At 49.9% G+C, this 57970-nt stretch overlaps 1 protein-coding gene across 1 annotated transcript; it reads right to left on the bottom strand.

Moving 5' to 3' along the window:
• Positions 1-7563: 7563 nt before the first annotated feature.
• Positions 7564-46106, bottom strand: PAX8 (paired box 8). The gene is made up of 12 exons (XM_055108369.2): positions 46057-46106; positions 42580-42683; positions 38075-38438; positions 35744-35941; positions 34001-34089; positions 33320-33442; positions 32864-33039; positions 27919-28039; positions 27263-27469; positions 19087-19188; positions 12021-12107; positions 7564-10538 (listed from the first exon to the last, which is right to left on the bottom strand). The coding sequence occupies exons 1-12, from the start codon at positions 46104-46106 to the stop codon at positions 10462-10464; spliced, it is 1698 nt and encodes a 565-aa protein (XP_054964344.1). The 3' UTR covers positions 7564-10461.
• Positions 46107-57970: the final 11864 nt, after the last annotated feature.

The following is a 57970-nucleotide window of genomic DNA, read 5'->3' as shown; positions in this document are numbered from 1 at the left end:
ACCCAGGTGTAAGAACAAAGAAGCAGCTCAGAGAGAGACCCAGGCCTTCTGGTTCTAGGCTTGTGGTCCGGTTAGATAGGTTTGGGGCAAGTCTGGAAGACGGCAGTTGGAATGGGGTGAGAGGGTATTTGGGAAAGGATGCTGATGATGTTTTATTTCTTCCTTGCCCAGCACCGCCTTACTCCTCCCAGACACAGAAGCATAGGAGGCCAGGGGAGCAGCCTTTTTCCAGGAAGACAGGTTGGACTTCAGGCTTGAGGGTTAGAATTTGCAGTTGCTGTTCCTAGTGGCTGCTTCTTGGAGAAGACAGTGATCCCAGATAGAGGCCTGGGATGACCATGAGGGATTTCGCAAATATTATCTGAAAACCAACAGTATTTTGTATTTTATGTGCAACTGTCTTCTGATGTTCACTTTCCCACTTTGCTCTATAGTTCTGTACAAGTCTCGTTTCTTAAGCTGTTTTTTGTTCGTTTGTTTGTTTTTGTTTTTTTTCCCCTTGGGAGCTGGGAGGAGTCCTTTTGGGTTCATCTTGTTTTCTCCTGGTGCCTACCAAAGGGAAACATTCAAAGCAGGTAGTTCATAAAAGACTTCTGAATAAATGAATGAATGAATCAATCAACTAATGTAAGGGCTATAGCAGAATCCTCATGCCCCAGCCTATACTAACTGTGGCTAGCTGGCTCTCCTCTGGTTTCTTCCCCATCCTGGAATTTTCTGGAAGCCTGGCTTTAGCTCGGCAAGCTGAGTCAGGACCCAAGCTCCCATCAGGCAGGGTGGGGCACCAGAAGCCGCCCCACTCCCACCCCAAACACAGAGCAGATTCCAAATATGGAAATACGGTGTTTGCCTGATGGAAAATTCCTGGGGAAATTTTGGAGAAAGAGGGCTTCCTACCTAAACCAGTCAGATGAGGCCCTCAATGCTTGTCACTGACCTGGGTCACGACTGCGTCACAGCGTTGAGCTGGACATTTTTTTGGCTCAAGCCATGCATTTTACAGTTGAGGTAAGTGAGGAGTCTCCTGGGGTCGCCAGAAGGGAAGGGACAGAAATCCGGTCACAACTCTACACTCCAGGTCTGGGCCCTTTTAGCAACATCCCTCAGCCAATGTCTCCCAGGGGGAAAACAAAGGCAATAACCAGGGGCCATGTTATGATGATATGATACCTAATAAAAGTTTAATAACACCAACCAGTTCAGCCCCTGGAATAACAGACCAGGCTGACCCTTTCCCGCTGCCTCAGCAAAGAGGGTGTTTCTAGGGAAGAAATGGCTATACTTTGCAGGTAAACACTTTCATCACCTTCATGACGACAAGAGCTCCAGGCCTTGTTCCTGCCTTCTTTCTTCCTCCTTGTCTGTTTCTCTTCCTTGCTTTCCTCCGGTGGGGAAATGAGTTTCCATTCTGACCAAGCTCATCTGTTTTAAGGACAATTTCTTTCCCGCTGCGGTTAAGTCTTCTGGGTGCTCTCATCTCCCCAGGGGGATGGATATATGTGGGGGTATTAATGCTACCCACAGCTGGGGGCCTCCCCACTGGGTTCCTCTAGGAGGTGAGGACAGGGGAATGATGTGACTTTGGTGGGAGGATGAGAGGGCCTGGACTGTGAGGTCCCAATCTGTGCTCCTAGCAAGGGCTGTCTGTGGCTGTCAGTGAAGCTTGCTACCAGGCCCCCATCTCCAGCAAAAAAAAAGCAAACAAACGTAAAACAAACAAAAAAGACGGTATTTATAAATGAACTTGTCTCTCACTGGGGCGGCTCCGGGCGTCTGGGCAGTAGGCGGATAAGCCTGCGCCCACGAGGCTGTGTTCAGGAGCAGGATCTCGGGCTCCTGAAACTGGAGGGGAGGGTGCCTTGTCTGGGGGAGGTGCCTTGGCTTCAGGGAGGGTGCCTTGGCTGTGGAGAAGGCAGGAGAGAGTCTGACGGGAAGAAGACCATGGAGGAGGAGGGGAAGTGGGGGGGTCTCGGAGGGGGTAGGGGAGGGAGGCACGGTGGGGGGGGTGTTGGCTTCATGCTGTTACTAGTTTGATTTATCCCTAATGAGTTCTCAGCACATGGCTGCTCCCGGCTCACTCCAGGGGCCAGCCGGCCCGCCCCGACTCTGCAGCAACAGCAGCAGCTCGCTCAGAAAAGAGCCAATTTCCACACTGCACAGTCCGCTTCACTCAGGGGGAAATCACATTTCCCCGGGAGAGCCGCAGGCAGCGCTTCCCTCCACAGCCTGGCCGGCTGCCACCGGGCACAGATGCCAAGGAGCTGGGTCCCCCACCTCCCCTTCTCTCCCCATCCAAAGCCCCTCTTGCCACCTTCCAGGAGGCCTGAGCCCCTCCACCGTGGGCCTTAGCCCCTGCTGCTTCTCAAGGGTAGGAGAAAGAGCGAGGTCAGGGGAAGGAGAGACCTGTCCGCCCTGTCTGCCTGCTCCGGCTTCTTGCAGGAAGGAGAACCAGGCACCCTCCTTCTATGTGAAGGGCATGGAGATGTAGGGATGGGGTTGGTGACAGTGGTGTGTGCCTATGAGAGTGGGGACTCCTCGTGGGGACGGGCGTCTGCCACCCAGGAGGTAATGACCTCCAGCATCTGTGTCCCAGTGGTCCCCAAAGAGCCACAGGAGCTGTAGACAGTAATGAGAAGAGCAAGAAGCCAAGGAGAGGGCCATGGGGCGAGGGCGATGGAGAGAGGACAAAGGGGAGAGGGAGATGGGGAGAGGGAGAAGAGGGGAGGGTGATGGGGAGAGGGAGAAGAGGGGAGGGTGATGGGGAGAGGGAGAAGAGGGGAGGGTGATGGGGAGAGCGAGAAGGGGAGAGGGTAATGGGGAGAGGGAGAAGAGGGGAGGGTGATGGGGAGAGGGAGAAGAGGGGAGGGTGATGGGGAGAGGGAGAAGAGGGGAGGGTGATGGGGAGAGGGAGAAGAGGGGAGGGTAATGGGGAGAGGGAGAAGAGGGGAGGGTGATGGGGAGAGGGAGAAGAGGGGAGGGTGATGGGGAGAGCAAGAAGGGGAGAGGGTGATGGGGAGAGGGAGAAGAGGGGAGGGAGATGGGGAGAGGGAGAAGAGGGGAGGGTGATGGGGAGAGCGAGAAGGGGAGAGGGTAATGGGGAGAGGGAGAAGAGGGGAGGGTGATGGGGAGAGGGAGAAGGGGAGAGGGTGATGGGGAGAGGGAGAAGAGGGGAGGGTGATGGGGAGAGGGAGAAGAGGGGAGGGTGATGGGGAGAGCGAGAAGGGGAGAGGGTAATGGGGAGAGGGAGAAGAGGGGAGGGTGATGGGGAGAGGGAGAAGGGGAGAGGGTGATGGGGAGAGGGAGAAGAGGGGAGGGTGATGGGGAGAGGGAGAAGAGGGGAGGGTGATGGGGAGAGCGAGAAGGGGAGAGGGTAATGGGGAGAGGGAGAAGAGGGGAGGGTGATGGGGAGAGGGAGAAGAGGGGAGGGTGATGGGGAGAGCAAGAAGGGGAGAGGGAGAAGAGGGGAGGGAGATGGGGAGAGGGAGAAGAGGGGAGGGTGATGGGGAGAGGGAGAAGGGGAGAGGGTGATGGGGAGAGGGAGAAGAGGGGAGGGTGATGGGGAGAGGGAGAAGAGGGGAGGGAGATGGGGAGAGGGAGAAGAGGGGAGGGTGATGGGGAGAGGGAGAAGAGGGGAGGGTGATGGGGAGAGCGAGAAGGGGAGAGGGTGATGGGGAGAGGGAGAAGAGGGGAGGGTGATGGGGAGAGGGAGAAGAGGGGAGGGTGATGGGGAGAGCGAGAAGGGGAGAGGGTGATGGGGAGAGGGAGAAGAGGGGAGGGTAATGGGGAGAGGGAGAAGAGGGGAGGGTGATGGGGAGAGCGAGAAGAGGGGAGGGTGATGGGGAGAGGGAGAAGAGGGGAGGGTAATGGGGAGAGGGAGAAGAGGGGAGGGAGATGGGGAGAGCGAGAAGGGGAGAGGGTGATGGGGAGAGCGAGAAGGGGAGAGGGTAATGGGGAGAGGGAGAAGAGGGGAGGGTGATGGGGAGAGGGAGAAGAGGGGAGGGTGATGGGGAGAGGGAGAAGAGGGGAGGGTGATGGGGAGAGCGAGAAGGGGAGAGGGTAATGGGGAGAGGGAGAAGAGGGGAGGGTGATGGGGAGAGGGAGAAGAGGGGAGGGTGATGGGGAGAGGGAGAAGAGGGGAGGGTGATGGGGAGAGCGAGAAGGGGAGAGGGTAATGGGGAGAGGGAGAAGAGGGGAGGGTGATGGGGAGAGGGAGAAGAGGGGAGGGTGATGGGGAGAGGGAGAAGAGGGGAGGGTGATGGGGAGAGGGAGAAGAGGGGAGGGTAATGGGGAGAGGGAGAAGAGGGGAGGGTGATGGGGAGAGGGAGAAGAGGGGAGGGTGATGGGGAGAGCAAGAAGGGGAGAGGGTGATGGGGAGAGGGAGAAGAGGGGAGGGAGATGGGGAGAGGGAGAAGAGGGGAGGGTGATGGGGAGAGCGAGAAGGGGAGAGGGTAGTGGGGAGAGGGAGAAGAGGGGAGGGTGATGGGGAGAGGGAGAAGGGGAGAGGGTGATGGGGAGAGGGAGAAGAGGGGAGGGTGATGGGGAGAGGGAGAAGAGGGGAGGGTGATGGGGAGAGCGAGAAGGGGAGAGGGTAATGGGGAGAGGGAGAAGAGGGGAGGGTGATGGGGAGAGGGAGAAGAGGGGAGGGTGATGGGGAGAGCAAGAAGGGGAGAGGGTGATGGGGAGAGGGAGAAGAGGGGAGGGAGATGGGGAGAGGGAGAAGAGGGGAGGGTGATGGGGAGAGGGAGAAGGGGAGAGGGTGATGGGGAGAGGGAGAAGAGGGGAGGGTGATGGGGAGAGGGAGAAGAGGGGAGGGAGATGGGGAGAGGGAGAAGAGGGGAGGGTGATGGGGAGAGGGAGAAGAGGGGAGGGTGATGGGGAGAGCGAGAAGGGGAGAGGGTGATGGGGAGAGGGAGAAGAGGGGAGGGTGATGGGGAGAGGGAGAAGAGGGGAGGGTGATGGGGAGAGCGAGAAGGGGAGAGGGTGATGGGGAGAGGGAGAAGAGGGGAGGGTAATGGGGAGAGGGAGAAGAGGGGAGGGTGATGGGGAGAGCGAGAAGAGGGGAGGGTGATGGGGAGAGGGAGAAGAGGGGAGGGTAATGGGGAGAGGGAGAAGAGGGGAGGGAGATGGGGAGAGCGAGAAGGGGAGAGGGTGATGGGGAGAGCGAGAAGGGGAGAGGGTGATGGGGAGAGCGAGAAGGGGAGAGGGTGATGGGGAGAGCGAGAAGGGGAGAGGGTGATGGGGAGAGCGAGAAGGGGAGAGGGTGATGGGGAGAGCGAGAAGGGGAGAGGGTGATGGGGAGAGCGAGAAGGGGAGAGGGTGATGGGGAGAAGGTGATAGTGAGAGGGCACTGGAGAGAGGGAGGAAGGATGCTTCCCGGCATTTCCTGAGGAGGTCAGGGACTCCAAGCTCTCCCCAAACATTCCCTGTCTCTTTCCCTCATTCATAGCCCTGGAGACACGAATGTCTCTCAAACAGTCGGGAAAGGAATAATTGCTGTAGACTCAGTAGAAAAGGAAAAAAACTAGAAAACTAAAAGAAGTGAACAAAGGAAGGAGATAGAGGTGAGAGAGAGGGAGTTTCTTCCATGAGAACTATAGCCATGGCGTCTCGGTCACTTGGCGTCAGAAGGTAGCACAGCAGCCTGGGGCAGAGGAGCCACCAGCTCCTTTATGGAACACGGAAGGCTTTATGACCTTAAAGGTTAGAGAGGGGCTGCCAAAGGGCACCCTGAAGGGAGATTTAGGGCCAAGGATGGAGGGAAGTCTGAGATCAGCCTGGCACAAATCTGCCTGGCCCCAGTGCTTCTTCAGTTGAGCTCTGGGCCTTGCGTCCAGTCACGCTTTGCAGGGAGGGGCAGCAGAAGTCACTGTGCCCCAACTGGCCAAGTGACTTCTGCCGCCCCTCCCTGCAAAGCAAAGGGTGTCTGACATCTCTCAGAAGCCTGGCCATGTCCAGATATCTGAGGCCTGACAATAGGATGCACACTAGGCCTTGGATTAGGGGTAAGGCTGTGGTCCCTGCTCCTCTGCTGACTCGCTGAATGACCTTGAAAAAGTCAAGTTATCTCTTGGTCTCAGATTCCCCAAGTGCAAAATAAAAGGGGGCCAATATTCAGAATCAGAGATGTAAATGGATGTGAATGGGCTTTGTATGGAAAAAGAAACTAAGCCTGTGTAGAGGGTTATTATCACTTCTGAGGCTGAGGCAGGACAGAGATGCTGTTAAGCTGTGGGTGCAGGAGCTGCCTAGGAGGGAGCTCAATCCCTCCCTCCTCGCGGCCTCCCTCAGTCCTGATTGACAGGGCTGATGCTGACGCCCAGGCCCAGTAATAATGGCGTTGAGGTCTGCAGTCCCCTTCCTCTGGTGCCCACCCCCAGAGGACAAGGAAGTGTGAATTATCTTAAAGAAGCCTCATGGGTTTTTGTTTTGTTTTTGGTTTTTTTTGAGATAGAGTTTTGCTCTGTCACCCAGGCTAGAGCGCAGTGGTGCGATCTCAGCTCACTGCAACCTCCGTCTCCAGGGTTCAAGTGATTCTCCTGCCTCAGCCTCTTGAGTAGCTGGGATTACAGGCATGCGCCAACATGCCTGGCTAATTTTTGTGTTTTTAGTAGAGACGGGGTTTCACCATGTTGGCCAGGCTGGTCTCAAACTCCTGACCTCATGATCCACCCGCCTCAGCCTCCCAAAGTGCTAGGATTACAGGCGTGAGCCACAGTGCCTGGCCAGGAAGCCTCATGTTGATATGGATGGGAAAGTTGTGTGTATTTTGGGTGGTGGAAGTGGGAGGATGGTGAGGGCAGGTGGGAGAGGGGAGATCTTAGCAACAGCCTCAACCTGTCTGTCTTTCTGTTTCTATTTGGAGGCTCCTGCTTCCACTTCCAGTAGGTTTCGCTAACTCTCTTGCCTGAAGTTGTCACCAGGGTTGAGTGTGTGTTTTTGAGTGTGTGTTTGGCACACAGAGGGCAGAAGATACATGTTTCTTAGTCTCACAACTCATGGCAAGGATATTGGAGAAGTAAGAGATGATGTGACAAGGGGAGGGGTTGGAACTAGCCTGGGGGCTGGCTTTGTAGGTGAGGACTCCCAGTTCTGCTGTCTCTAGTCCTGGAACTTTGTGGTAGAGGTTACGGGGTCACAGCAATTCTGTTCATCTGGTGGGCCCCAGGCAGGGTTCCAGCTGCCCCCTTTCCCAGCAAGAAACCCACTGACCTGCCAGGGTTGGTTGGTCCACATGAATTTCCTGCAAGCTCCTAGCACCCTGGGCTGGCCTGGCCTGTGCTAGAACCTGAGGAGGAAGAGGAGTGAGGGTAATGGATCAGGGAGAAGTTAAGAGTAAACTGCCTGGGAAGCTCAGGTGGTCTCTCTACATGAGCAGTGAAAGGGATTATTCCAGGGGGAAGGGATAGGCCCTCGGTGCTCTCAATGCCTCAGCAATGCTTTGGGTCCATCCTCATCCCCAATTCTCCTACAAACACACATACCACCCACAGAGAACCCCTGGCTCCCCTGCACCATAAAGCAACCCCCCTTCACCTGCGACCACTCACAGAAGCCGCCCTCCCTACCCCAGGTGAAAGTGGCCCCTCGGCCAACCCTCAAAGCCCCCTGCGTGTCCTCCCTGTCCTTGTCATCACACCCTTCTTCATTGCGTCCCCCCATGTGCCAGCCTGACTCCTCCCAACACCACCCCAAATGCTGGGGCACGTCGAATTGTCTTTCTTTCGCCCAATACATAAATGGCCTTATTTTCTGAGCCCGAAAAGGGGACCCATGGTTTGACCATGGGCAGAATATTGGATGGGTACTAGCCAAGGCCCGCTACATGGGGAACACATCCCACAGTCAACAGACACCCGCTCTGAGCAGAGGTTCCTGGCAAGCCCAGCTCACCTCCGGGAAAGAAAGGCGAGTCTTAAACCACGGTCACCTTAGCCAAAGCACAGCCCAAGCCCCTTTATTGGTTGTGAGTTGGAAAGGGTCTGCCGGGGGTACAGAGTGTCCCCAGAGGGGCTGTGGCTGTGAATGCAAGGGATCGCTCTATGGGTTCCTTGGGATGCTGTGCTCAAAGTGATTCTTGGGTAGGGAGCACTCGGGATCCCAGAGGTTTGTGGTCAGGAAGACTCTCAGATGTCATGGATTCGGAGTCGCGCTGCAGAGGGAAGTTCTGCCATTGAAAAACCAGCCGCATCTCAGATCCCTTCAGAAGAGATGGATTTTCTTCCAGGAGGGTTCCCCCTGCCATGCCATCCATGGCAGCATCCCTAACCGCTCTTTGGGAGGCCTAAGGAGGTAAGAGCCCTCTCTCCCAGCCTCTGTCCTCCCAGCCCTGGAGTCCTTGGGCCCCTTCTATCTGACTCAATCCCAGTGTTGTTTGTCCAGCTGCCCATATTCACCTGGGCATCCCAGCTGCAGGCCCCTGCCCCCTTGTTCCAGCTGTGTCTCACATGGAGAAGGTCCATGTGGACACCAGACAGCCCCCTGGAGTGCAGAGCCCGAGCTGTCACATTGCATTTCCCAAATTTCCTGGAGGTGGTTGGCCTAAAGTCCTAAGTCTCTACAGCCTCCCTCACCTTGTCCTGGCCCCACTACACTCTACCTCTCCATTCAGTCAGGTCAAATCTTTAGCAAATCAAAAGAAATTAAATCCCCAGTGGCAGCTCCAGAACCTCCACTGGGTCTAGAACCATTTGGCATCCCTGATGAGAGGACTCTGGGGTTTTGGGTAAAAGCGTTGGGCTTAGAGTAAGAGGACTTGGTTGAATCTACTACTTCTCATCTTGGGCAAGACATCTCATTTTTTTCAAAGCCTCAGTTTCCTCATATGTAAAATGAAGCTGTATGTAAAACAGGGCTAATTTCAGCTTAACTTATATGAAGCCTTCCATACTGTGCTTGGCACACAAGAGAGCCCAGTCTTCTCTCTCCCTTCAGAGCTGTTTATGCAGGCTCCAGTCACAGCTATTCCCGGATCCCTCACTAACCCACCCTGCTGATTCTCTGGCTTCCTGTTAATAACAACAGCAACTCCTTGTGGGGAGTTTATGGTTGGCTCAATACTGTGCTATTCTTGAATTTGCTCAGTGTTGAAGAACTTGGGATGAGTGAGGTACCCAGCGTTCAACGTGAATTAAAGGCAGAGGGAGAAGGCCAAGCCAGAGCTCTGGGGCATCAGATGGTCCCTTCCAGCCCACGGCCCCAATGTGAGTTTGTCGGCTACTCAGCTCTGATGTTCTTGGGAGAAAGCCCAGCCCCGGGGTGCCTCCTTCTCCAGCCAACCCCAAAGCCTGAGATGAAGAGCAATGGTTTATTGAGTCATGTGGTAATGGCAGGTTGTCTTTAAAAAAAGAAAGAAGCATCAAGGAGAGAAGCCCCACATGGCAAAGAGAGACATTTCACTCAGAGGCCAAAGTCTGGGGGGTGGAAAGAAGGAAGCTTGACCCAAACAAAGTTTCATTTACAGTATATACAGTCAGGCCTTGGGGGCAGGAGCTGCTGGGGAGCAGAGAGGGACCCTCTATCGCTGGCTTCAGGGGGTGCCTTGGGTCCCTTCAGTAGCTGGTGGGCGTGAGCTGCAGGAAGCACATTTGGCTTGGCAGGAGCTGTCAGGAAGGGGAAGCGGGTTTCCTGCGATTCTGCCTTGTTCTGCCCTGGGTGAAGCCGCACACCACACCTCACCTCCCAGGGGCCCAGGCCCTGTGGAATGTCTGTTTTAAGCTCCCTGGGGCTGGCCTGGCTGACGGCAGCTGCCAAGGGGATGCCGCACTGCAGGAGGACCTGGGGTGGTGCTGTACCTTCACAGCAGCAGGCAAAAGAGGTCAGCTGACAGCCTGGTGGAATTTCTGAGGGACTCGCTCCAGCCCTCAGCCCATGCCCAAGAGGGAGGTGTAGAAAGAGCCAAGCAAATGGAGTGGAGAAAGAGGACAGCCAGAGCCTCCGTGTGGGGCAGGCGGGAGGCTGAGGGAGGTGACTCCCTGGGTGGCTGGTGAGGAGAGCCTCGGCACCAGGCTGTGACTTGTGGGCTGGAGGGAAGTGCTTATGGTCCATAATTGCTAGAGTTGTGTTAATAATGGAGCCACGGAGGTGCCCTGTGCACCCCTTGGGCCCGGGCAGGAACCATTCGCCATCCCCCCAAGTTCCTCGGCTATTGCTTCTTCTCTCCTTTGGTGGGTACCGGCTGGGGGCTACATTTCTTCTTCAATTTTGTCTTTTTCAGCATGGCATGGTTCTCTTTCCCTGGGACTCCTGCCCCTCATTAAGGAGTCTTGGAGGACAGTTTGGCCTTCTCCAAGGTCATCCTGTCTTTCATGGTTCATTAAATTAACCACACAGGGAGTGTGCCGCAATGCTGGACTTGTGGTTATTTTTCATGTAATAAATAAAGATTCCTTTGTGTGACTCTCTGGGGCCTGTCCCAGGCTGAGTCCTCCTGTTGCTCAGTCGCTCCCACCGTCCCCATGGCAACTACAGATGGTCAAAGGCCGTGGCAGTGGTGGGAGGTGCGCTCGGCCTTGATGTGGAACTGTAATAATACGGGGAACCTGGACACATTAAAAAAAAATAACAACAACACTGCTGGTCAGAAAGGAAAATTGCACCACAGCCTTCCCTGCATCTGCTGACCTTTAAGACAACACAAGTTAATCATTCATTTCTCTGGCCTATCTGATCATCAAAGATTAACTCCTCTCCAGCCCTATTTCCTCCTTCTCTGGCCTCACCTTTGAGTTTCTGGCCAGAATGAGAACAGTGGCTTCTTGCCCCTTCCCCCTATGACTGCTTTGACCTTCAACACCCTCGTTGCAATAGGGAGAGGGCAATAGAAAACAATTGCATGTGGAACCCCAAAGAATCAAGTGCACTGAGAGGTCATCGGGATCCTCCCTAGCCTTGCCCAAACAGTGCCAGGACAGAGAGTCTTCTTTCTTAAGACCCAGGGAGATTAGACTGCTGAGGGGTCAAAGGGGATCTGGGCTTGACGGCCCTTAAGGTGAGGCTCTGCACACCTGCAGGATGGGCAGCCTGGGGAGGCTCAGTGGGAAGGTGCCTGAACCCTGGCATGTCTCACTGCCCTCGTCTTTTCTGGCTAAATTGAATGGAAAGGTGGGTTGGAGTTGAACTCATCTGGCAAACAGGGCCCAGGTCTGCCACCTTTCAAGTTATTTCTGGAATACAAAGAGGTAATGGGAGGAGAGGGGGTCTTGGGGAATGGATGGTTCCTAGCCTGCAATGGTGCCTGTGGGGTTGGCCATCCTTGGATCACTGCTTCTGTCTGGCTCCGGTTTGCTCTGATACCCCCAAGGCCACCACTCAGGGAGGCTCTAGTGGGATCCCTCAAGTCCCCCCATTGGTGGAGTTTTGCTTTGCTGAAAAGCTTCTCTTCCCAGTTCAGGACCCCAGGACAAGAGAGGGGTGAAGAGAAGCCTGGAAGCTCGCTGAAGCTCACTCTCTGGACCTTGACCCTGAATACTGTCTTCATCTCAGGCTAAATATGGGGAATGTGGTGGAACAAAAGATTTCTGTTTAAGCGTTTGGTGCTGAATCATGAGTATTTCTGAGCCACTTAGATGGTTAATGGGGGCAACAGGATGGCATTCTTGAAACTGGCTCCCAGGAAGGAGGGCAGTTACATTCTGGCGGGTGCCCTGCGTCAGTGTCTGCACTGTGGGACTGTAAGCCGTGGAGGCAGGAGGTCCTGTCTTAGGCTTTTCTCAAGTCCTCCCTTGTCCTCCCCTTCAAGGCCTGAGCCCTGAATCTTACACAAAACAAAGATTTAAAAGACATGGGCTTGAGAAGCAGGAGGGAAACGAATGCCTGGAAGCCTCTGGACTTCTGCCCTCTTTCCCCAAACAACCAGGTACACTGACCTCCTGCTGCCTTCTTCCATCACAAACAGCACCATCTCCCAGGCCCTCTGTATAATCTGAGGACTCCCAGCTTTCAGGTAACCTTTGAACCACCCTTGCCCCCCACCACTCCATCCATCCTGCCCAGCAGAGGCCTGGACAGCCCCAGGGACTTACTCAGCAAGCTGGAGTTGGGGAAGCGCCAGGCCTCGCTGTAGGAGGAGTAGGGGGTGTGGCCATAGGCATTGCCAGAGTATTCACTTCCTGTTGGAGGCACACAGGGGAGAGGCCTGTGAGGTGAAGGGCATCAATGCAGGGCTGGGGTGTGGTAAGGTCTGCAGGGCTGGCAATGGGCAAGCTTAGGAATGGTGGGGGAGACAGTTGGAGCCACAGCAGGGACAATAGAGCTCAGAAGGTCCCTCTGTCATCCCTTTTGGAACCCATCGGTCTGGATAATTTGGGGCAGTGTCCTTTTCCGTAGGTACTGGAGGCACTGGCTTGACATACTACAGCCCTCCCAGGAGGCCCAGAAGGTAGATGTTATAACTACCCCCATTTTCCAGATGAAGAAACTGAGCCTCTGGGATCTGCGGAAGCTCCCAGAGCTGGAGGGTTTGGTGGAGCTGGGAAACTGTGCTATGACTGTAGGGCCCAGGGACTAACTGCTCCTTCTGCTGCCTGGACCTTCTGGAGAAGGGCTCTTCTGGGAGGGCCCCACAGCAGGGGTATGGGGTTAGGGGCCAAAGAGGACATCCATATATATGAACCTTTTAGCCTCCCTAGGTATGAGTGTGTGTGTTTGTGTGCATGGGGGGCTGAGGGGAGGTGTGAGGGTTAAGGATGGGAGAGGAGGGAGAGCCCCAGAGGGCACACACCCTCAGGAAGCTGTGTCCTGGGACTTGGAGTAGTTTGTTGTTCCATCCTGAGTCTGCCACTTTAAGCAAACTCAACGTATAAATTTACACAAAGTAAATCAGATCACCTCCTTCTGTTAATGGATTCTTGACTTTTCCAAAGGAATTATTTACCGAAGAAATTACTTAAGAATTCCCTTACATAACAAAAACAAAGTCAAAGTGATCACCACAGCTACTACTGGTGCTTGGTAAAGAGCTTAAAGTTTGTAAAGTACTTTCCCATACATTATGATCTTTTATTCTCAAGACTACCCCATGAGGTACTCATGGATACTACCAATTTATAGAAAAGGAAACTGGAGTGCAGCATGATTAAGCAGTTTGCCTCAAATCACACTGTTGTTAAATGTCAGAGTAGAACTCGACCTTAGGGCTCTTGATTCCAAATTGCAGATAATCCCTTTATTCACTTATGCGATAATTCCATTTACAAAGCTAGATTCCTGCCAACCCTGAGACTCAATGAATGTCCACCCAGCCTTTCAGAAACTCACCTACGATTGGGAGCTACGTGGTTCTGAGTCTCCTTCCCCAGACTCTTTGGAGGGGTTGCTCGAAACTCCCTGACTCTGGAGCTGACCTGTCTAGAGTCAAATCCTTACTTCCCATTTCCTGGTTATGTAACCTTGGACAAGTCACTTAGCCTCTCTGAGTGAGTGACTTACAGGTGAACCTTGGTTTCCTTATCTGTAAAATGGGCCAAATAATTATCCCTATCTCATTTGGTTTAATGAGAATTAAATGAGAAAATACGTATTAAATGCTTAGCACCATGCTTCAAATATATAGGGAGTGCTCAATAAATGTAAGCTTTTATTATTTTCCCATTAAACAGGTGCGAAAATAAAGCTCAATGGAGGCTTAAATCAGTCATCCAACCAGTCTTAAGGCCTGGGTTGAGGTTAGTGGGAGCTGCTTTATTGCCAGACAAGTAGGCATTTATACAGGAAGAAGAGAGATGAAGAGGAGAAGCCTAAAGCAGAGAAAGGCTACTGGATCCTTTCCTTGTCTAGGAAGTCAATGATGGACTAAGAACACAGTAAGAAAGTTCCTTAGGGGCAGAGACTAAGTCTAACATAAATCAAGCAAAAAACATGGGTAAAAAAAGGAAGGGGGTAAAGAAGTAAAAAAGCAAAGAAAAAAAACCCTAAGAAATAATCTAATCGAAACATCTAACAGATGAAAAACTAAGAAATAATCTACTCTAAACATCTATTTAACAGATAACACAGCTGTGACATAGGGAAGTAAACACATTTGGCCAAGGCCACATGTTCAGTGAAAGCCGGAACTAGAACCCTGGCCCCGTCCTTCCACAATGGTACTCTCTCTTGCATCTCCCAGTGCCAACTGCCTCCTGTTTAACTCAGGTCTCCCGGGTTTCAGCCGATTCTCTACTGGCCACACAGCAAGGGCCCTCTCACCTTTTACCACACCCTTCCCAATGGCAAACACAGTGAGCTCTAGAGGACAAGGGAGAGAGGTGGAAAACATGATGTGTTTACCCTCTCATTTTGTCACTCATTCATGCATTCACTCACTCACCCACTTATTTATGTATTTAACTACCATTTACCGAGTACCTCAGTCACATGGAACCTGGGGCAGGGGATGGAGCTCGGTAGGTGGTACACACCTGGGTGTGGCATCTTCCCATCATCAGATGTGCCTACCTGCTTGCAGTCACAGCAGATGAAACGTCTCTGCCCCAATGAAAGGCCAACCCTGCCTCTTTGCTCTGCATCCCACCCTACTCACCTTTCCAAGGATTTGGCCGCTCCAATGATCCCGTTTTCTGTTTCATCAGTCTCTCCCTTCACCCTGCAAACATATTCTGCTATCTTCTGTCTTTAAAAAATCCTCTTCCTATCCCCACATTCCTCTCTAGCTACCAGTGCCTTTCTCTGCCCCATGGTCTCTGCCTTCACCTTCTTATCCCTTCCTATCAGGCCAACTCTGATCCCCTCAAGTCCCCACAGTCTCTAACTCCATCATACCAATGGTCACTTCTATATACTCAATTCCCTTGACCTTTTAGCTCATCCCTGTCTCCATGCCTTTGGGTTTGTGATGCCCAGTCTTCTGTTTGCTTTGTAACTCAGTTGTCTTTCCTACTCATTCTTCTTGCTGTTCCTTCTCTGTTAGAGCTCTAAATTGTTGAAGAACCCCAGGCTTGGTTTCTAGTAGTCTTGTCATTAAATGACAGCTTTGTGCAATGGCTGAAATTTATACTCTAGTCAGGATTCTTTCCTGGCTTCAGACACACATGATGTACCTGCTGACTTATTAAAACTGGACATTTAGTAGGCATCTCAATCATAACACGGCCCAAAAAACTCTTGATTTCCACTTGCCATCTACTACATCACTTCCCCTCCTGGTCTCCCATATATATACTTGCCACCATCATCCATGCCCCAAACCTACAAATGATCCTTGTTTCCTCTATTTTCTCATCCCAACAGCCAATCTACCAGCAAGGTTTGCTGGCTTTGCAACCAAAATATATTTTCAGGGTCTCTTTTTCCCTCCTTCACTGCTAATTCCCTAACTCAAGCCACTGTCATCTCTTGCAAGAACTACTGCAACTGTCCCCTAACTGGTCTTTGTGCTTTCTCTCTTGACTATGTACAATTCATTTTCCTAGAAATCAGAGTAGCCTTTTAAAACTCGACCCAGCCACTACAATTTTGTGCTACCATGCTAAACTAGTTCCTGCCTTAGGCCCTTTGCCCTTGCTGTTCTTTGGTCCAGGGATGGTCTGCCCCAGTTTATCACTTGAATGGTCACTTTGAACACCTTCTCAGAGAGGCCTCCCCTGACAGCCCAATCTAAAGTAGTTATCTCCTCTCCCTGTGGCTCTTTATTACATCATCCCATTTTATTGTCTTCACAGACAATAAATTATTATGTTCATTCATTGACTTATTTATTGTCCATTTGTCTTCACCATTAGGTTATAAGCTCCAGGAATAAAGGAATCTGACTTATTCACTGCTGTATCCCCAGCATCCTATACAGTAGACCTTCAACCAGTATTTGTTAAGTGAAAAAGTGGTAAATGGATGGAAGGATGGAAGGATGAATGAAAGTGTGAATGGTGGAAGGATTGATGATGAAAGGACGGACGGGTGACAAGATGGATGGAAAGATGGACAGATAAAAGGATGTATATATAGAAAGATGGATAGATGAATGGAGGAATAGATTGAAAAGGGGATGAAAAGATGGATCTAGGAGAGGAGGGATGGGTGGAAGAATGGATGAAGAAAGGATGGATGGAAAGACAGATTAAAGGATAGTTCTATGAAAAGATGAATGGATGAATGAATATGGATGGAAAAATAAAAGGATGGATGGATGGAAAGATGGATGGATGGAAAGATGGATGGATGGAAAGATGGATGATAGATAACTGGAAAGACAGATGAATTAAAAGATGGATGGAGGGACCGGGCACGGTGACTCGCACCTGTAATCCCAACACTTCGGGGGGCCAAGGCGGGCAGATTGCCTGAGGCCAGGAGTTCGAGACCAGCCTGGCCAACATGGTGAAACTCCGTCTCTACCAAAAATATAAAAATTAGCCAGGTGTGGTGGTGGGTCCCTGTAGTGACAGCTAGTGGGGAGGCTGAGGCAGGAGAATCGCTTGAACCCGGGAGGCAGAGGTTGCAGTGAGCTAAGATCACACCACTACACTGCAGCCTGGGCAACAGAGCAAGACTCCGTCTCCAAAAAAAAAAAAAAAAGAAAGAAAGATGGATGGAAAGATGGAAGGATTGGTGGAAAGGTGGAGGATGACGGGATGGATGATGAAAGATGGAAGGATAGATGGGAAAATGCATGGATGCGTGGAAAAATGTACGGGAAGATGAATGAGTGGAAAGATAGATGACTGGATGGATCCATGTGTCTGGAGCTGCTGGTTCTGCGTTGAGAATCATTGACTGTTAATGGAGTCAGAACAAAAAATAAAATAAAATAAAATAAAATAAAATAAAATATAAAATAAAATAAAATATAAAATAAAATAAAATAAAATAAAATAAAATAAAATAAAACAGAAACAGAAGGTGAATAGACAAGGGAAATCTGTCCTAGCCCTTTTCCTGTGCTCCTCTCTTGCAGCCTGTGTCTTTATTTCTGGTATGGTAGGAGGCAGTATGGTGTAGAGGAAAGAGCCTTAGACTTGAAATGGAAAAATCCGTGTTTGCATAACTCAGCCACTTAGTATGATTATGACCCTGAGCACACCACTTTGCTTTTGCTTCAGTTTCCTTATCCATAAAACTGGGATAGTATTAGCCTCTTAGTCTTATGGTCAGGGTAAAATTAGAAATAAAGTTATACATATTTGAATGGCTAGACATGCAAAAGTACATAATAAGTGATCACTTCCTTCCTTTCACAATTGATGGATGAATGTCTTTGGCATGCCTTGCTTTAAGCATTTATCATGTACCTAACATGAATGTAGTAGGTGTTCGATGAAAGTTTATTCACTTTAATTGCAGGAGTCCCCATTCAATCAACTGGGAGATTGCAAGCAGTGGTAAGAGACGGACATAGAATTTTTCCACAAAAAAATTTCCTTAAGAATTCATTTGCACAGTGCCATTCCTAGGAACTAAGTGATTCATTTAAATAGTATTGCATTTTCTAAAACTGATTTTCATGGAACTCACTGGGAGCCCAGCTGTGTAGGGCAAGGTCCCTCCTTTGTGGATTTCACTTGCAGTCAGTGTCCTAGTTGTGCTATTTTTTTTCTTTTTCTCAGAACCCACTCAGGATTCTTTCTGGAAACAACCTGGGGGACTTTGATGAGAGGCTCAAGCCTTCTAGAGACCTCACAGGTCAGACTCTGGGCCCCAGGAACCCCTTGCCCTGGGCCTGCCCTCAGGGAATGATTCATAATTAAGAGAAAAGCCTTGTGCTTTATGTTTCTTCCTCCTCCTCTAAGCAGGCGGCAGGGGAAGGTGGAGGGGTTGGAAGGGGAATGGGGGGAGCCGACTGGAGCCTGGGATTTTGATTGAGAGGCCCCATTATCCACACTCTTAAAAAAATAACCGAATCTTTTCCTTTTTTATCTTGACCAATCTCATTTCACGCTCCAGAAGAGGAAGGGAGGGAGGGAGGGAGTCCGGGGCCAGGAGAGAGAGAGGAGTCAGTATTCTGTATTTTCAACGCTGCATTAAGCACATCGCCACGGTAACCAGGCAGCAACAAGTGCCAGCTCAGCAGGTTCCCAGGGAGCACAGAGCCTTTCTCCCTCCCTCTTTCTCTCCCTCCCTTCCCTCTGCCCAGGAGATCCCAGCCCACCTGCCTCTGCATAGGGTGCCCAGAGTGGGTGGCTGGCAAAGATTAACTCCTGCCGGCAAGGAAGGGAAGCAGGCCTAGGTAAATATGCCAAGTCTCTGGGGTCACAGCCAGAGAGGCTGGCCTAGGGCTGGCATGGGGGTCACAGATGCCTTGTGTTCAGAGCTCTTTCCAGAAACTCCAGGTCCCAGGCCTTTTTGACCAGTGACAATGGCTCAATTATGTCTCATCCATCCCAAAGTCTTCCCTACATGGCTCCTAAAAAATTGAGACTTGCCCAAGGAAACTCCCATTATCTTCATTTGTCCAGACCTTGTCACCTTGAATCATCATTGGATGATGACTGGCAGACAAAGAAACCCAAATGACTGGCAGGCAGGTTCCAGAGCAGTCCAAATGAGGATGGAGAGCTACTCCAGGCTCATTTCATCCTCTATAGTACTCTTAGAGTACCTAGAACCCGGGTCCTATCCATGCAGGCTTGAGAGAGAGATGTGAAGCATATATTTCATCATCATCATCGTCATCGTCATCATCATCATCATCATCAATACTCTTCAGATTCAGATTTTACAGAACGGGCAAACTGGGATTCATCAGAGTTAAATCACTGGGAGACCAGCACTGCTTGAGGGTAGGGTTCATCTTCCACTCACAGTGTTTTGGGGCCCTTAGAGTGCTCTCCATTTATGCTCACTGATTCACTGGAAGAAGTGGTGGAGCTTGGATTTGAACACAGACCTGTCTCAGCCCTTCCCTTTCATCATGGAGGGTAATATAGCAGGCCTGGGAAGAAGGAGGCCGAGCTGGGGCAAGTTAAATAGGGAGTCAGGACTGCACTGGGACATCGTCTCCAGGCATTTACAAGGAGATGCCCTCTTTGATCCATCCTTCAATGCCCTTTAGGAAGTCTATGAATAGGGCACAGTATGCCTCTTGCCCCTTGTGTCCCACCTTGCTCCAATACTTCCTCTTTGCAGTGCTCCCCTTCCTGCTGGCCCTCTCCTTACCTGCCACCATGCCTGCGATGGCAGAGGAGGCATAGCTGCCCTGTCCGCTGGTGGGGATGTGGGGTGGGTATCCGGGCAGCGTGGGCCCCACCATCTCTCGCCCTGGAAAAATACAGCAAAGAGTCGTCAGTTGGACCATGGGGGCTCCCATATGTATCATCTCACTCTCCTGAGGCTGTCTTCCTCCATGCCATTCCCACCCTCTCTACAGCCATTCTCCAAACCCACTTCCTCCTGCCCCCACTCCTCATCTGAGCCCAAGTTCTTTTCACCTCTGTCTGGTCTTCTGCAGGACAGAGGCTCCACCATGCAGGGAGCACTTGTTACTGCAGTCTCACACTGTTCCCTGTTCTCCAGTGGTTTTGTTTACGTGATTGTTATCTTATTAATCCACAAGAATGTCCTGGTATTGGAGGCTGAGGTTATGTCTTCTGTTCTTTGTTACCCCCAACAGCAGCCAGCAGAGCAGTGGGTATAGCTGGCCTCCATAAATACATTTGAGGCCACTTGACTCACAGCTCATCCCTTTCATTCCCGGCTCTGAGGATACCAAGAGTAAGACCCTATGAAGGGATGGCATGTATGTGGGCCACTAACTCATCACTATTTTTTGGGGGGCCTGTGACAGACATTGCTAATCAACCACTATACCATTTCCCCCTGAGTAGAGGGGGCCTTCCAAGTGGATGCAATCTATCAGAGTTGCCAGGTACAGGAAACCGATTGGCTAACCCCAACCTAGAAGGAGATGTGGCGGAGATATTTAGCTTTTACATGACCACAAGCCACATATCTGTCCATTCTATTTTGAAAAGAACCATTTTTAGCAAAACAGACACCAATCTCTCTGTTTATCTATAGCTTGTGGGTCATACCCCCACCTTGGTGATACCAAATCAGCTCTGTAAAGACCTCATTTCCCGGCTCTGCTTCTCCTCTACATCGAGAAATCACTTTCCCATTTTGGAGGCCCCACCTGACCTGGCGAGCATCTCCCCATCTACTGCATATAACAATGAACATAAACATGATCCCTTGCCCCTGCCCCTCTTCTATCGCTCCTGTGTCCTGCAGGCCCCAATCAGATTCTCCTTCACCCCAAGATTCTTGGCAAGGTGACAATACACCCTGGTTTGCCAAGGTGTACCCAGGTGATGACCAGTATCCCAGCATATTTGTTAATAATGCCCATTTCATTCTCAAAATGCTCCAGTTGGAATAATGAGTTATTTGCTCTTCCTAGTTCTTGGTGATGTTTACAGAGTTTCTCAGTCTCAGCAACATTGGCATGTTAGGCTGCACAATTCTTTGCTGCAGGAGGCTGTCCTGTGCATTGCAGGATGTTTAGCAGCATTTCTGGCCTCCATCCAGTAGACACCAGCAGCAGTTTTCACCCAGTGTGACAACAAAAATGCCTCCAGACATTGCCATATGTCCTCAGCAGGAGGTAGTAGGGGCAAAATCGCTGCTGGCTAAGAACCATTGTGTTGGACTATGACTGTTTTACCCAAATGCCTTCTGCCTCTTCCATTTTGGGGGCTGCTTTTTCCTCCCAGGACCTGTGTGGGCCACCTGTGAGCCCTGTTAACCAACTTACCAAATTCATCTCCTCTATGGCACTGCTTGTCCAACTATCCACCCATCAGTCCCCCCCAGGTCCTTCATACCTCAGCCCCTTCAAGGGGTACCTGGTCATGACAGAAGGGAAGGAAGGCCCCATGAAATCCTGTAAGTTGCCAATACTGCAGTGACTACCTCCTCCTTATCTCTCTTTCTGGAGATTCCCCAAAGACAGTGTTCATTCACTAAATACTTATTGAGTAAATACTATGTTCTAGACACTTTTCTAAGCACTTGGGTATATAGCAGAAAGCCAGGATGCTAAATTAGCAAGGCCAGGCACTAAATCAAGAAGGGACATAGGCTGGGATAGGCATTTGGAGCCAAGCCCAAGGGGTCAATGAACAAAAACCAGGCACACACAACTTCTTCCCTTCCTCTAGAGGGCAGGGCCTGGGAATCAGAGGGCCTGGAGTCCTTATACTGCTTCTGTGGCTAGTTTTCTGAGTGCCCTTAGATAAGCCTAGTATGTGCCCCAGTGTCAGTTTCTTCATATGCAAAATGGGAAAAAAAATATAACTGTAGGCACCTTATTACAATTTCTATGAGGTTATCTGTATAATTCAGAGCCATGGTTTCATGCTACAGGGGGACATTGATTAGCACAATGGACACATTCTAGAAATGGTTATATGCCAGTGAACTCCTACAGAATAAAGAGCCATCAGTGTTCATTGTTTAAAACCGTGCGAATGTTTTGGTAAACCTGAACACCACCTTCTAATTTGTTTGACTTTTCCTGCAGTGTCCAGCTGTGCTTGGCACCGGACCAAATGGGGTGAAACCCACTAGAATTCTACAGGTGTGTTCAGTTCACGTGACACAAGGTCATCAAGGGGACAAATGAAGGGCTGGAAACACAGGAAGGGAAAAGAGAATTTTAAGATATTTAGATGCAGAGGGAGAAATATGCAGAAGCTATACTGAGATAAAATCTGAGCTTTCTTTGAAGAAGAATACAACACAATCGACCCTCAAACTCAGCCCCCTTGGCCCTCAGATGAAGCACCGGCTAGGCAAGAGGGAAGGAGTGACAGGAAGTCTGTGAGAGCAGGAGGAGCACAGAACAGGGACAGGTGGTGAGGGAGGGAGTGATGGAAGAGGGTGGTGGCGGATTCAGGCCTGCTTCCTTCTTTTCTCTTCCCTCCCTACTTCTTCCTCCATGAGAGAGACAGAAAGGGAACTCCAGATCCAGGCTGGACCCTGGATGAAAGACAGCCACTTAATTCTCTGAACCACGTCTTCCTGCCTGTCACATAAGGAACTAGTTTAGATTTCAGCTTGTAAACTGGATTCACCTGACTACCTGATTGGCTGGTAGGGACTTCCTGGCACCCAGTGTTGAGAAGGATTCTGAGGCAGCCTGTGTCTGCCATGATCGGGGTGGGGAGCAGTGGGAGGTGGTCTTGACTCTCAGGTCACCTGTTTGCTGGTGCTAGCCTCGTGCCCTGCAGGGCTGCTTCTGGCCTGGCAGCCTGTGGCCCCGCACTCCCCTTCCCCCTGCCTTCATCCTGTTCCTTCTCGTTCTGTTACCTGAACCTGCTGCCTCTCGAGCCTGGCAGAGTAGCAGGCAGAGTTCCAGGGCATATACTCCCCTTACAACACAGCTTAATATGGTCCAGAGGTGCTCCCACGGGGCTCCACCGCATGAGAACTAGCCCCTACATTGATCTTATAAATGGAATTCATCAGTCTCACTCCCCTGTACTCTAAGATTTTTAATCTTCATCTCCCCTCAGTCACCTAATGTCGTCCCAATGGGGTAGAGGCTTCTGAATCGGACATCAGAACAGACGCCTGAGGCTTCCTGCCATGAAAGCTGGTCTTCCTGGAAAGACTGCTAAGACTTTCTTCAGCATGGCTCTCACCCAGACTATGGCACAATAAACTCTCCCAACAGCCCTACAAAACTCTTAGCTCCAATTGCTTAAATGCATAGTTTCTTCCAAAAAGCCAAGAAGCTTGCAAGCCTTCTTAGAAACAAAACCACAGAAGCTGTGGGGTGGAAACTCCATCACGGCCTAACCATGCCCTCTTATCTACTTCTCTGTTTTTAAGACTCTTCATCATAAAACTATCCTCGCTATGAATTCCATCTCCTCTACACCCAAATTTCTTTCCAATGTGGTCCTATTTTTAAGAAGTTGACAGAAAGCATAGGCCCATGTTGACTGGCCCTGGAGTGGGGTTCTCTAGGAAAACTCTAGCTCCCCCCACACCTTGAAATATTGGTAAATATTCTAAATATTGGTAGAGGCCAGAATCATAAAGCTATTGCCTGGAGGAATTCAGAGGGTAGAGGTGATTTCAGACTATTTTATTTTCCCCCTTTGAAGTCTGCCCTCCATGTAACCCCTTTTCAATTCCTTATCTCGTTCTGATAGCAAGGAGAATTTATGGCAACTCAGAAATCTCTTTGGCAGAACTAAATATAATTTTGTACAAAAGGATGGAGGAGGGGAATGGACTCTTTGATGATAAAACCTAACTCACAGCTTTCCTTTGAGCTGAGCTGGAGTCAGTCCCAGAGCAGCTGGGACCAGGACGGCCTCGACATTGCTATCTTGGCCAGTGTGTTGGGACTCCAGACTGGGGCTTCCAAAGGGAACTGGCAGCAATGTTAGGGGCACTCTTGCTATTCCCCAAACCTTGCTGTTTCTTCTTTCTTGGGTGACTGGGGATGAGCTGAGACTCAGAAGGATAGTCACCTTGGAAATCACACTATCAGAGCCACCAGGCGGAAATAAGTGACCCAGAGAAAAACGCTATGAAGTAGGTGAAGGAGTTGCAGGAGGCGGCAACGAGGGTCCTTGGGAGTCACTCAGAGGCATGTGGAAGATTCACGCGGGTTAAAGCTGAGCTGATTATGGAATGAAAACTCACTGTGTCCTCTCTCCTCTCTCCTGGTCTGCAGCATTACCTAGGAATAATGTGGCCTCAACTTCCTTCTCTTTCTTTTCTTTATTATTTTTTTCTTTTTTGAGACGGAGTTTTGCTCTTGTTGCCCAGGCTGGAGTGCAATGGCACAATCTCGGCTCACCGCAACCTCCGCCTCCTGGGTTTAAGCAATTCTCCTGCCTCAGCCTCCCGAGTAGCTGGGATTATAGGCATGTGCCACCACGCCTGGCTAATTTTGTATTTTTAGTAGAGATGGGATTTCTCCATTTTGGTCAGGCTGGTCTCGAACTCCCGACCTCAGGTGATCCACCCACCTTGGCCTCCCAAAGTGCTGGGATTACAGGTGTGAGCCATCGGGCCCAGGTTCCTTCTCTTTCTTTCAAATTCACCTCTTCTTGGGAAGGTCTGCAGCCTCCTGCGCTCCTGGAACCATTCCCTTCCTAACCTTCCCCACCGCCCCCCGTCATGTCCTCCCAGCTCTCTCACCATGGCTCAGCCACGTGTTAGGTATGGAGATCCAGTCTTGACCAGAGGCCTCAGGTGGACAGTCTGTAAGGAGCTCCAGGCCAACACCCCGAGCTCAGCATGGACACCAGCCATCCCCTCCCTTGTGCCTGAGCTGCTTTCTGACTTGCTTCCTACTCTTGGCCATTTGCCTGGACCCCAGATCCTCCAAGCCTAGCACTCCTCACTCTTTTCAGAGCCTCTGCCTCTGTGCTGAATTGTCAACCCTTGGGCTAGGGGGCCCTGTGACCAGCCAGCAACCTTCAAAGTGCTCACACCTGCACTTCAGCATCATCTGGGCCTGCATTGGGGGCCACCAGCCTGAAAGATACGCCGGTGCTGCATATTTGGCTGCCTGATCCCTACATGACTACCTGGTGTCTGCTGCCAGCTGTTTTGTCCCATGGGTTGGGTGACCTCTCAGTCCTGCAGTTGGCCTGGAGAGTGGGCATGTCCACTAAATTAACAGCTGACAGTAGTTGGAGGCGTCACCTCTGATTGACTGCATGTTGACAGGGGATGCTAACAGGATGACAGGGAGGGGACAAAGTGTAGGGGCTTTGGGAGCAGGGAGTTTGCCCTGGGCTGTTCCAGTTACACTTTACACCACAGCCTATGTCTGCACTCTGATACATCTATCCATTTCCAGCTGCCCTACATCCTTCCCTCTCCTTCAGCTGGTCTTGCCAAGCTTCTCCGCGGCTTCCACAGCACCTGCTCCCCATCATCATGGGTACCACCACACCCTCACCCCTTGCCTGCCCCATGACCGCCCCCAGCCCTAGCCTGCCATTCTCAGAAGACATGCAGGCTTGCGGAACTCCCTGTGACTGACATGAACCTCTTCTCCTCACCCCCTCCCCTCCCCTCCCTTCCCTTCCCCTCCCTTCCTCTCCACTCTCCTCTCATTCCCCTCCCTACCCTGCATCCCATTTTCTCTGGCTGACATAATTTTACTCAGCTCACAGGTTTTGCTCTTTTCATCACTTTGGTCAAAACAAACGACCCATCTCTGCGGCCTTCACCCTCTTGAGTTCTTGAACTCCAAGTCAACATTTTATTCCTCGCTTTAGACCCTTAAACAGCATCTCTCTGCCCACACACTAGATGTCCCTCTCTTCTAAGAAAACTTCTCACATTAGGTGCAGGGATGTACGGAGGGAAAAAAAAACAAACCCTGGGTGCCAGCCAGAAAGAAAATGTAGAGCCAGTTATAAAAAAGGGTCCGTGGGCCGGGTGCGGTGGCTCACACCTGTAACCCCAGCACTTTGGGAGGCCAAGGTGGGTGGACCAAGGTCAGGAGATCGAGACCATTCTGGCTAACATGGTGAAACCCCATCTCTACTGAAAATACAAAAATTAGCCGGGTGTAGTGGCGCCCATTTGTAGTTCTAGCTACTCGGGAGGCTGAGGCAGGAGAATCACTTGAACCCAGGAGGCGGAGGTTGCAGTGAGCTGAGATCGCGCCACTGCACTCCAACCTGGGCAACAGAGTGAGATTCCATCTCAAAAAAAAAAAAAAAGGGTCCAGGGACTTTTATCACATGACCCTGTGGTTACTCTGGGCTTGTAGAAGTCTTAATCCTCTGGTTTCGAAGTCCAAGGCCTTTCTAGGGGCAGGGACCCCTTCTAAAAGTCTGGTGAGCATACATGTCTTCTGTAAAAGGCTTCATTTCAAGAGAGCATTGAGAGGCCCAAATTTGAAACCACTGGTCCAGATGGACTGTCTGACTCTGGGCTGCCTCTGTGACAGGTCTCCCACACTCCACCCACGCACTGGTCTCTGCTCCAGCATTTCAAGGTCGTCAGGGTAGGAGGGTGTGGGACTCTGTCACTAAATACCCACACTCCTTGGAGACAGTGCCGATATTAAAGAGATTCCTCCAATGCTGAACTGAGAGCTAGCTGGCTTCCTTCCTTGGTCCTGGGCCCCCACTGGGCCCACATCTAAAATAGTCCTATCCCTGTGGAAGCCCTTGAGGTATCTGAAGACCATATGGGTCTCTGCTTCCCACTTTCACTGCATCTCAGGCCCTCTCCAACCCAAGCCAAGCGCTTGACTCTCAGCCATTCCTCAGGCCCTGGCTGGATGAGCGAAGGTCCTTCTGCCGGGAGGACCCAGCTTCCCTTGAGGTCTGACTCATGCAGTGCAGGCCCAGGCCTCAAGCAGCTGCAGATGGTGCTCCTGCCCAGAGACCTTGGCAGGGACCTTCTCCTCCCTGGGCCAGGTTCCTCATCAGCATAAGAGGTTTGCTCTAGAGGCTCCCTCAGGTGCTTCCAGATTTACTTATTTTTATTTATTTGTTTTTTTCTTTTTTGAGATGGAGTCTTGCTCTGTCACCCAGGCTGGAGTGCCATGGCGCCACCTCAGCTCACTGCAACCTATGTCTCCTGGGTTCAAGCAATTCTCCTGCCTCGGCCTCCCCAGTAGCTGGGATTACAGGTGTCTGCCACCACACCCCCCTAATTTTTTGTATTTTAGTAGAGATGGGGTTTCATCATCTTGGCCAGGCTGGTCTTGAACTCTTGACCTTGTGATCCACCTGCCTCGGCCTCCCAAACTGCTGGAATTACAGGCGTGAGCCACCGCGCCCGGTCGGTGCTTCCAGCTTTAAATATTTTGAGGCAGTTGAGGTTCCTGATGGGAGGTCCCCCACTCCTCTCAAGTTGTTGAATCACTGAATTTATCATGTTTAACAGATGTCTGACTGTCCTCCCGGTGATGCTGTTAAGCTAGGAATGAAGATAGCTGCATCATGGAAACACAACTGGGACTGACCCTTGGCCTTTTTAGAAATTTGATCCAGAAATTGGCTCCAAAAGCCAATTCCTTTTTCCCTCCAAAATGTTCATTTTTCCTTCTATGTATTTATGCATTTACCAAGGCCAAGTTGCTATGTTACAGCACCCGGCTCCCGGCCTTAGGGTTCCTGCTTTTCCATGGGGTCTTGGGGTGGTGTATCCCACTTCCTGGCACCCCTGCAGCATCCGCCCCTTCCGAGCATGTTGGCGCCTCCAAAAGTTGCCGGAGGAATTAGGGAACAGGGCGGTGGTGGATGAGATTGAGGCCAGAGAGGGGGCTGGCAGTTTGCCCTGAGGACCCCCCTCCCGCCCACCGCAATAGCTGCACGGCCCCGGGACTTCCCTGTCGTACCTGAGAGGAGGGCCTGGCCCGTGAACTGCCCGTACACGGAGGCAGCATGGGGAAAGGCATTGAAGGGCGGGACCGAGGCACCGGCTGGGACCCCGGAGCCGACTTGCTGCAGATCCAAAAAGGCGGAGCTAGATAAAGAGGAAGGGGTGGAGCTAGAACTGGACACCTCGGGGGTTTCCTGCTTTATGGCGAAGGGTGAATGAGGATCTGCCGGAGGGAGGGAAGACAACAAGGAGAGAGGGGTGTGAGATGACGGGGCGGGAACATGCACAAACCAAGCCATGAGATGTGGAGGGCGCGGGCGGGGCGCGGGGCAGGCAGGCCCAGCTGCTCTCAGAGTCTGGGCCGGGGAGCCAGGGCCCACGAGGTGTGGCAAGGAGGGGAGAGAGAAGCTAGACCTCCCTGCTGTGCTTCTGCAGTGAAAATGGAGAGAGCGGGAAGGAGTGTGTGTGCCCGCCTCTCCCACGGGAGGGAGCGTGGAGACCCAGGAGCGGCCTGGGACTGGAGGCGCGACCCCCCTGACCCGCCTTGAGGCCCAGCCAGCACAGCCCACCTCTCCTCTCCAGGCCAGGGCCCCACACACCTCCCGCCTGACAGCCAGCCAAGCTCTTCAGGCCCCCGCCCTCCACCTGCCAGGGAGGCTCCGGGCGTTATACCTGCCACCACGGGGTAGGTCTGGTGAGTCGAGAGGTTGCGCCCCAGTGGCGTGTTGGAAGGGGTCAGGGTGGCCTTCCCGTCGTCCAGGGTGCTGTTGAGCAAGGGCAGTGGGTAGAGGCCCTGGGGAGCAAAGAGAAGTCAGCGCACAGAGATGATCCGACAAGCCGACCTTCCTGCAGACCCTGAGCCTGTGTCTTAGGACTTGGCAGCCCTAATCTCCCCAGGAGAGGTCCTCATCGTCCCCTTCTTCCTTTACGTTCTCAACTCCACTCAGCACGTTTCGTTCATGCTCATTGTCCTCCCGCATCCCTGGAATTCAAGGCCAGCTGGTGGCATGGGTGCCCAGACGTGGGATAGAGAGTCTCAGCCAGAGGACCACACCCTGGTTGGATGGCTGGTCGGCTTCCTGGTGTCACCACACTGTTGGGACCCACAGAATGCAGGACGGTGCCAAGGACTGGAGCAGTCTCCGACCGGACTGTTCAGGGTCCTTGCATCTGTTAATTTATTCTTCCCCAGATAGGAAACCCAGGCACAAAGGTTTAAGAAACTTGTCCCACTTCCAGATGGGCCAAAGATAGGATTCAGATTCGAGGGATCAGAATGTGTCTGCTCTCAACCACTGCCCTAAACTGGGTGACATAAGGACCACTTCTTACATTTGCAAAGAGCTTATATCAGAGCTTTGCCTCTGTTGTCCTAGTAGAGTCCCCCAGCAGCCCAGTGACATGGGTGAGTAATATTATGTCTGTGTTTTATATGTGGAGCCTGGAACTCAGGTAAATGGCCCAATTTTGTATAATGAAACAGACTAAACCCGGGATTTCGGCTGTGGACCCAGGTGCTTTACCCACCACGTGGATTTCTTCTTTTCTCTCTCCACATCCAAACAAATAGAAGTGTGCAAGTTCAGTTTAAAAATGGTATTGAGAGTTGTTTTTGTTGGAAACACTCTTTGTCAAGTACCTGGGGGTCTTCATCAGTAAGACCTCATTTTAGATGCCTCCTGGCCTCCCCTTCCCAGGAGCACAGCTATGACCTTAGGTACTCCTTCCAAAAAGAACTTGTTTAACTAAAGGCAAGTGTACCTCATCCTCACCATGGCCTCCTTCCACCGGGGAAGCAGATAGCGCAGAAAAAAGAACACACCCATTCCCCACATACCTTCACACTCGTCACATACCTGCTATGTGAGATGTGCAAAGCTGAATGCAGGGAATGCTCAGTGGTTACATAACAGTGCCACTAAAGGCAATTGTTTTCAGTGATTTCCATCGAGCTGGGTTCTGCAAAGATCCACAGCACTTTCCGGTTGCATGCTGGGCACTTTTGGAAGCTGCAGTCAATTCTGGAGGCCACCAGGGCACCATTAGCACATAGCAGCAATTATTGACTAAATGGTGCTCTGGTTCCATGCCTTCCAAGGGGGCCCACTTAGAGGCAGGGTGGAGTTGCTTAGGGCCTTTTTTTTTTTTTTTTTGTAGACGGAGTTTTGCTCTTGTTGCCCAAGCTGGAGTGCAATGGTGCGATCTTCGCTTACTGCAACCTCTGCTTCCTGGGTTCAAGTGATTCCCCTGCCTCAGCCTCCCAAGTAGCAGGGATTACAGGTGCGTGCTACCATGCCAGGCTAATTTTTTGTATCTTTAGTAGAGACAGGAGTTTCACCATGTTGGCCAGGCTAGTCTTAAACTCCTGACCTCATGATCTGCCTGGCTTGACCTCCCAAAGTGTTGGGATTACAGGCGTGAGCCATTGCACCTGGCCAGGGTGTGTCTTATTGAAATTGAACAAAATACCTAATTTCTAGAGAGTATAAGAGAAGTTTAAAATGCTTTATGGATGTGTTGTTTTGACAGCAAAATATCTACTCAGAATCCTATAGCTATTTCAAAATCCAAGTAACTTAGAAAAAAAGGAAAAAGAAAACCTATATAGTCAAATCTTTTGGTGATTTTGTATTCAATGACTGAAACTTCCCAGTGATTATTGGGCTTTTTAGCTGGAATTGAACTTGAATCGGGGCAGAGCAGCACAGTGCTTCAGAACTTCAGCGATTCTGAGCCCTGGTTCTGCAATGACCTGCCAAGTAGCTTTAGTCTACTTGACTGCTCTGAACCTTAATTTTCTCACCTGTATGGGAATCATAGACTCTACTTTATGAGGCTGACGTAAGCATTACATGAAATTTTGTATACTTATACATAATGTGCTTAGCACCGAATACTTGGTGACAGCAGATGCCCAATGAGAGTTATCATAGATATTATTTCAGAATCATGTGAAGAGTCAGAAGCCACCAAATTCTTGATTTCTGTCAATAAACTGATATTCATATTCTGTTGATTTTTTTGATGCATTTGTAAAATAGGGAAACAAGAGCTGTATGACTTCTAGCTATGTCTGGTCATGAAATAGCAACCAGGAATAAGGCCACATGATGTTTCTGATGAACATTTCCCCCTGCCCTTTTTTTTTTTTTCAGATGGAGCCTCGCTCTGTCACCCAGGCTGGAGTGCAGTGGCACAATCTCGGGTCACTGCAACCTCCACCCCCCAGGTTCAAGCGATTCTCCTGTCTCAGCCTCCCGAGTAGCTAGGATTACAGGTGCACGCCACCAGGCCTGGCTAATTTTTATATTTTTAGTAGAGATGGGATTTTGCCTTGTTGGCCAGGCTGGTCTCAAACTCCTGACCTCAGGTGACCCGTCCACCTTGGCCTCCCAAAGTGCTGGGACTACAGGTGTGAGCCACCATGCCTGGTCCCCCACTTGTTGATTTTGCAGAAAAGATAGCTGTGTTACAACCTGTCCTAAGGTCAGGTATGAATACCTGTGCTTCTTTCTTGGCTCCCCGAGCCAGAGGGCATTCCTATGCCCAGGTGAGAGAGCACGGAGTGTTACTTTGGCAGCACAGTCAGTTACCAGAGGTAGGAAAAGCAAAGGCCAGGCAGGACATGAGGGGCCCTTGCACTGGCTGGTTCTCCCTGCCTTCACCACCCTCCAAGTGAATGACTGGGTGAATAATGATTGACTGAGGAGGTAATGAATAATTTATGGACACTGCTGGACCTCAGTCTCCTCATCTGAAAGATGAGTGGTTGGAGAAGTTTAATGGTTTTCAAATGCTTTTTTTTTCAGTCTTCAAATAAGTGTTTACGTAGAAGCACCATATCTGAAACAGGTGACAGTGGACCAGTCTGAATGAAATGAGGGTTGGCAGGCCTGAGCTCCAAAACCTTCTGATTGCCCAAGCCCTCCTTGTCTTGCTTGGATTGTCTCCACACAAACGGAGAAACTGGACAAGGTGGTCATGGAGGTCCCTGAAAGCTCAAAGACTCTCTCATTCCAGGATTCCCCATGTTCATATGCCAGCATGGCATGGGGGCGCTCTGTAGTCAAGCAGGGTCCTTTGGGGGGCTTAGGGATGGAGCCAGGAAATGGCTCTGGGACTCAGCGGGTGTCCAGAGTCTCATCAGCAGGGTTTCTTTACTTTCACTGAGTGGCTGGTGCCTGCGCACTGAGTTTTGCAGGCTTACTCTCACAGAGTGAGCTTCCTGCAGGCCCCCCACTGCAACCCCTTTCCTTCCTGGAGCTGTGTGCTGACTGGTGCGTGAGCACCCAGGCCCTCTCCCCATGCTGCTGATGGTCAGCTTTCTCTGCACGCTCATGGTTGCCACAGTCAACGCTGATAAAATTGCTGATGCAAATTGCCTGCCCAGCTGCGAGTGCTGGCATGGGACCAGCAGCCCAGACGGTCACTGGAAGTGGTTGGGCTGATTATTGGCATCATCTCCATTGTCCTACTCAGTTCTTAAAGGCATATGGGCTTGCCTCACTCCTACAGCAAATGACGGCATGGGCAAAGAGGGGCAACAGACCCACCCTGAAGACACTCCTCATCTGGTTGACTTGGCAGGGTTAAGGGAAAAAGATGTGATGACTAGGAGCTGAGAGCTTAGTGGTTCTGCCAGAGCTGCAGAGTCTTTGTTGGCCTCGGGGTGGGACCTCTCACATCTCTGTCAGCTTTTCACAGACACCAACCTGTTATGATTCATTTCACCTGTCCTGAGCACTAGCAAGAAAAATTCGCTGTAGCTTGTGATGTATTATTCTGGATTTCTCAACTCATTCATTTGTTCATTCATTCACTATACCATTACTGTCTATTATAAGGGGGGCACAATGGTAGGTGCTGGGAATAAAAACGATGTTTAATGTTTCATGAGGCTTCCCTGTCCTTAAGGAGTCCGCGTGTCTTTGTACCTGCCTGTCTGCTAGATTATTAAGTGACACTGTGAGAAGCTACTGAGAGCAGCATGTGGGACATGCAGAAGGGCAAGAGGCAGGAGAGATGATTCATGTCGGAGGGGCAGGGGAGGACTGACAGAGAGGGTGATGTTTGAGCTGAGTCATGAAGGCTAGTGGTATTTTTCCATGCAGAGAAGTGGGAGGAAAGGCATTCTGTGTGGAGGGCACACGGTGTGCAAGGGCAGAGAGGTGTGAGCGAGGGTGGTGTGCTTGGAGCCATGAGTAATGCAATAGCGTGGGGTGTGCAGGATGCGTGGCCAAAGGTGGGGCTAGGAAATAGTGGCTGCGGTCATGATGTGAAGGCTTTGTGCTACTGCTTCAGAGTTGTGGAACGTGATGTTGCAATCTGGGAAAGACGCTGATGGCAAGGGATAGCATCATCAGGTTGTGCTGCCATCCCTGAAAGGGCCAGGCTCAAAGGTTTTGGGCGAAGGAAGCCAGGAGGGTTAGAAAGAGAGGAAGATGCCAGGGCATCTGGTAAAATAAAGCATGTGTCAGGCTTGGAGTTGCATAAGGCAGGTGCCCTGAGCCCATTGATGCAACTTCCAGCTGCTTTGATGGAGCACAGGCTCATTTGGAGAATAGACCTTCTCTGGCCCTTGCCCACCCTGTTCACCTCCCAGGGCCCAGCTTCTCACCTGCTCGCCTTTGGTGTGGCTGGGGGAGGCATAGGCCTCCGGGTAGTGCTGCCGCTCAAATGGGCACTCGAGCGGCTCGAGGTGGTGCTGGCTGAAGGCATCCGTGCGAAGGTGCTTTCGGGGTCCGCTGCTGCTGCTCTGTGAGTCAATGCTTAGTCGGCAGCTATCCTGATCACCTGTACCCCCCGGGAAGGAAGAAAGCTTTTAGGGGACCTATCTATTCATGCTCTAGGCCAAAGTAGAGGACTGACTCCAAGCTGACTCACTGTGGAGGGAGAAAAAGGGCCAGCCACGTGGGCCCAGGAGCCTTGGCCAACTGAGGGACAGGACATGTGACAGTCACATGCAGAGCCCCTACAAAGTCCCATATCATAAGTGGAAGGGTTTCTGTCCCCATCAAAGCCTGAGCAAACTGCTCTCGTGCACCGCCCGCTGCCCTCCTGTCCCAGCACTCACTGTCATCCATTTTCCTCTTGTCGCTGCCAGGCTGAGCGATGCCCAGGAGCCCATTGATGGAGTAGGTGGAGCCCAGGGAATCCGACTGGGGTGACTCCGGGGGAGTTACAGCTGAGCTGGGGACTGCAGTGGGGGAGAGGGAGAGGGTCAGGGGTGGGAGTGACACCCCTCACAGCCCTGGGTGACTCTGGGGTAGTTACAGTTGAGCTGGAGACTGCAGGGGCTGGGGGAGAGGGAGAGGGGCAAGGGGTGGGACACCCCTTACAGCCTGGGGTGACTCTGGGGGGACTGCGGTGGTGGGAAGAGGGAGAGGGTCAGGGAGTGAGAGTGACACCCCTCACAGTCCCTGCTGACACTGTGCAGGAGGCAGCAAGCCGAACCATGGACTGAGCCCTGGAGGGGCTCAGGTCCTTCCTCCAGGGGGCCTCCTGGTGGGAGGGATTCTTGGAGTTAGAGCTGTCTCAAGTGTTTGCATCTCTCCATAGTTCAGTGAATCTGCCCTGGGAACAGGCCAGACTTCGTCGCAGTGGCACAACTCAGTCTACACATGGGTTTGTGAATGGTACTGTGCACAGCTATGTCTGTGTGGGTGTGTCTGTGTGTGCCTCTGTGTATATGTGGGTATGCTGAAGGGGAGGTGTACGCGAGCATGTGTGTGTATCCAGGTCTCTCAGCACTCACTCAGTGTGTGTCCGGGACTCAGGGACTTGGTGGCCACGCAGCTGTCCATAGGGAGGTTGAATGGTTGCTGCACTTTGGTCCGGATGATTCTATGATGAAGAGAAGAAAGGCCATGAGAGAGAAGAGGAGGAAAGAGAACTCATGGCTGCCCCAGACCCAGTCACCTTTTTGACACCCCTCTTGGGTATCTCAAAGGCACTTGAAACTCAACTGTCCACAGTCAAGTCTGTGACCCTACTCCACATGCCTAGTCCTCCTCGGTTGTCCGCATTTCATGATTGGTACCATCAGTCACTCAAGGCCAAAACAGAGATGGGGCTTAACCTCTGCTTCCCTCTCTTTCCTATCAAACCCATCATCAAGTTCTGTGTTTTGACCTTGTGAACCTCGCCAACATTGACCCCTCTCTGCGTCTCTCCATCAGCACCTTAGTGCATGTCATCACCAGTGTTCCAGGGTCACTCAGTGGCCCACGCCCATCCCCTCTTGGCCCTTTCTAAGTGATTCTCCCTACTGCAGCCAGAGTGGACTTTCTGAAATGCAAGTTGGCCACCTGCTTAAAATCTGCCAAGGGTTTCCCATTGCTTTATGACCAAAGGCAAGAAGGTATAACACAGCCCCCAGCCTCTGAAAGGTCACCTCTGCTGATATCTTCAACTTCAGCCTACCTTGTGCTCCCCTGCTCTTTATCTGCTGGTTTTCTTTTCTTTCTTTCTTTTTTTTTTGAGATAGAGTCTCGCTCTTGTCGCCCAGGCTGGAGTCCAGTGGCGTGATCTCAGCTCACTGCAACCTCTGCCTCCCATGTTCAAGTGATTTTCCTGCTTCAGTCTCCCAAGTAGCTAGGATTACAGGCACTCGCCACCACACCCAGTTAATTTTTGCATTTTTAGAAGAGATAGGGTTTCACCATGTTGGCCAGGTTGGTCTCGAACGCCTGATCTCAGGTGATCCACCTGCCTTGGCCTCCCAAAGTGCTGGGATTACAGGCATGAGCCACTGCACCTGGCCTATCTACTGGTTTTCTTTTGATCATATTAGCCACAGGGCCTTTACATAACTGTCTGAGCTCTTTTCACCTAGTTCTCTTATTGTTTTTTACTCAGGGGAAGACTTTCATGAACTTCATAAACCAAATAATCCTGTGCTACCTTGCATATCTTCATGTTCCTTTTCTTAGCAGGACTTACAGCTGCATTTTTACAATATTTTTTGTAGGTAGTTGATTAATATCTGTGTTCTCATTAGACTGTAAGCTCCACAAAGATGGGCTTTGTGTGTCCCAGGGCCTAGCACAAAATGAATGAATGAATTATGTGTGAATGAATTAATGAACAAGCGAGTGAGTAAGTAAATGATTGATTGAGGCAGTGAGTGAATCATTGAGGGACTAAACGAATGAATGCTTGAATGTGGGCTGGGTTAGGGGTCTGATGGCTTATAAAAGGATCAATTCATGAAGATTCTTTTATTGAATGAAAGCAGATGTGGTGTTTGAGGAAGGAAACTGTAGATAGCACACTATGGCTGGGGGCCAGGGGGAGGGTGCCCCATAGCATGGGGCAAGGGAGGAGGCAGGGAGGTATGATATCTGCCTGGAGCCATGTGTGCTCCCCGCCTGATTGTTCAGCATCAGGCCCCTTCCCGGCCTCTGCTCCACCCAAGCCAGGCCTTTCTTGTCTCTTTCCTGATTTCCCCAAAGCCCAGGGGCCCCAGCCTGACACCAGAGGCTGCTTTCTCTCTTACCTATTAATGGAGCTGACACTGGGCACAGTGTCATTGTCACAGACGCCCTCAGCCAGGAGCCGGTCTCGGATCTCCCAGGCAAACATGGTAGGGTTCTGGCGTTTGTAGTCCCCAATCTTCTCCACCACCTTGGGGGTGGCCACCTTGGGCTTGGAGCCCCCTATCACTCCAGGCCGGATGCTGCCAGTCTCGTAGTACCTACTCCAATAGAGAATCCCAAAGAATTACCCAATAAGCAGGTGGGGTCTTTAGACAGGGATTAAGCCAGGGCCTCCCTCCTCTCTGAGGCTTCTGGGTAGGGGTATGAGAGTGAAATTGCCTCCAAGGCTGGTCTCAAGCGCTTGATGTGCATGGAACTATCTGTTTCCCTCACTTGGGTAGGTTCATGCTACTGCCAAACCAGCACCCTCTGCTAAAGGCCTCACCTTGGCTTCTCTCTCTTCCTTCCCTCTGGCTAGTCTCTTGTGTCCTAGCACCTGCAACAGCCATTGTATGGGGCACAAAAGATTCCCCTTCTAAGAAAGGAAATCTTGGTGTGCCTGATGTGTGAATGACAAGGGCACAGCAGTTTGCTCTATCCAGCTTCTTTTGGCTAAAGCACGACTGAGTTTTTTTTTTTTTTTTTTTTTTTTTTTTTTTTTTGAGACAGGGTCTCAATCTGTCACCCAGGCTGGAATGCAATGGGACAAGCTTGGCTCACTTCAAACTCTGCCTCCCAGGTTCAAGCGATTCTCCTGCCTCAGCCTCCCGAGTAGCTGGGATTACAAGCGCCTGCCACCACACCCGGCTAATTTTTGTATTTTTAGTAGAGACAGGTTTCACTCAGTTGGCCTGGCTGGTCTTGAGCCCCTGACCTCAAGTGATCCGCCCACCTTGGCCTCCCAAAGTGCTGGGATTACAGGCATCAGCCACCATGCCCAGCCAATGACTGACTATTTTCTTTGGCCACCTAGAAAGCTAGCCGAGGTCACTGGACCCTCTGCTCTGTCTTGCTGGTTCACCTTTGCTCCCTGCCCTGTCCAAGCCTGAGGCATATCCCTCACCCCCCTGGTCACTGGTTTTCTATCAGGTTTTAGCAGGTTCAAGTTGAAGCTTCTCCTCATGGACTCTGGAATCCTGACCTTGCTTGGATCCCCAGCCAGGTCCAACTTGTTAAGCTGAGCCTCCTCTTCTGGGGCCTCCACCCTTCCCCTCCCTCTATCCTCCAACTAGTTGCTTTGGCAGATCAATGGCCTGTGTCAGCATATCCTCCTCTTCTTGTTGTAGAAACTCTCTGCTCTCATCTGCATGAAAAAGAATCTAGCTCTTTAAAACTCCATTCATCTGTTACTTCCATCCAGGACTCATCTCTTCTGGGACACCACAACCCATCACAGGAATCCCCTCTCCCTAGCCCAGCAAAGGATCATGCCTTTCCCTAACTACTTCAGGAGGGGAGCCAGGGCTCTTCACGGTTCAAAGAACAGTCCAGGTCCCTTTGCCTTGTCCAACCAGGGCTCCTCCTAAATCCACCTAAGGGTCAGAGCAGGGGGACAGGCACACGTACACAGAGCTGACTGGAAGCCGTGGCACAGAGGCATTTTTAATGGAAGTGGCTTTGCAGACTGGAATCTGTGACTGCGTCAGCTCAGAAGCAGGCCTTTGCTGCTCCTGGTCTCTTCTGAATCTTTGGGTCAGTGGTTCTTAACCCTGGCTGCAGAGAATTAGAGTCACTTGCTGGGGGCGGATGGGCTGGGGAGTTATATGCCAAAACTTGCGCCTATTTCCCTAAAGTTCTGATTTAATTGGTCTGCCCTGGGGCATAAACAGTATTGCTATTTAAAAATCAGGCTTCCCCTGGTGACTGTAATGTGCTACCAGGGCTGTGAAGCACTGATCTGGGGTCTTGGGGAATTATGGTTTGAGAAGCACAAACTCAGATATCACTCTTTTAGGGGTTAGACCTTGGGAGCTCATCTGTGTGTCCCCTCCCTAGTGGCCCAATTTCCCTAGGTCTCGGTAGGAGGAGGAACTTGGGGGAAGATTCTCTTGCCTTAGCAGGAGAGAAGCCTATAGCTAATGAGACATGGAGCAAAAGAGAAGAAGGGAGAGGGAGAAACTAAAAGAAGGATAAATGGACAAAGAAAGAAGGAAGGGCAAGAAAACAGTAGAAAAATAGTGGCTGGGTAGAGGCCCAGAAGGACAACCATAACTGTTCAGGTCTCAGGACCAAAGCTGGACATTGGGAGCAAATCCCCATTCCCTGGGAGGGGAATTCTCCAGCTGCCCTGAGATCAGCTGGAGAAGTCAAGCCCTGCGGGGAAGGCGGCCTGCGGTGAATTTCGTGCTTACCTGCCAAGGATCTTGCTGACGCAGCCATGGCTGACGCGGAGCTGGCGAGAGATGTCGCAGGGCCTTACACCCTGGTGGGCCAGGTCTACAATGCGCTGGCGGACCACTTCCGGCAGGGGTCTACCATTCACAAAGGCCCCTCCCAGCTGGTTCAGCCCTCCATGGCCTAAGGAGACAATATTCCCAGGGACAGCTGTCAGGGTCAGGTAGGAGTTTGGGTGGGGATTAGCTATGAGTGCAGGTGCTGGTGTGTGTGTGTGTGTTTGACTGTGACCATGAAATCCCACGGCCAGGCCCTGTGGGCCCCTCTGCACCCCTTCCCCAGTTCTCACTCCCAGGATGCTGGCACAAATGGTATGTGATGCTCATCCCCCACGATGGGATGGTGTCACAGGAGCACCTTGGGCTTGGGGACTCTTCAGGCAGACTCGGCCCTTCACTCCATATCACAATCCCCTATTTTCTTCCCTCCCTCTGAAAAGTGTGTAAGGAGTTGAGGATGTAGGGTCTTCCCATGCCAATACTGAGCCGTTTGACCTTGGGGAAAACCCCTTCTCTTCCGAGAGTCTCTTTTCCTTTTGTAAAATGACGGCACAGGTGATTTTCACCTTTCTCCTTCTCCTCATGGAACCAGATTTTAAAACACTACCTCATTGAGAAAAACAAATACAAAAGAATAAAAGCAGAAACTCTCTGGTAGAGCTTGGGCAGAGAAGGCCTGAGCTCTGTCTGTGGACTTCTGGCCTGAATGACCCCCAGGGTTCCCTCTTTCTCTAACAGGCCAGAGCAGCAGGGACCTGGTGCAGGGTCCTCACAGGCATAGATAGCACTGGGTTCCAGGACTGACACAGGGGCTACAGGCCACTGTGGGAATCTATCCACGTCATGGATATGTGTACACATTCCCTTAGCTGCTTTCCTGACTTGGCCTCTGCTCTCTGGCCCCAGCCTGTGTTTCATTCTGAGCCCATCTATCCAGTCAAATCCATTTGTATTGAGTGCCAACTATGTGCCACGCACTGCACAGGTCCCTGATGATGCCAAGGTGAATAAGGCAGACATGATCCCTATTCTTCCCTCATGGGGTTTATTACAGTGAGGTCCTAGACCAGCAAACAGCCAGTTAACATATTTTGTGACCACTTTTGGGACTGGTGACATGCAGAGAGTTATGGGAACCACTGGAGGGGAACTTGACTTGGCTCAAGGAAACACAGAAGGGTTCCTGAGGAGGTCTAAGCTGAGACTGAAGATAAACAGGTACTAGCCAAGCGAGGGAGAGAGGGGAGAAAACTGTTCCAGGCAGTGGGAACAGAATGTGCAAAGACTCAGAGGCAAGAGGATACTTGTCTGTTAGATTTTCCAACATATTCAACTCTATAGTACCTAGAGCCATACTGGGCTAATTTCAGGGCCGAGATTTCCATTTTTCTCATGAGGAGACTGGGGCTCAGAGAGTTTTAGTGCTCTGATTTATATGACTTGTCTAACTCAGCTTATATGAGGAGGAGCTGAGATCCATCCAGAATTTAAGGCTCAGATCAGGGCTGCTCCTTGAGGGGAGCCCTGTTCTGGGCCTAGAGCTATGCCTGGATGCTTGTCATTGGCTCTGCTGTTTTGTGCTGAACATGCCATGGTCTTTTTCACACCAAGGGCAGGATTTGGTGATATGACTGGGAAGGTAGAGCCCTGCAGTGTGGGAGTCAGGGAGCAGGCAGGTGAGAAGGAAGAGCCAACCCCAGCCTTCTGTGTGAACCAGTTAAAGACTGTTTATGGCCGAGGGTGGGAAGTGCCTTTGCTGGGCACACAGTGCCCATTATCACCCACTGACTTAGCACATTCAGAACTGCCTTGCAATGTCTCCTCAGGGGCCCAAGCTGTCTTCAGCAGAACACTCAATTTCCTTTTAATAAAGGGGGTGGGGGCCAGGTGCAGTGGCTGACATCTGTAATCCCAGCACTTTGGGAGGCTGAGTCGGGTGGATCACCTGAGGTCAGGAGTTCGAGACCAGCCTGACCAACATGGTGAAACCCCATCTCAACTAAAAGTACAAAAAAAAAAAAAAAACTAGCTGGGCGTGGTGGCACATGCCTGTAATCCCAGCTACTCGGGAGGCTGAGGCAGGAGAATTGCTTGAACCTGGGAGGTGGAGGTTGTGATGATCCCAGATCGCATCATTGCACTCCAGCCTGGGCAACAAGAGCGAAATTCCGTCAAAAAAAAAAAAAAAAAAGGGAGGTGGGGGTGCTCTAAGCCTCTGCCCTGGGCAGTAAGTCAGGAGGAAAAGCCCTCTGGCCAAACACCCAGCAAGAAGGATGCAATGACCCATCTTCCTGGTGGAGACAACGGGTGAGCTTGGGCACAGCTTCCACCTATGCCTGTCCAGGCAAGTCTTCCTAGTGACTGCTTCTCCACTAGGGCTGGAAGAGTGCTTGGAGGGCCTTCAGGAGAGCCCAGATGGTGGGCAGAGGGGCCTTTGCCCAGTCCTAAGCCCATTCCTCTGGTCCTCACTGGCCAGAGTGCCATTTGTGAATTGCTGTAGCCATTTGCCCTCACTGCATCATTGTTGCCTTCCGGCTCTTTTGGGTCCAGGCACTGAACACAAGGGGGCGCCAGACAGCCACCCAAACACAGACAAGACCTTCAGCAGTCCAGCTTTGTCCTCATTTTCCAGAAGTTTCCGGGCCGTATCCACCCAAACCTCGGTGTTTAGGCTGGGACCTCTATATCTGAAAGCAAGGTTTCTTAGAGGTGGAGGTTCTTCACCTCTACAAATGTGAAGCAGGTTTTAAAAAAAATGCCATTTTGGGGTGGCATGAATTGGGTATTGTGCCTTTAAAAAAAAAACAAAAACGACGCTGTAAGTTGGGTGGGCCATTGCTCTTAATTATTATGAGGGACCGACTCGCATCCTTAGAAACCCAAACCCTCAGGAAGCCACCTGAGAGGTTATTTACCGTTATCAGCAAGCATTGTAGTGCTGGGAAAGATGCATTCACATTTCTGGCCCCTAAACGGTGAATTCTCTGGTGCTTATTTTATTTGACTGTCTTCTGAATGACTTTGTGTTACTGTGGAAAGAGTCTTGGGCCCGATCCCTTCTTTGACACTGCCTGTTTTAGTCTTATCATTTGAGAAAGTGGGTTTTTTTTTCAACCTTAGTGTTTTTATCTATCGAATGGAGCTTAACAAAACTTATGCCTGCTGCTGACTTAAACCCCTATAAGAAGATAGCGGGGCTGGGCGCGGTGGCTCACGCCTGTAATCCCAGCACTTTGGGAGGCCGAGGTGGGTGGATCACGAGGTCAGGAGATCAAGACCATCCTGGCTAACACGGTGAAACCCCATCTCTACTAAAAATACAAAAAATTAGCCGGGCATGGTGGCAGACGCCTGTAGTCCCAGCTACTCAGGAGGCTGAGGCAGGAGAATGGCATGAACCCGCAAGGCAGAGCTTGCAGTGAGCCAAGATCACACCACTGCACTCCAGCCTGGGTGACAGAGCAAGACTCCATCTCAAAAAAAAAAAAAAAAAAAAAAGAAGATAGGGGGACCAGGATGGAGAAGTGTTTATTTAGATAAACAAATCTTGCTATAAATGTAACGTTTTTCTAATTTGTAATATTCCCATGGTTGAATGTTATGACCCAATCTTGGGAGTAGGACTAGGACTAGGGAGTGTTTTCTCAAACTTCAGTGTGCATCAGAATCACTCGGCAGTGAGGGTTATTAAAATACAGAGTACTGAGCACAATGCCCTAAGTTTCTGAATCAGCAGGTCTGGGATTGAACTAAGAATTTATGTTTCTAAGAAGTTTCCACATGGTGATAATGCTGCTAGGCCAGGGTCACACTTTGAAAACCACTGGTTTAGGCCAGGTGATGGCTGGTAAATTAAGCGTAAGAGAATAACTCTTCATACTCCTCCAGCATTCTTCTAACAATAATAATGATTGTTTGTATATTATGGTTTTCATTTCTTTTCAACTCAAGACATTGACCAAGTGCCTATCATGACTCAGGTACAAAGCACTGGGAATACAACCTTGAACAAGACAAGAATCCTGGCCTTCAAGGAACTTCGAACCTTTTGGGGGATATAAGACACATTAGGAATCACCATGTTAATGGTGATCTTTCTTGAAGGATATAAGTCCAGGTGCTTGGGGAGACCCGTAAGTGGTTAGAGGGAAGCTGCAAGGAAGAGTATCTAGGAGGTAACTAGGTGAAGAATTTTCTTCAGGGGGAAAAAAATCCATGCATAAAGTCTTGGTGCCTTCAAGAAATTGAAAGACATTTAGTGTGGCTGTAGGACAGGCAAGAAAGAGAATTTGGAAAGAGCCTGCTGGCTGCAGATGGAGATGGCCCCTATGGTTTGAAGTTTTAAGCTGAGTCTCTGCAATGGAAAGACTTTTGTCTTTCCTGTGTCCGGTGTGGGGGAGTGGACTCTTCTGGGTGAGTCACCACCAAATGCCCAGAGGTGGGTGCAGACTTCCTTCCTGCACAGGGGTTGGGGGGACGATTGGCGCCCACTGTGCTGACCACCTCTTCATGCAGCTGCAGGTGGGGTGGGCTTTGAGGCCGGAAGCCAAAAATGAGTAGGAGCCTCCTGGTTGGGCGGGAAGTGGGGTGAGGGGGGAAGGTGTGACCCAGGAAGAGGTTTGAAGCCTCATAAGCAAAGACTCTTTGTATGTCTGGAGGATTGTGAGTGGGGAGGCGGGGTGGGTATGGGGGAGGAAGACAAGACCGCCTGGCCGGATGCAAGCAGGTTCCTGAGTGAAAGGTACTCAGACGGGAAATGCAAGCTTTCCTGGGGTCAGAGAGGACTTATCGTACAGTAAAGGGATTGGAGCTCAGCAAAGGTCTAGGTGAAGCTTGCTGTCCAGAAACATATCCTTTTGAAAAGTGACCATTTAGGGAGGTCTTAGGACTTTGTTGGTAATTTCTTCATCCTTTATAGAGCTCTGAGTAGTTGGGATGGCAGAAAGAAAACAGAGACACTTATTGACCAAAATTCTTGTTATATGCGCCAATATCCAAACCCTTAAGATGTGGAAATCCTTTCTCCATGTTCCTATAGTCCTTTGCACAAATTCCTATCATAGCACTGACTGCATTGAACAGTAACTTTCTCTATTTGAGTTTCTTTATGAGTTACTCAAAGGCAGGGCCCTGTCTTTGTCTACTGTAATTAGTGTTTTCTTATATACAAGTGGTAGAAAAATGGTTTACATTGGTTATGATTGTTGCATGGATTCCCATGATTCTGCACGGTGGGACCCCCAAATCCCACGCTTCAGTACTTTCCTCTTTATCCTTTTGCTTTATCTTTTGCAGCTCTGCCCAGTCCTAAAGTGGCAATGGCTCAATGTGTTGTTCTGCAAAAATTTCCATTTAACTATCTGGGGCTTTTTGCTTTAGTCCCATAGAGTGTCAAGGTGATAGTTGAGCCTTGGCAGGGCTATAGTGAGAGGTGCAGTGGCCTCTTTGGGTGCCTTTCAAATCATGCCAGGCCTATACGCCTTCCACAAAGGAAAGGCCTTGTCCATGCGAATCAGTCCCTGGCATTCTCAGCTTGGTGTTGTTGCCTTCCCCAGCTGCTCACTTGCAGGTCTGTGATCTCCATGTGCCACCTCCCAGCTAATCCTCTTGGCTTGGTGCCTTTCTGGAGTAAAGACCAGGGTCTGTGCCTCCAACTGCTCCTGAAGAAAGTGTCCCAGGGCCATGGAATCCCAGTGTCCAAAGTCTGCACACTGGATCATGCCGGCACACATGAGGTTATGGGTTACCTGGACACATGAGACCCTTGGACTGGGTAAAAGAGGCTGGCATGCTGGAAAGCAGCATCCTGCATCTGCTGTTACCCCCAACTTGCTGCATGACCCTTGGTTACCTCTGTGCCTTACACTTGTCTTCCTAAGGGAAACTGGAGCCGAAAGACAGCAGCTAGGCAGAGCTGCGGCTTGTGTTTCTCATTGATCTCTTGCCCTTCTACCTGTGCTGGAATCCTACTCCGTCAATTATCCTCCCATTTAAAAACATTACTTACCTCTTCTTTTATACCAGGTCCTTCCCCTAAACTTACAGATGGAATTAAATTAATCTATGTTGCCTCTCCAGCCCCTGACCTCAAAATACATTAAACAAAAAAAATTCTTCCCTTGACCATGATACTCTTCTTTCCTATTGTTTTCAACTAAATTTCTCAAAAAGCAGCTATACTTGCAGCCCATTCCTCCCTTCACATTCAGTGCTCAGCCTGCTCTGTGCCTCCTGCTTAGCATGTGTTTGGTGATGAGTGGCCATGGATGGACAGTGAGTGGTTGGAGGGTGCCATGTTCTCCCTCTTGAAGAGATTTTAGTGACAATCCCATCTCCTGATTCCTTATACCTTCAGTCTAGGCTTTTTGCTTTGCTTTAATGGGGTTCTCTTCCCTTATATGCTCCATGACATATGTTTTCTCCCTTCAGGCTTCTCTTAGTTCTCAGTGTTTCTCTCCCCCTTCAAGGCCATCCTTGGTGATCCTACACACCCTTATTGTCATACCTACTACCCATCTCATGATGGCATCATGGGCATCCCAGGTAACCCAAGTCAGGTCCTTCCCCCAACTTTTGTTTTCAATTTCTATTGGAGATTTCCTCTTAGGTGATAAGGGGGCTCCTCCTCTAGTGTTGTCTTGGTTGGTAACAATACCAGCTGTCATGCAAGCTCAGGGCCTGCCCCTTCCACTCAGCCTCCTGCCACCTGCCACCACACTCTCTGCACCGCACTGTCATCGGTCTTCTGCACGACCTTGGAAGTAACAGTGTGTCCCCAGCCTTGGGGCACTTGCACATGCTGTTCCCTCCTCCTGGAGCTCTTGTCTCCCTGTCTTATCTAGTTAACTCCTGCTCATCCTTTATATTTCAGCACTGAGTCACTTCCTCGGTGGCTTTGCTTTATCCTGCAGAGTAGGTTCAGGCTTCTGTTTGGGTGTTCTAATAACATGCTTTACCTTTCTTGAATGGCTGTCATAGAAAGGTAGCATCAAATATAACTGCTGTTTGGAATCTGGTTGAAAATGAGGGGAAGAAAATGTCTCATAGTCAAGGGAGGAATTTTGGGGGGACTGGGGAGGTATCATAGATAAATTTAATTGCATCTTTAGGTCCAAATTTTAATTTTACATTTTTTGCATAACTATATATGTATGAATCATAACTGTCTTCTATCACCAGATAGAAAGCTCCATGAGGGCAAGACTTCTTTCGTTTTGATCATTATTAAATTATATTAGGTGTTCAGTAAACATGTCACATGAATCAACTAATAGCCTTTATCTTTTTCCATTCTCTGCATATGGAATACTCACAAGACCACGTTTTACCTCCTAAATATTTACCTAACCAATACCTTCCTGTCTGTCCCCAGCATTCAAATATTCCTGCATTCATTTATCCATTCTACATGTATTTTATATGCCTACCATGTAGCAAACATTTTAATAGAACTGATTACATAGAATTGATTTCTACCTTCATGGAGCTTTCAGACTAGGGATAGGTAGGCTGAAGATGGGTATATATTTAAAAAGTAAATACAGAAATAAATGTATAATTACTACTTGGAATAAGTGCTAAGAAGAACACAACAGGGTGCGGTGTTAAAAAATAATGGGGTGGGGGTGCAAGAGAAAATGAGCTCAAGCTGATTAGGAAGATGTCTCTACATGACATGTAACCTGAGTGGAAGGTGAGTAGGAGTTAACTACTCACCTGGACTCATTGGTCTCCACATCCAACCTTGCTCAAGGGAACCTTTGCTACCCAGCTCGGGAGCAACACATCTAAATCCTAGTCTGGCCATATCACTCCCATATTTAAGAATCCTTGCAAGGCATGGCATCATTTTCTTCATGGCAAAGTCCAAGCTACTAAATCTTGTAGACAATGCCTACCACTACCTGACCCTGACTTAGTGTTCAAGCCTCATTTCTTACCTGTCTGAGCCTTGAACCTGATGCCCTAACAGCACAGAATTGCTTGCCATTCTTTCGCTGCATCTGAATCCTCTCCTGGGTCCTTGACTGTGTCCTCCGTGCCTGGAGTGCCCGTCCTCACCTTCTCTCGATTGATTTCCATTCATGCCTTAGGAGTTGGTTCAGGAAGCTCCCTCCTACAGAAAGTCTTCCCTGGCTTTCCCTGCCTGCTCTCTTTGGTCCTTTCTTTTAAATAAGCCAGGACATAATCTCATTAAGCAGAATATAAGTGCCTGTTGGTTATTGAAAGGAAAGAACAAAGGAAAGAAGGGAAGAAGGAAGGAAGGAAGGGAAGGAGGAAGGAAGGAAGGACAGAAAGAAGGAAGGAAGGAAAAAAAGAAGGAAGGAGGGACAGAGGAATAGAGGGAAGGAGGGAGGGAAGGAGAGAGGCAGATCTACAAGTCTAGTGAAGCCCACACCTTCTTTGCCTTAAACAGAATTCTGTTTTCCACGGACACATATACTCATAGAAATGAGTTATTTAAAGAAGACGGTCCAGATTCCACAGTCCAAAAAAAAAAAGAGGTTTGCCCTGCTTCTGAAGGAGTCAGGATATGAATGCAGAGGTCTTCCTGTTGGCTCACATATCAGACCTTCAACGTCAACATTAAATGCGTGAGTGCTTGCCAGGCTCACACTGTTGAGAGCAGCTTTATGGTTGAATGTGGCAGTGTGTTCTGCAGGAGTCTTCTGTGAGATTAGTGCTACTCTTGCCCTTTTACACCACTAAGGAAACTGTCACTGACTCTAGTCTTTGGAGTCTGAGCCAAGAAGTCTTTTTCTTCTAACCTGGGCCATAGAGACTCTATGGAGAATGATGGGAGGTGATCTACACAGACTCCTCCCTCACTGGGTTGGTAGCTCTGTTGGGAAGATGTTAACATCCATCAAGGGAAAAAACCACGAGAGACAGCTCAAGCTAGGGAGGCAGAGGGTTAGCAGCAAATGCTACCCCTCCTGAGAACTCAGACATTCCAGACTCAGAGACCCCATGAGAAGTTTCTGACTCAGGACTGTGTAGGCAGTGCTGCATGCATATGCTTGCCAGGGATCAATCAGTAAAAAAAATAAATAAATAAAAAGAAAAAAGAAAAAAGTTCTCCAGTTCTCGTTGTCAAGGAGCTCAGTACTGTGTTCAAGGCCAAGGACATGATCAATCCAGTCTTAAAATCTGGTTTCCTCAGATCTCTTCTGGTATCAGCCAGGGCTTGGTCAGAGGACAGAAACCTTCCTAGGTATTTCAACAAAGGGGCTTTAATATGGGGAATTGTTGTCTGGTGTTGGAGGGCTGTAAGAGCACAAAGGAAACACTGAAATAGCCCAGAGATAGTAGCTACAGGAAGCAACCACTGCTCCTCAGGCTGGAGGAAGCAAAGGGAAGAAACTGGAGTTATCAGAACTACATGCTTAGAGGAAGAGCCTGTGGAGCTGGGGATTGGATCTCCAAAGGGCTGGCTCATCCCAGCTATTGCTGGGGGCATGTGAGGCTGGCTCTGGGAGAGCTGAGAGCTGGAATCTGATTCAACTACTGCTGCTGAGGTATTGGCTGACAAGAGCCACATACAACAACAAGAAGAAAGTCCTTCCACTATCCTTTAAACTTCTACTACTTGCCAGGTGGCCCATTTATCAGTCCCTCATATATTCTATTATTCTATATATAGATACATATTCCATATATGGAATATATATATGTGTGTATATATATGTGTGTGTGTGTGTGTATATATATATATAGAATAACACCCAAACTGACAGGTAGCTTTCAAATCTGTCCTCTTGCCCTGATGAGTGGGTGAGGTTCATGTATTCATTTATTTCCATTCCTTAAAGCTATATGGAGGAGAGAGTCAGAAACCCCTGCTTCACCTCTGACTAACTTATTACTTTGGCATGAATTTCTGTCACTTCTTTCTGTCTTTCCTTCTAAGTGTGCCAAGTGATCTAAATAACATGGTGCAGGTGCAGCACCTGACACAGGACCTGGGCTTCAGTAGACCGTCCACAAATGTTAGCCATTACCCTCACCACTGAGACCCACCATTTCCATACCAGGCACTGTTCCAGGTTCTGGGGACATAGGGGGATGAAGAAAGATGGGTCTCTGCCCTCTTGGAGGTTATGGTTTTATGGGAAGATTCTTTTTGTAATGATTTCAAGTTAATTAACTCATTTATTAGCAAATGGCAAAGCCCCTATCTGCCCCTCTTCTTGCCTGGATTGATTTCTCTTCTCTTTCTTCTAAAATCCTTAGTAATGATAAAAGGGCAGGGTTCTGGGATGCCTGGAGGGGTAGGAAATAATCCCAGCTCCTTCTTTCCCCTTCTAGTGCCCATGACTAGGCTGTAACCGATTGACTCCTAGCTTGTTATTGTTGCTGTGTGCTGGTCTTTGGGGCTCTGTTTCCCTGGTGGGGTGTCTATGCTCTTTAATGCATCCCAGGAGGATCCTAAGATGTGAGGCCATGAGGACCAACTCCAGCTCCTTGTCTACTACACTCTGAGGCTCAGGCAGATATAAGAGGGTCTTCCAATAGAATGTGATATTTGGCTTCCTTAGATGCTTCTGCCTTAGATCAGCCCAGAGGGTGGCTGTGGTGGAAGGCTTAGCATTATTATTTCATCCCCAATAGTGAGAGGGAGCTGGGGAGGGACAGGGGAGGGAGATAGAGGATGGATAAAGAGGTTTCCCTTGGATTAGACTCTGTCTGGGAGAGAATCAAACTAGGCTCGTATTTCACCAATGCTGGACCTAAAAGAAGAGGAAGTGGGGGAAGGAGGGAGGAAGAGCTGTCTTTAGTACCCAGCCCCTCTTCCCCATTAGTCGATGCCTAAGAATAATAGTTATAGCCAGTATTATGGGAGGTGCTTATTTTTGGGCCAAGCTGAGTATTTTAAATGCATCTTTTCAATTAATTCTTATAATAACCCTTTGAAAAATGAAGTACATTATCATTTTATAGATGAGAAGATGAGGAACAGATTCGGCATGTAACAGGTTCAAGGCTCCACCTTTACAAAGTGGCATTACTGAGACTCAAGCTGAGAGCTCTCAGATGCCATAGTGAATGCTGTGCACTGCTTACTTTTGCCCACCCACCTCCGGCACCACCCCTGGCAGCAGCACTGTATTCCAGGAATAGCCAGACCCCGCCCTAAGAGCGAATATGTCCTTTCGTCACCTACCAAGTATGGGTGCTTTCCAAAACACACTTCCAAATCCTCTCCAGCTTTTCATTTTCTTGGGGCCTAATTTTTCCTTTTTAAATTTTCTCCAGTCAGAGCGGGCACCTAATTCCTTTATTTCCCTCCACTCTTGTGTACTGGCTGGTTGTCTTCCATTCTCTTTGTTTACATCCATCGCTGCCTCCTTTCTTCCCAGTCTTTCTGGCTCTGGGTTTGCATCCTTGCCCTCAGTGTCTCCCAGTTTCCTTGCTTTCTTTTATTTCCCTCCTGATTGCTGCCTCTCCAGTTCTTACCAGCTCTCTGTCCCAGTCCTTTCCTGTCAAAGATGGCAGACTCCTCCAATGCCACCGCTCCCCTACCCATCTGCCCGGAGTCTTCCCTTCTCTCTCCCTCCCTGCTGGCTCTTTTGGCCATCCCCCTTCCCTGCATAATCTTTATTGCTTGCATGACTGCTCAGGTTCTTTATCCCATCTTCCCCTCAAAGGCATTCGCAGCTCCGCTGTTATTCTTGTATTAGCATTGAACCCATTAAAGCTAATTTGTTTGCCCTAATCTCCATTTATTTTTCCCTAGTTGATATTAGATTTCCCTTTCTATTGCTCCAGCATGATTTTCTCTTTGTCTTCCTAATGGTCTACCCCCCTCTCTCTTCCTCTATTAATCTGGTTGGCTTCACTGTGTGGTTTCAAGGCCTTTCTCCGCCTCCCCCAGCCCTTAGATTAACCCTGTCACCTCCCTCCCAAGAAGGGCTTCAGTGTGTGGATTTTTAGGGATGGAGCTGCTTCAAATGTCAATAGACCTCTAAGCTCCTTAAGAAAAGTACTACTTGACATGAGGCCCTGCCTTTTCCTGGAGCCAAGCTGGAGACCTTGGGAGCACAGGGGCCAGAGAGCTTGAGGCAAGTGAGACACACATGGGCTGCTCTGAGCCTGAAAGTCACCAAGTCCAAGGGTTCCCTGGGTAGGGTTGCCTTTGGTGCTGTCTCAGAGATTTCTGGAGGTCTCTTCATGCTGTCTTAGATCCTATAAATTATATCAGCAATATAAGGTATATAAAGTAACAGCAGATGAGCCACTTTCTCCCTCTGAGATTGGGCACCATTTCCCAAGCAGGGGACTCACTTCCTTTCCTTCCTGCAGGAGTGATGCTTCCCCCTCTGTGAATGTGGCTTTGGGTATGGCTAATCCACACCCTGCACTCTGGCCTTCAGAAGCCCAGGGAGAGAAGCCTCCCAGAAGCAACCTTCCAGAACCTTCTCCATCCTCCCACCGACCTCCCCAGCCCCTGTCCTCTCTTTGAATCAAGTTCTTTCCGCAGACGCCTGGCTCCTTGAGGGGAGGTGCAGCTTTCATCTGACCATGCAGGCGTGCTTTGCAGTGGGTAGAGCAGTGCAAAGAGAGAGAGTGTGACTGTTTTGTGTGTGTGTGTGTGTATGTGTGTGACTGTGTGTGTGAGTTGCAGAGTCTTCAGGGTGGGGGACAGAAGGAGGGCCTGGCCATCCTGGGGACCATAACAGGTAAGAACAAATGAAGGGGAACCGCCTTTTTGAGCGACACACAGGAGCAAAATCTGTGACAAAACCGTGCATCTGTTGTTTCCACACCTGTCGATAGCAGGCACCATGGCGAAGGAGATTATCCACTCTAAAAGCTGCCCTCACTGCGGCAGAAGAAAAGGGGAAGGGACAGAGGCCAGCAGATGCAGCCTGCAGGCTGCAGTTTCTGGAGAGGAAACAGGGGGTGCTGAGAATTAGGAGGCCTAGGTTCTGCCCACTCTGTGGTGATGCCAGTCTGTGCCTCAGTTTTTTCATCTGGCTTGACAGAAGCAGATGATGCTTCCAGTCCTAATGTCTACAACTCTGGGACTGCCCTCAGCCGGGGAACAGACGCCAGAAACCCCCAGAAGCTGGTACAGAGAGAGCTCTAGAGGGAAACATTGAGTAACCTTCCTATGTGACAAAACACCAGTGGTGACACTGGGCGTGCCGTAAGATGAGGGAAGGTAGCACACAGTGGGGCCTATGGGCTGCCACATGACTTGCATGGTGACAAAGTGGGCTGCCACGGCTTACAGACTATGAAGGTGGATGTGCACAGTGTCTATGGAGTGGCAGAGTTGCAAGGCACACTTCTGAGAGGATCCTTGACCAGGAAGGAGAGGTGAGCTGTCTAATGTCACAGATTCACCTCATGGCAGAACCAAGAAAGAACCTCAGCGTTCTGACCTAAATCCCTGTCTTAGCCCTTTGGGAGCTTAGTGGCTTCTTGGCTGGGGCCATGTTGGTAGAGTGGAGGAAGAAAGTGAGGTTTGCACAGAACATGTCCTGAAGCAAGGCATGCCCTGAAAGATTTTAGGTTTTTTTTTTTAGACAGAGTTTCACTCTTTCACTCAGGCTGGAGTGAAGTGGTGCGATCTCGGCTCACTGAAACCCTGCAACCTCCGCCCCGCCCGGGTTCAAGCAATTCTCCTGCCTCAGCTTCCCAAGCAGCTGGGATTATAGCCGCCCACCACCATGCCCAGCTAATTTTTGTATTTTTAGTACAGACAGGGTTTCGTCATGTTGGCCAAGCTAGTCTCGAACTCCCAACCTCAGGTGATCCACCTGCCTCGGCCTCCCAAAGTGTTAGAATTACAGGCATGAGCCACTGTGCCCGGCCGATTTTAGGTTCTTGTATCAGCTTGTTTGCTTATCCTTTTTGTTTTCTTAAGTGTTTTTTATTTTTTGTAGAGAGGTGATTTTGCTATGATGCTCAGGCTGGTCTTGAACTCCTGGGCTCAAGCAATCTTCTGGCCTCAGCCTCCCAAAGTGCTGGGATTACAGGTGTGAGCCACCATGACTCGCCTTTTCTAAGTGTTGAACCTGGACTTCAGGCTCTCTTTGGGGGGATTCTGGCTTGGGAGGGGGAGTCCCCTTCTCTGTTGGAGCAATAGGAAGGGTTCTGGAGGATGGATGTCACCTTCCCCTTCTTTTTCTGTCAGCTCCAAATCAGAGCTTCTGCAGTGGTGTTGCTCAGACCCAAAGCAGCTGAGAGTCAAGTCAGGGCTGGGTGGGGACTGAAACGGACTGAGGACACACAATACTTAGGTGTTATGAATTGAATAGTCCCCTCCCCTGTCTCCACCCACCACCCTAGCACCTTGGAAACAAGGTCTTTGCAGATGATCTAGTTAAGGTGAGGTCATTAGGGTGGGCCTAATCCAATATGATCAAGTCCTTGTGAAAAGGGGAGATTTGGATACAGAGATAAAGTGAGAAAGCCATATGAATATCAGAGTTATGCTGTCACAAGCCAAGGAATGCCAAAGACTTCTAGCAAACCACCAGGAGCTACGAGAGAGGCACAGAACAGATTCTCCTCCAGCCTCAGAAGGAAACAACTCTTCTGACCCCTTGATTTGACACTTTTGGCTTCCAGAACTGTGAAACAATAAATTTCTATTATTTAAGCCCTCCAGTTTGTAGTACTTTGTCACTGCAGCGCTAGCAAACGCATGCACGGATCAATAGAGTTTTAGAGCTTTAGCCCTGAATTTCACACAGCAGGCTCGGGCAGCCCCTGGAGGCTGCTCTCCTAGGGTAACTGGCTGCCCCTCCAGTTCCCTCCAAATGACTCTTAAGTGTAAGGCAGGTTCAGTCAGTCAAGTAGAGGGTAAAATCCTTTCTAATAGCTTACCCTCTTTTGGTGAAAACCTGTTTCTCTTGACATTACTATACTTGCTACCATCTTGTTCATCATCTTGTTCTCCATTTGTGATCCTTGCATCATGTTGCAATGTTTTTTTTTTTTTTTTCAGTGAAAGAACATCAGTGTTTCAGCACAGCAAATATTCCAAATGCCAGGCTGGATTCCCTCCAATTACCAGAACCTCCAGGCTTCTCCTCCTTTCAAGAACTTTCTGACCCTGGATCCAGTCTAAATGTTGGTTATAAACTCACCTGACATCCACAGGGCCCTTCCAAAGTACTGTCAAGTAAGTGATTCTTAAATTTAGTTCAACAAACACCAGTTGTTGGACTTGGTTGCATCCAGGATTGGTTTTCACAACAATCCCATGAGGTAGGTGGGGCTGGCACTTTGCCCCATTTTATAGATAAAGATGCCATCTCGGAGGCTCAAATGGCATGTGCACAGCCAGTTAGGGGCAGACCTGAGACTGCATTCAAATCTGATCTGCTTCTACCCATAGCCAGATGGGAGATCTCTGGGAGGAGGAGGCACAGTGCAAAAAGAAGGGTGTGCCCCCAGCAGGCAGGCATGAGGGACTCCGCATGGGGAAGACTGTGGGTGGGCTGTAGATCAGTGTTTCTTAAATGCTGATCATAAAAAAGTCCCTGGGAGCTTGTGAAGGATACAGATTCCAGGGCTCCATATTTGCTAACAAAAATCCCAGGAGGTTTTGATATAGACCACACTTGAGAAACAGTTATCTAAAGCCAAGAAAGAAGAAGAAGAAAAAAGGAAGTAAGGAAGAAGGAGAGGAAAAAAGAAGAAAAGAAAGATCCATTTGACAAATACTTGTGAAGCACCTAGTATATGTCTACTATGTGCTAGATATTGTTTGGAGTTGTATTCCCAGTCTGCAGGAATTACAGGAATCTTGTAATCTTTTATCCTCACAGATGCTCTCACCCTAAATCTGACCAATTACCCCGCCAAGTCGACACCCAGCATCCACTAGGAAGGTCCCTTGTTGGTTCAGAACTCCCCAGGCTTGCCAGTGTTTTTTACTCCCAGTGCCCATTGCTGCTCAACCTGGCTATCTGGCCTTCAAGCATAGGCTTCTGTGCCTACAAGATGCCTCTAGGGCCAGGCAGGTATCCCAGTGGGGCAGCTCCGGCCTGAATGGCTGCATCAGGTTCCCTCAAAGGCTGCATTTCTTGCTTTCTCAGTTCCCTCATTGCCAATTATTATAAAGAAAATAGAAAAGTAATATAGCAATATCATGGGAAAGGATCAGGTGTATTTCATGTTGGAAAAACTTCGTATACAAAACTCAAATGTGCAAGTTGCATCAACCAAGGAAGCAATAAAAAATGTTATTGGAGAATTAGGTGAAAACCAGCAGCCCAGACATTTGTAGAGTCCTCACTCCTTATGTAGGATTTTGTGTAAGGTGCTGGGGATAGAGAGAGATCTGGAAGGGTTCTTGTTCTTTTCTAGCTCAGAGACAGGTTGTCACTGTAAGAAGCTAAGTGACATTTGTTGGAACAGGTACTGAGTACCCAGGGAGTGGAGCAGGTGCAGTGGGAAGTCAGACAGGATGGTCACTAAAGGTAGAGAGTGTCTAAAAAGGTCTCGGGAAGGAGGTGGAGCTTGACTGAGGCTTTGTCAAGGGAGTGGGAGTGGGAAGGGTGTTCCAGGTAGCTGCATTGAATGGGCAGAGACACAGAGGTGAGAATGTACATGGTGTATTTTGGAAACAATGACTAGCTGGCTGGAACATGGGTTTGCATACGGAAATAGTGGGAAATAGGCCACAGAGGTAGGAGAAAGTCTCCTCGGATTGTACATCAGCAGTTTGCCTGAAAATGGCTTGTTAATGATTGGATTAAAAGGAAGTGCAAGGAGAAATCTGATTATTTTGGAAAATCACCAGGCTAAGTTTGTCTGAAACAGAGCCAAGAGAGGAGAGAAACCAGAACATTTTGAAAAAGTGAATAACCTAGCTATCACAGATTATTGCCATGGCTTTTCCACTTAATAAAATCACCGCAAAACCTGAAGACAACAGTGTCAGTAGGTATGCAGCTGCGGCAAAAGAGCCAAGAAGGATATGAAAACTGCCAACAGAAGCGTGAGGCCAAGCCAGGGGAGGATGGAAGTTTCGTGCACAAGTGAATAAAATGCCCTAAAACGTATACATCGAGTGCACTTTACTCAGACGTTCTGATGGCACGTTGGAATTAACACCATAGCTTAGCTTCTCTTGTCAACCCCTGCAGTTGGGCTGAACCCTGACCATGTTCCCATTGCTGTCTCCTCCCCTCAGGGCTGACTGCTGGTGCCTGGAACCTGCACACCCTCCTGGGACTCTGCATCTCTGCTGGGGCTGGTTTCTCCTCTGAGCCACCTTAAGGAATCCCATCCTGACCCGGTCAGAGCTCAGCATGCCTCCCTCTCCTACTTGCTCAGCATTTTCTGTCTATCTAGACTGAAGCCTTTGCTTTCTCTCTGTGATTGTGGTGAAAGTTCAGTTTGCTTTCCTCTCTCTAGAATGTCAGCATGAAGGCAGAGGGATGGTCTCCTGAGTTCCATAACCCCAAAACCTAACTCCCTGCCTGCCACACTGAGGGGCTCAGTAGACATTGACTTACTAAATTGAATAGTTGAGTAATAATGCTCTTTGAAATAATTTGGAGTTAGATCTTGAGCCTTGTGTGGCCAGGGATGGGTGAGGACACATCATAAAAACTAAAGGTAACTGAGCATGCCAGCAGTTGGGGTGAGAAATTTGCATGGAGCACTCCAGACGCAGAGGCAGTGCTGGGAAAGAACCCAAGTGCTGGGAAGTCAGAGTGAGAGAGTGAAGGGGCAGTGAGTGCTTCTTTAGGAGCTGGATCAAAACCTAAGATGATCTGGCCACATGGTGCAGACTGAGCACACACTTGGGAGAGAAATGGGCCAGGAGGAGAGGAGAGAGGTTCACCACAGGACAGTGGATGACTGGGAATAGAAGCCCTCCCCATGGTGGACCAAGAAGTCTGTGAAGCTGAGAGAAAGACAAAAGAAATCACGACTTCTGTAGGTAGCTGGGATGGAAACCTCAGGGGTGACAGGGTCTTTAAAGGAAATCTCAAGGAAGGCATCATGTTCCGGGTGTGCTCCAGGGATGCTGAGTAAGAAAAGACCAGACTTTCTGTGTGTGTCTTTACTCTGCCACAAGGCACCTGGGCTCCTAAATGACCAACACACATGTGCTATACTGGTGCCAAGAAAGAAGGGTGTTTTGTAGGAAAGTCAAGGTGAGAGGAGGTGCCCAGGGCTTGGCTCCTTTCTTTGAAGGGTGATGGTGTAAATTCTCCATGCTGGGGATCCTACTGATGGATGGAGGCATGTCGACCTCATCATTTCACAGAGTGGGGAGCTATGGCCACAACGTGCCTATCACACAAGTCCAGCCTCACGTCAGCTGGACACCAGCTGTTCTGACACTTGTCAGCACATGGGGCACCCGGAAGTTCACGGTGTTCTGCAAAGAACGCCACAAAACAGTGAGCTCAACTTCTTGAAAGTCATAATGTGTTGCTAAGTCCGATCCCAGATCCTAAAAATAATATGAGGTAGTGGCCATTGAACAGAAAAAATTTACATCTTAAACTTGAAGATAAGTACAAGTGTACCTTTTTCTACCACTGTTGTTCAGTTTTATTATATTGACAAGCACCTCTGCCCACCCTATGGGGTAAAACTGTTTGAAAGTGTTTATGAAAGTTTTATATAAATATTGGCTGATCAAATGTACAAAATATGCATGATGGCACCATATTGTGTATAATAGTGACAAATACAGTCCATGTGGGTGGAGAAACAAGCTCGGTGTTGTGCATGCAACTGTGGTTTGTGTTCACACTTCTCCTTTAGAGTGTAGTAGACAGAGCATGCCTGAACTGCCTGGGGCTGAGGGGTCTCAGGCGCAGAGTGGCCCAGGAATTCTGAGCAAGGACAGAATGTTAGAGAGAATATCCTGAGCTGAGCAGAGAGGCCTGCCCATGCTAGCTGGCAGCCACCTGCCTTCAGTGCTTCATTCTTGGGGGACCTTGAGGCCAGTTCCTGCCGCTACTGCTGCTGCCCACTTGGTAGCTCTGTCCTCATCAGGGAAGAGCCACTGTGAACCCCAGAGACCTAGTGGTGCTAGGGGCTGATGCAGGCAAATGACTGGCTGCCCCTGGATCTTATGTGAAAACAAGAATGCTGGACCAAAAGGTCTCTACAGGGCTCCATGACTACCCATGACCCGTCACTTCAGTGAGGGGCTAGTGGCCAGGAGGGGCTCAGGGTTGGACACTGGTATTCCTCTACTCAGACCTTACACCACAGGTTGCAAGAACAGGGAGGTCACATGTCAGTGACCTCATGCCTAAATAGATGCACAGCACAGAGCAGATTCCTGGATAGCTTACACCCTACTTTCCCCAGTGCATCGATTATGACTTCCTTTCTAGCAACTGTGAGTACAGCTGGGACTCATCAATCACACCTGTAACTTCCCAGCTGCATTTCTCAGGGTCTCTGACAGCAGGGCCTTCTCTGGTCTTTTTAAATTACCCACAGACCTAGGACAGTCTTCTGCACATACTTCTACATTTTAAAGGCTTACTTTTAGTATGTTTATGTGTGTGAGATGGGGAATATTGTATTCATGTGTGCATGTATATGTCTGTGAGTACTGTGGTCTGTGTGTGTAACTGGGTATGACTGTGTGTGTCATATGGATACAGGGGACTAGAATGAGGACAGCCAGGTGTCCAGGCTATAAGATCTAAGGAGGAACTTGCTCTCAGGGCCAACCCTGCCCTTGCGTGAGCCTGAGAGAGAGAGCCTCCTGGAATTTTGCACCTTGAGTGCCTTCCTGCTTCACCCTAATCCCCCCGGTTGTCTGTATGTTTGGATGTGAGTGTTGTACATATGCTGTGTATGTGTGTGCATGCATGTGAGTGTGCATGGGTGTGTGTCTGTATGTCTCAGCAG

The sequence above is a fragment of the Pan paniscus genome, chromosome 12 (genome assembly GCF_029289425.2).
Source record: "Pan paniscus chromosome 12, NHGRI_mPanPan1-v2.0_pri, whole genome shotgun sequence".
NCBI classification, from domain to species: Eukaryota; Metazoa; Chordata; class Mammalia; order Primates; family Hominidae; genus Pan; species Pan paniscus.
The sequence above is the reverse complement of the archived record's forward strand: the minus strand, read 5'-3'. Positions and strand labels throughout refer to the sequence as shown.

What these genes read in the sequence shown, in the direction of transcription:
- PAX8 (XM_055108369.2), bottom strand. Translation starts at nt 46,106, where the DNA reads ATGGCAAGCAATTCTGTGCTGTTAGGGCATCAGGTTCAAGGCTCAGAC. An exon ending in CAGGTTCAAGGCTCAGACAG is followed by an intron (nt 42,684 to 46,056) that starts GTAAGAAATGAG and finishes CCGCCCAACCAG; the next exon opens with GAGGCTCCTACTCATTTTTG. An exon ending in CCCCAACTCCAGCTTGCTGA is followed by an intron (nt 10,539 to 12,020) that starts GTAAGTCCCTGG and finishes TAATGTGTCCAG; the next exon opens with GTTCCCCGTATTATTACAGT.